Below are 61356 nucleotides of genomic sequence, written 5' to 3'. Positions count from 1 at the left end.
GCATAACTTTTTCATACCAAATCTGTTTTGGAGGTATGAGCACTTAAAATTATTCAGAAAAAACATGCACATCTAAATGTATTCGGTAAAAATGACGTGGCAGCTGCCATGCCTTGCCAAGCTTCGCCCTAAGGGCATCTCCAACCGGGCGATCCAAACCGCGCCCGCGCATCCGGATGGGTCCAACCGGACGAAAACGCGGCCCAGCTCGCGGACCCATCCCTAAAACGGATGGCCGCGGCGTCCGGGACGACCCAAACCCGCCCAAATCTGGGGCGAGTTTACGTGGCCGCGGACGCCGAATGCTGGTCGCTCGCGTCCGCCCCTTGTCCGCCCATGGCCCGCGTGTCATAGAAATAGAAACTTTTTTTCATTCAAAGGAACCATTACATTTTTTTTAGCCTACTACTTCTATCCTATTACGTACGGGGCCGGCAGCCTCGCCGACGACTCCTCGCCGGCTCGCCGTCGGGGCCGTGGATTTCACTCGACGCGGACGGCCTGTATGCGTGAGGATTCCACTCCAGCTTACGAGCTGGGTGGCGCGGCGGAGGCCTTCATCCTCCTCCTTTCCGCCCGCGCGCCTCGGGCGCTCGCGCTCCGCCTCCTGCGGCGGCACCATCCGCTTCCCGCGTAGCTCCAGCTCCTGCAGGGCGGCTCGTTCCACAGCGGTGCGCGCCTCCAGGCGGACGCGGCCGGCGGCCTGGGCCTCGTGGTTCTCGTTCCGCCGGCGCATGCGTTCTTGTCGGCCGCGCTCCACCGACGCAGCAGTCTCCCAGGCGCGCCGCTCGGGCGAGGACATCTGGATGAGGTGGCGGGCTGCTCGCATAGCGAGCAGCTCGTTCTTCTGGCCGAGGAGGTCGCCTAATCGGCGGCGGCCGGCCCGGCAGGTGGCCTCGTGCTCCTTCGTCACGCGCGTGAGGTCGGCGAGACGCTCCTCGATGGCGGCGTTGATGTTCGCCAGCGCGAGGTCCTCCTCGTCGACGGGCACCTCCTCCGCGGCGGCCGCCCCCTCCTCTGCGGCCTCGTACCAGCCGTCCGCGGTCTCGTGCCAGCCGTCCGCGGCCGCCTCCACCATCTCCGCGTCCCCTCCCTTCTTCGCCGCCGCCTCGGCAGCGATGCGGAGCGCCTCGTCGTCGGCGACCCACCGCGAGTCCGCGCGCTCCTCCTCCTCCGTCCGCGGGAACCTGGCGCGGGTGGCGAGGGAGAGCTTGGCCCACGTGGCCTGCAGGGTGCGCGGCATGGCGATGGAGAGGGCGCCGGAGAAGGTGGAGGGGGAGAGGACGGCAGAGCGGGTGTGATGCGGTATGTGAGACTGATGTCTACGGGTGCTTCTATTCTTGTAGACAGTGTTGGGCCTCCAAGAGTAGAGGTTTGTAGAACAGCAGCAAGTTTCCCTTAAGTGGATCACCCAAGGTTTATCGAACTCGGGGAGGAAGAGGTCAAAGATATCCCTCTCATGCAACCCTGCAACCACAAAGCAAGAAGTCTCTTGTGTCCCCAACACACCTAATAGGTGCACTAGTTCGGCGAAGAGATAGTGAAATACAAGTGGTATGAATGAATATGAGCAGTAGTAACGGCGCCGAGAAAAGTGCTTGCTTGGCGTGCGATTGATGGTAGTAATATTGCGAGCGGTATAAATGCGGTAAAACGAGTAAACAAGCAGCGATAGCGATATTTAGGAACAAGGCCTAGGGATCATACTTTCACTAGTGGACACTCTCAACATTGATCACATAACAGAATAAATAGATAGATGCTAGACTCTACACCCTCTTGTTGGATGATGAACACCACTAAGCGTGTAGGATTACACGAACCCTCAATGCCGGAGTTAACAAGCTCCACAATATTCAATGTTCATATTTAAATAATCTTAGAGTGCATAACGGATCAACATAACCAAACCAAGTACTAACATAGCATGCACACTTTGTCACCTTCACACTACGAAAGGAGGAATAGATCACATCAATACTATCATAGCAATAGTTAACTTCATAATCTACAAGAGATCACAATCATAGCCTACGCCAAGTACTATACGATGCACACACTTGTCACCATTACACCGTGCGGGAGGAATAAACTACTTTAATAACATCACTAGAGTAGCACACAAATAAATTGTGATACAAAACACATTGCAATCATAAAGAGATATAAATAAGCACTTCACTATGCCATTCATAACGGTGAATAAGTATTCGTGAAATATAGCCTAAGAGACCCACACGGTGCACACACTTGTCACCTTTACACACGTGGGACAAGGAGTCTCCGGAGATCACATAAGTAAAATCCACTTGACTAGCATAATGACATCTAGATTACAAGCATCATCATATGAATCTCAATCATGTAAGGCAGCTCATGAGATTATTGTATTGAAGCACATAGGAGAGAGATGAACCACATAGCTACCGGTACAGCCCTTAGCCTCGAGGGAGAACTACTCCCTCCTCATGGGAGACAGCGGCGTTGATGAAGATGGCGGTGGTGTCGATGGAGAAGCCTTCCGGGGGCACTTCCCCGTCCCGGCGGCGTGCCGGAACAGAGACTCCTGTCCCCCAGATCTTGGCTTCGTGATGGCGGCGGCTCTGGAAGGTTTTCTCTGGTTTCGTCGAGCGTAATAGGGTTTTCGCGACGGAGACCTTAAGTAGGCGGAAGGGCGACGTCGAGGAAGAGTGCAGGGCCACCGGACACTAGGGCGGCGCCCCTCCTGGGCCGCGCCGCCACCATGTGTGGGCCCCCTGTGGCCCCTCTCTGGCGGCTCTCGGGTGTTCTGGAAGCTCCCGGGGATTCTAAGATGCTGGGCATTGATTTCGTCCAATTCCGAGAATATTTTCTTACTAGGATTTCTGAAACCAAAAACAGCAGAAAATAGGAACTGGCACTTCGGTATCTCGTCAATAGGTTAGTTCCGGAAAATGCATAAATATGACATATAATGTGTATAAAACATGTAGATATCATCAATAATGTGGCATGGAACATAAGAAATTATCGATACGTCGGAGACGTATCAGCATCCCCAAGCTTAGTTCATGCTCGTCCCGAGCAGGTAAACGATAACAAAGATAATTTCTGGAGTGACATGCCATCATAAACTTGATCATACTATTGTAGGCATATGTAATGAATGCAGCGATCAAAACAAAGGTAATGACATGAGTAAACAAATGAATCATAAAGCAAAGACTTTTCATGAATAGTACTTTCAAGACAAGCATCAATAAGTCTTGCATAGGAGTTAACTCATAAAGCAATAATTCAAAGTAAAAGATATTGAAGCAACACAAAGGAAGATTAAGTTTCAGCGGTTGCTTTCAACTTATAACATGTATATCTCATGGATAGTGTCAATGTAAAGTAATATAACAAGTGCAATATGCAAGTATGTAGGAATCAATGCACAGTTCACACAAGTGTTTGCTTCTTGAGATTGAGAGAAATAGGTGAACTGACTCAACATAAAAGTAAAAGAAAGGTCCTTCAAAGAGGAAAGCATCGATTGCTATATTTGTGCTAGAGCTTTTATTTTGAAAACATGAAACAATTTTGTCAACGGTAGTAATAAAGCATATGTATTATGTAAATTATATCTTACAAGTTGCAAGCCTCATGCATAGTATACTAGTAGTGCCCGCACCTTGTCCTAATTAGTTCGGATTAACACGGATTATCATTGCATAACATATGTTTCGACCAAGTGTCACAAAGGGGTACCTCTATGCCGCCTGTACAAGGGTCTAAGGAGAAAGTTCGCATTGGATTTCTCGCTTTTGATCATTCTTCAACTTAGACACCCATACCGGGACAACATAGACAACGAGATAATGGACTCCTCTTTTAATGCTTAAGCATTCAACAACGAGTTAATATTCTCATAAGAGATTGAGGTTTTATGTCCAAACTGAAACTTCCACCATGATTCATGGCTTTAGTTAGCGGCTCAATGTTCTTCTCTAACAGTATGCATACTCAAACCATTTGATTGTGAAAACCGCCCTTACTTCAGACAAGACGAACATGCATAGCAACTCACATGATATTCAACAAAGGTAAAAAGTTGATGGCGTCCCCAGAAAACATGGTTACCGCACAACAAGCAACTTAATAAGAGATAAAGTGCATAAGTACATATTCAATACCATAATAGTTTTTAAGGCTATTTTGTCCCATGAGCTATATATTGCAAAGGCGAATGATGGGAATTTAAAGGTAGCACTCAAGCAATTTACTTTGGAATGGCGGAGAAATACCATGTAGTAGGTAGGTATGGTGGACACAAATGGCATAGTGGTTGGCTCAAGGATTTTGGATGCATGAGAAGTATTCCCTCTCGATACAAGGTTTAGGCTAGCAAGGTTATTTGAAACAAACACAAGGATGAACCGGTGCAGCAAAACTCACATAAAAGACATATTGTAAACATTATAAGACTCTACACCGTCTTCCTTGTTGTTCAAAACTCAATACTAGAAATTATCTAGACTTTAGAGAGACCAAATATGCAAACCAAATTTTAGCAAGCTCTATGTATTTCTTCATTAATGGGTGCAAAGTATATGATGCAAGAGCTTAAACATGAGCACAACAATTGCCAAGTATCACATTATCCAAGACATTTTTCCAATTACTACATGTAGCATTTCCCGTTTCCAACCATATAACAATTAACGAAGCAGTTTCAACCTTCGCCATGAACATTAAAAGCTAAGAACACATGTGTTCATACGAACCAGCGGAGCGTGTCTCTCTCCCACACAAGCATTTATTCAAACAAAAAACACAAACAAAAGCACACAGACGCTTCAAGTAAAGTACATAAGATGTGACTGAATAAAAATATAGTTTCAAGAGAAGGAACCTGATAAATTGTCGATGAAGAAGGGGATGCCTTGGGCATCCCCAAGCTTAGACGCTTGGGTCTTCTTAAAATATGCAGGGATGAACCACGGGGGCATCCCCAAGCTTAGACTCTTCACTCTTCTTGATCATAGTATATCATCCTCCTCTCTTGACCCTTGAAAACTTCCTCCACACCAAACTCGAAACAAACTCATTAGAGGGTTAGTGCATAATCAAAATTCACATGTTCAGAGGTGACACAATCATTCTTAACACTTCTGGACATTGCCCAAAGCTACTGGAAGTCAATGGAACAAAGAAATCCATCCAACACAGCGAAAGAGGCAATGCGAAATAAAAGGCAGAATCTGTCAAAACAGAACAGTCCGTAAAGATGAATTTTAAAGTGGCACCAGACTTGCTCAGATGAAAATGCCCAAATTGAATGAAAGTTGCGTACATATCTGAGGATCACGCACGTAAATTGGAAGATTTTTCTGAGTTACCTACAGAGAATTAGGCCCAGATTCGTGACAGACAGAAATCTGTTTCTGCGCGATAATCCAAATCTAGTATCAACCCTACTATCAAAGACTTTACTTGGCACAACAATGCAATAAAATAAGATAAGGAGAGGTTGCTACAGTAGTAACAACTTCCAAGACTCAAATACAAAATAAAAGTACTGTAGTAAAATAAACACATGGGTTATCTCCCAAGAAGTGCTTTCTTTATAGCCATTAAGATGGGCCCAGCAATTTTAATGATGCACTCCCAAGAAATAAGAGTTGAAGCAAAAGAGAGCATCAAGAAGCAAATTCAAAACAAATTTAAGCCTAACATGCTTCCTATGAAAAGGAATCTTGTACACAAATGAATTCATGAAGAACAAAGTGACAAGCATAAGAGGATAAAACAAGAGTAACTTCACAATTCTCAACATAAAAATGGGAAACTTAACATTATTAAGATGCATACAACCATGTTTCCCTCTCTCATAATAACTTTCAGTAGTGTCATGAACAAATTCAACAATATAAGTATCACATAAAGCATTCTTATCATGAGTCTCATGCATAAAATTATTACTCTCCACATAAGCATAATCAATTTTATTAGTTGTAGTGGGAGCAAATTCAACAAAGTAGCTATCATTATTATTCTCATCATCAAATATAGGAGGCATATTGTAATCATAATTAAACTTATCCTCCATAGTAGGCGGCACCAAAAGACCACTATCATTATAATCATCATAAGTAGGAGGCAAAGTATCATCAAAGTACATTTTCTCCTCAATGCTTGGGGGACTAAAAATATCATGCTCATCAAAGCCAGCTTCCCCAAGCTTAGAATTTTCCATATCATTAGCAACAATGGTGTTCAAAGCGTTCATACTAATATGTTCCATAGGTTTTTTAATTTCCGCATCAAACCATCCATGTCTTAAATCAGGAAATAGAATAAGAAACTCATTGTTGTCCATTATGCCAAACTAGTGTAAACAAGAAACAAAAAGATGCAATTGCAGGATCTAAAGGAAATAGCTTCGAGCACACACACAACGGCAACAGAAAAGTACTTAGTTACCTGGGACCGAAGTATGAGTGCCTTTTACCTTTCCTCCCCGGCAAGCGGCGCCGGAAAAGTGCTTGATGTCTACGGGTGCTTCTATTCTTGTAGACAGTGTTGGGCCTCCAAGAGCAGAGGTTTGTAGAACAGCGAAAAGTTTCCCTTAAGTGGATCACCCAAGGTTTATCGAACTCGGGGAGGAAGAGGTCAAAGATATCCCTCTCATGCAACCCTGCAACCACAAAGCAAGAAGTCTCTTGTGTCCCCAACACACCTAATAGGTGCACTAGTTCGGCGAAGAGATAGTGAAATACAAGTGGTATGAATGAATATGAGCAGATAGTAACGGCGCCAGTAAAAGTGCTTGCTGGCGTGCGGTTGATGGTAGTAATATTGCGAGCGAGTATAAATGCGGTAAAACGATGAAACAAGCAGCGATAGCGATATTTAGGAACAAGGCCTAGGGATCATACTTTCACTAGTGGACACTCTCAACATTGATCACATAACAGAATAAATAGATAGATGCTAGACTCTACACCCTCTTGTTGGATGATGAACACCACTAAGCGTGTAGGATTACACGAACCCTCAATGCCGGAGTTAACAAGCTCCACAATATTCAATGTTCATATTTAAATAATCTTAGAGTGCATAACAGATCAACATAACCAAACCAAGTACTAACATAGCATGCACACTGTCACCTTCACACTACGAAAGGAGGAATAGATCACATCAATACTATCATAGCAATAGTTAATTTCATAATCTACAAGAGATCACAATCATAGCCTACGCCAAGTACTATACGATGCACACACTGTCACCATTACACCGTGCAGGAGGAATAAACTACTTTAATAACATCACTAGAGTAGCACACGAGATAAATTGTGATACAAAACACATTGCAATCATAAAGAGATATAAATAAGCACTTCACTATGCCATTCATAACAGTGAATAAGTATTCTGTCAAATATAGCCTAAGAGACCCACACGGTGCACACACTGTCACCTTTACACACGTGGGACAAGGAGTCTCCGGAGATCACATAATTAAAATCCACTTGACTAGCATAATGACATCTAGATTACAAGCATCATCATATGAATCTCAATCATGTAAGGCAGCTCATGAGATTATTGTATTGAAGCACATAGGAGAGAGATGAACCACATAGCTACCGAGTATGACCCTTAGCCTCGAGGGAGAACTACTCCCTCCTCATGGGAGACAACAGCGTTGATGAAGATGGCGGTGGTGTCGATGGAGAAGCCTTCCGGGGGCACTTCCCCGTCCCGGCGGCGTGCCGGAACAGAGACTCCTGTCCCCCAGATCTTGGCTTCGTGATGGCGGCGGCTCTGGAAGGTTTTCTCTGGTTTCGTCGAACGTATAGGGTTTTCGCGACGGAGACCTTAAGTAGGCGGAAGGGCGGCGTCAGAAGGGGTCTGGGGCCACCAGACACTAGGGCGGCGCCCCCCTCCGGGCCGCGCCGCCACCATGTGTGGGCCCCCTGTGGCCCCTCTCGGCGGCTCTCGGGTGTTCGGAAGCTCCGGGGATTCTAAAATGCTCGGGCGTTGATTTCGTCCAATTCCGAGAATATTTCCTTACTAGGATTTCTGAAACCAAAAACAGACAGAAAACGGAGCCGACCCTTCGGCATCTCGTCAATAGGTTAGTTCCGGAAAACGCATAAATATGACATATAATGTGTATAAAACATGTAGATATCATCAATAATGTGGCATGGAACATAAGAAATTATCGATACGTCGGAGACGTATCAGAGACCGCCGCTGTCTTTTATAGCCGGCGGCCTGGCGGGAAACTTGGGCGCGAGCGCACGCCAATGGCCTTTTCGCGCGCGCGAGAACCTTGGCGCGTGCGGGAACTTTCCCGTGCGTTCCACCGCCCACCATTGCTGTCCCGTCAAGGCCTGCCATGGCGCAGCGCCGCGCAAGGAAGACGAACCACGTGACGTCTTTTTGGGTCACCGCGTTGGGCGCAGCGTGCGACCCAAACGGACACGCGGACGCGGGCCGCTGTCCGCGTGTTCGCTCGGCCACCCAAACGGTCTAAAACGGACGGCGCAGCGCGTCCGTTTGGGTCGCCTCCCCGCGTCCGCGTGTTCGCTCGGCCACCCAAACGGTCTAAAACGGACGGACGGCACAGCGCGTCCGTTTGGATCGCCCGGTTGGAGATGCCCTAACATATGGTGCACCCACGAACGCGGCGGGCAGCCGTGAAGAGGAAGCTGGGTCCCCGGACTCGTCGACGGGATAAAATGCTGGGTTCGGTCCGTCTCCACCAAGGGTGACGCGGAAAAAAACTAGAGTGAATTCCTCACCGCCGCGCCACCGCACCGACGAGCTTTCCGACCAGCCTACCACTCCCCGCTGTTCGCTCACTTCCCACTCACACACTCCCCCCACCCCACCACTCTCCTCCTTCTGCTCGTCTCCCTCACCCACCATCGCTACCACCACCACCACTGCTACAAGCACGACGCCGCGCCCAGAGCTGCAGGACCAAGAAATCACCGCAACCACGCGCGCGCGGTAGAACCCAGCACGCACGGGCACGGCGCGCGGACACATTACCCGAGCGCGCGCGCCGGCGATGGCCGTCGGGGGGCGCCGCGCGGCGGCGTGCGGGCGGTGGTGCCTGGTGATCCTGGCCGTGGCCTCCGCGCTCGGCGTCTCCGGGCCCGCGCTCTACTGGCGCTACAAGAAGGGCTTCTCCTCCTCCGCCGCCACCGTCACGGCCGCCGTCTCCTCCTCCTCCCCCACGTGCCCGCCCTGCACCTGCGACTGCCCGCCGCCCCTCTCCCTCCACTCCATCGCGCCCGGTGAGCCTCCGCTCCCGCCCCCTCTCCTCAGATCTGCGCCCGCCGACGCCTCAAAGTTCTGTAGATAAGAAAATGGGCACGGGCACGGGCACGGGTTGGTGTTACCCTACATGAATGCAGCTGCTCATGAATGCAGTGGGTGAATTGAACTCTGCACTAATAATAGCAATAGGCCAAATCAACTGCTTATTCATGTCTTCCACCTTCAGAACTGACAGGATTGTACATTTTCCTTCCTTTGCAGGGCTCATGAACTTCTCAATTTCAGGTTTGAGCTCCTCCTTCATACTCACTTCAACTCAGATTTCAGTATATTATGCGGTCTTATCACTGCAATTGGTCGAACATAACGGTTGTATTGCTAAGGCCTGGTTGACATAATTGGCCAAGTTCTCATCATGATATTTTCTCTACCAAACAATTCCACCTGCAACTTTAGACTGTTCCTGGACTTTTATCTCCCCCAGCACAATTTCCATGTCCAGGTGTTATTACAATGCATGCTATTCTACTAGTGTCGTTCTTGACATTTCCCTTACCTTTGAGAGTGTTGTTTTACTCTATATGAAGCGTTAGATAAATTAGTTCATCCTTTAACAGTTTATCATCAGTTCGTCCGTTTTACTATGTTGATATTGCTCTTTTAAACTGCTGGCATGCTACGTATCAGGCTGGCCTAAATCATTTTGCAGTTTCTGTAAGATTGGGCCTTAATGACTTAAGCATGGAATATTTGGGAACTGGGATATACCTATTGAATGACCTACTCTACAACTGCTACAGCATCCAAATGTGATTGAGAAAATCGTGTGTTTTTTCATTATATTTGCATAGAATTTTGATGTGCTTGTGGTATTAGCTATACATGAGCAAGTACACAAGAAGGATAATGACGATGTCGTTCTCAGTCTATGATGGTATGCATCATATGCTAACGAGCTTCAGTCCAAAATAGTACTTCGTTATGCACATACCACCCACACCACACATCTGTGATGGGGTTTAACATATTGCAATCATACATGGATTACTTCCTTATATTTCCCAGTAACATTGCAGCCAAACATGAAATACTTCCTGCTATTTCCAGTAACACATTAGCCTGCAAATTTCCAGTAACGCATTAACATCACAACTGAACGTGGATTACTTCCTGCTGTTTCCATTCCAGTAAGGGATGATGACTCCTCCCCTGCACCAATTTGCATGCCATGCAGCTTACTGTGTGCTGACGAAGTGTTATATTGCTGCTGCACATAAAGCTTTCACCTACATAACTATCATAAGTTCTATGGTGAAATTGCAAATGCTCTGCATGAACAGGATAGTGTAAACCTTTTGCCACATTTCTGTCCAAGTACTTGTGAGCTGGAACTTTTCTTGTGAACTCCTTTTCGTATGGTGGCGTCGGTTTCGTTCTACTTCTGTTACTGCTGTTATCAGGCAATCTTGTTGAATCGAAAAATAATTTGAAGTTGAATATGCAGCTTGCGGCACAAATGATCCTGAGCGTAACAAAGAGATGGAGAAGCAGTTTGTTGATCTCCTTAATGAGGAACTGAAGCTGCAGCAGGTTGTAGCTGAGGAGCACAGCCATCACATGAACGCCACTCTTGTGGAGGCAAAAAGGCAGGCTACCCAGTACCAGCGAGAGGCAGAGAAGTGTAATGCGGCTACAGAGACTTGTGAGGAAGCTAGGGAGAAGTCTGAGGGAGCAATCTCCAAGGAGAAGAAACTGACTGCAATCTGGGAACGACGAGCTCGTGAATTGGGCTGGCAGGATTCTCGAGCCGCCACCCTATGATAGGCCGTTGTAGTTTTCTTACACACGGAAAATTATTTTTGGTAGACCTCTTGCCGCCAAACCATGGAGCGTTAAGTGTACCGGTCAATGACCACGTGTATTGTCTGCATATGTATTATGAGTTTGTGAGTTGTTCGGATGAAGTACTGTTACTCTAGACAATGTACATTCCTTATATTTGTAACTATTGTACATTGATTCAATATCCAAACCTTATGTCAACATTATTGAAGACATACAATGTAGTGTCGCGTCTCGCTCGCAAGACAGTTATGTGCTTCGGAAGATTTTTACACCTTTTGGAAGTTTGAGCCACAGTGTCAATCTTGAGACTATTTGTGTTAGCAGGCTTATGGAAGAAGTCTTTTCTCTGTATCTGACTCATTTTCAGGGAGCATTATCTTTCATGGGTTTACACAAAAATGCTGCCCACTTTATTGCTTCTATGGAGGTGTTTTCGGTCAGTAATGTTCAGTGCTTGTAATCTGGAAATAATATCATTTTTTGGAGCTTATTTGCAAAAAACCAACATTCCAGTTACCTTCGGGGGAAACAAAGATTGACCCATAAAAGCATCACTTTCATGATTTACACAAAAATGCTCTCCAGTGCATGCTTGTTTTCGGTCAGTAATGTTCATGTTCAGTGCTTGTAATCTGGAAGTAACATCATTTTTTTGTTGGCACTTATTTGCAAAAAAGCCAACATTCTAGTTACCTTCAGGAACTATTCAGAATTTTTTTTGGTCCAATGCATGCTTGTTTTTGTTTGGAGGCGTTTACGGCCAGTAATGTTCAGTGCTTGTAATCTAGAGATTTTTTTTTGTTGGCGCTTATTTGCAGAAAAAACAACATTCCAGTTCCTGGAGGATTCAGAATTCAGAAAAAAGAATGGCTCATACAGGTCTCGAACCCGCTTATTTGCAGAAAAAACAACATTCCAGACCTTCAGGAAAGCTAATTCAGAAAAAAGAATGGCCCATACAGGTCTCGAACCTGTGACCTTCGCGTTATTAGCACGACGCTCTAACCAGCTGAGCTAATAGGCCTGCTGTGATATGTTTACAAGTGTAAGCTATAAGTAACCAATGCATAGTTAGTAAGGACCGCTCCTAACAGTATCGCTACGGCTACATTATCCTACACGCTTCCGTGTTCTCGTCATCGAAGTAATGATGGTCCCATCGTGCCGGCCTCAGGAACTCGTTATTTAGAACATGGTCCATGTCCGGCACCGGATCGCTGTAAGGAGCATGAACCTCCTCGGCTTCCTCCTGGTGTTCTTCCTCATTTACCTCAGGTTCCGGGACCAATATCTCCGCCTTCTTCCCGGTCTTCTTCTTGATCTTCTTCAGCAACTTGTGGGCTTTGAAATCCCCTGTTACCGTTATCTTGTTCTCCTCCCTGTCCACCTCCACCGTCTCGACGCCTACAGATGGATGGTGATCAGACGTTAGTGACATCACATGAACAGGCTTGGAATTCAGTATTTTCTTCTTGTTTTTACCATCCATCTTCTTGATGGTGCGGCGTACTAATCTCTCGCAGGCGTCGCAGTGCATGTACACTCTCACGTCTACGGTGATGCTCTGCACAAGAAAAGGAAATAGGCACACTGTGAAGGAATGAATAGAGGAGGATCATGTGTGAAAATGGCATGTGAGAATGAGATAGAGTAAATTAATGAACATGATCCTGCGGGCTAATTATAGAAGGCTTACATTCGTAGGTTCAGCATTCGCTTCCCCCATGACGCCTACCAGAGCTTGGAACAACGCGAAAAGCAAAGCACCCTGAAGAGATATGGCCATATGGGGCATGTGAGCAAGTGCGATTCTGAAGAAATAAGTTGGGCAGAGAAGAAACAACGTCGACCGCTGTTCTTCTATAGACTATAGTTATGGTTTCGATTTTCGAACCAAGATTACGAGAACCAAATAGCGTTCTTCTCTAAGCCAACAAAGGATCGAAATGAAAGGGAAGTCTCCAACAGAATTGCATGCGGAGCTTGCATGCCATGCATGCGAAAGCTCTTCTTACCCGGCTGTTTTGTTCATGTCGATTGCGTGTTATTGCTCCCTCCTGACAAGGACGCAGCAGGTACGTACGGTCTCCAAACAGGCCAACGCTGCAATCTAATCTGAATCTCAATTCTCAAAGGAAAATGCAAGAGGAATTTGACGAATTAACCTAGCTTAGCTAGATCATCTACGTAAATTAAACGACCGGCAAGAAAAGGCAAAGCTGTTCTTGGTGCCATGAAGCTATTTAATGAAGAAGAGCCAGAATAAGCTTACCTAGTATTAGTCCTGGAAGGCTCAGGCCGATCGACCTATTTTGGAGATGAAATCGGATTGACCACCACCAATGAAGGTGCTCATAAGGGAACGACCTCCTAAATATGTCTCCCTGTCTGTGCGACGGTAGTTCAAAACTGGAATCGGCACAATATCGCGAAGTGGCCGCCTTCGCTCAATTTGGGTCAGACCTTGATGCTGCGACTCAGGCATTACTCAATAGAGGTGCAAGGTTCATAGAAGTGCCCAATAAACTACAATATGAACCACTTCCAATTAAAAAACAAATTGTTGTGATTTATGATGCTGCCAACGCACTATGGGAGAATTGCCGTACGCCGACGGCCAGGCGATGTGCCGACGGCCAAATGTCGGGGCCGTCGGCACAGTAGCCGCCGGAGCGCGACGACGAGGATGACCGTCGGCGTTAAATTGGCCGTCGGTACAGGCTGGAGGTGTCGACGGTCACCGTCGGCACAGCTCTGGCCGTCGGCACAACTTTTTTTTTCCACTACAGAACTGTGCCGACGGTTAAACCGTCGGCATAGCTTTTTCCTATTTCTCAACGGCAGTCTTCAAAAAAGCATAACTAAATCATTCTAACTGAGAAAAATAAGTATAGTATATCAAATTTTGCAGAAAAACAAGATCTATCATAGAAAAATATCAAAAATGGAATATTTCAAATACCTAAATAAATTTTCTTATAAATGAGCTATAATGTTCGAGGTTTCATGGCTTTCACACACGCCAAAAATGAAAAAATGGTCGCTCGTGGGTCGGATTAGAAATCCGCGTCCAGGGTATTGCTTACCATCCTAGGGCCCACACACGTGTCAAATATGACCTCGTTTCGGAAAATTATGCCATGTCGAGGCCGTTTCCCACCTCATTTCCCCTGAAATCCATAGAACTCCGGACGTGATAGCTCTTTTCGTGAAGGGTTTTCGAAAATAATTGCCACATCCCAGTTTTGATAAACGGAATAGTTACTATGACATATAAAATGATGCCACGCGGCTCCGTGAGATTTTTTGACTTCGTTCAAATTGCCATCTGGCCAAAACATCCCCCCAGGACATGCGGTATCGCCGTACCGGGCGTGCGGGTGCACACATTCGCGAAAAAACTAAACGGACAAAAATTAGCACATATAATGATGCGTCGTAGAACTAAAAACATTTTTTCCGGAATTTCTGGAGCGACGGATAGTTGAGCCCTAGTTCAAATCCGGTCAGTTTCCAACGGATTCGGCGGGACACCGCCGAAAGCCGCATGAGTTCCCAAAAAGCTAATGCGTGCACATGTCATGTGATAGGTGGTGCGTAGGTGGTCTACTATCATCGCACGGAGGTTTCATGTCATACTAAAATGTTCCCCATGTAGCTGCTTCACAAATAAAAACCGTTTGGGCACGCTAAAAATGAAAAGATGGTCGCCCGTTGGTCGGATTAGAAATCCGCACCCGGGGTCTCGCTTTCCATCCTAGGGCCCACACACGTGCCAAATATGACCTTGTTTCGGGAAACTATGCCATGCCGAGGTCGTTTCCCACCTCATTTCCCCTGAAATCCATATAACTCCGGATGTGATAGCTCTTTTCGTGAAGGGTTTTCCAAAATAATTGCCACATCCCAGTTTTGACAAACGGAATAGTTACTATGACATATAAAATGACGCCACGCAGCTCCGTGAGATTTTTTGACTTCGTTCAAATTGCCATCTGGCCAAAACAGCACCCTAGGACATGCGGTATCGCCGTACCGGGCGTGCGGGTGCACCCATTCGCGAAAAAACTAAACGGACAAAAATTAGCACATATAATGATGCGTCGTAGAACTAAAAACATTTTTTCCGGAATTTCTGGAGCGACGGATAGTTGAGCCCTAGTTCAAATCCGGTCAGTTTCCAGCGGATTCGGCGGGACACCGCCGGAAACCGCATGGCTTCCCAAAAAGCTAATGCGTGCACATGTCATGTGATAGGTGGTGCGTAGGTGGTCTACTATGATCGCACGGAGGTTTCACGTCATATTAAAATGTGCCCCATGTAGTCGCTTCACAAATAAAAACCGTTTGGGCACGCTAAAAATGAAACGATGGTCGCCCGTGTGTCAGATTAGAAATCCGCACCCGGGGTCTTGCTTCCCATCCTAGGGCCCACACACGTGCCAAATATGACCTCGTTTCGGTAATTTATGCCATGCCGAGGCCGTTTCCCACCTCATTTCCCCTTAAATCCATAGAACTCCGGACGTGATAGTCCTTTTCGTGAAGGTTTTTCAAAATAATTGCCGTATCCCACTTTTGACAAACGGAATAGTTACCATGACATATGAAATGACGCCACGCGGCTCCGTGGGATTTTCAAATTGCCATCTGGCCAAAACAGGGACATGCGGTATCGCCATACCGGGCGTGCGGGTGCACCCATTCGCGAACAAACTAAACGGACAAAAATTAGCACATATAATGATGCATCGTAGAACTAAAAACATTTTTTCCGGAATTTCTGGAGTGACGGATAGTTGAGCCCTAGTTCAAATCCGGTCGGTTTCCGACGGAATCGGCGGGACACCGCCGGAAGCCGCATGGGTTCTCAAATAGCTAACGCGTGTACATGCCATGTGATAGGTGGTGCGTAGGTGGTCTACTATCATCGCACGGAGGTTTCACGTCATACTAAAATGCGCCCCATGTAGCTGCTTCACAAATAAAAACCGCTTGGGCACGCTAAAAATGAAAATATGGTCGCCCGTGGGTCGGATTAGAAATCCGCGTCCGGGGTCTTGCTTCCCATCCTAGGACCCACACACGTGCCAAATATGACCTCATTTCGGCAAACTATGTCATGCCGAGGCCGTTTCCCACCTCATTTTCGATAAAGTCAACCAGATTTAAACTAGAGGTACTTAATCTATTGCTCATGATTTTTGGGTAAATTAAATTGTAGGTTCAAAATATGATATGGATGTCATATTTGTATTCCTCTTATTTTTCTGATCAATTTAGACATATTATTTGCCAAATTCGTATTTACTGATATTAATTATTCCATATTAAATAAAAAGACAAAAATTAAATCATTTAATTGTTTTTCAAATTCTTTATTATTATTATATATATATATATTCATTATTATTTACTTAAGTAATTGTTTAGAATTCAAAAATATAGAGATGTGGCAGCACAGTCATGTTGGAGATATGCCCAAGAGGCAATAATAAAAGTGGTTATTATATATCTTTATGTTTATGATAAATGTTTATATACCATGCTATAATTGTATTAACCGAAACATTAGTACATGTGTGATATGTAGACAACAAGAAGTCCCTAGTATGCCTCTTAAACTAGCTTGTTGATTAATGGATGATTAGTTTCATAATCATGAACATTGGATGTTATTAATAACAAGGTTATATCATTATATGAATGATGTAATGGACACACCCAATTAAGCGTAGCATAAGATCTCGTCATTAAGTTATTTGCTATAAGCTTTCGATACATAGTTACCTAGTCCTTATGACCATGAGATCATGTAAATCACTTATACCGGAAAGGTACTTTGATTACACCAAACGCCACTTGCGTAAATGGGTGGTTATAAAGGTGGGATTAAGTATCCGGAAAGTATGAGTTGAGGCATATGGATCAACGAGTGGGATTTGTCCATCCCGATGACGGATAGATATACTCTGGGCCCTCTCGGTGGAATGTCATCTAATGTCTTGCAAGCATATGAATAAGTTCATAAGAGACCACATACCACGGTACGAGTAAAGAGTACTTGTCGGAGACGAGGTTGAACAAGGTATAGAGTGATACCGAAGATCAAACCTCGGACAAGTAAAATATCGCGTGACAAAGGGAATTGGTATTGTATGTGAATGGTTCATTCGATCACTAAAGTCATCATTGAATATGTGGGAGCCATTATGGATCTCCGGATCCCGCTATTGGTTATTGGTCGGAGTGAGTACTCAACCATGTCCGCATAGTTCGCGAACCGTAGGGTGACACACTTAAAGTTGGATGTTGAAATGGTAGAACTTGAATATGGAATGGAGTTCGAATATTTGTTCGGAGTCCCGGATGAGATCCCGGACATCACGAGGAGTTCCGGAATGGTCCGGAGAATAAGATTCATATATAGGATGTCATTTTATGTGAATTAAAATGATGCGGAAGGTTCTATGGAAGGTTCTAGAAGGTTCTAGAAAAGTCCGGAAGAAACCACCAAGGAAGGTGGAGTCCCGGAGGGACTCCACCTCCATGGCCGGCCAACCCTAGTGGGGGAGGAGTCCCAAGTGGACTCCCCCTATGGGGGCCGGCCACCCCCCAACATGGAAGGGGGGAATAGTGGGATTCCCACCTTGGGTAGGTTTCCCTATCACATGGAAGGTTTTGGGTTCGGGTCTTATTCGAAAACTTGTAGTCCAACACTTGGGGCTTCCACCTATATAATGAGGGGCCAAGGGGAGGGGGCCGGCCACCCCAAGACCACAACCCGGCCGCCCCTTGAGTGGCCGGCCACCCCCTCCCAAACCCTAGCCGCCCCCTCTCCTCCATAGCTCCCGCGTGCTTTAGCGAAGCTCCGCCGGAGTTCTCCCACCGCCACCGACACCACGCCGTCGTGCTGTCGGATTCAAGAGGAGCTACTACTTCCGCTGCCCGCTGGAACGGGAGGTGGACGTCGTCTTCATCAACAACCGAACGTGTGACCGAGTACGGAGGTGCTCGCCCGTTCGTGGCGCCGTGATCAAGATCTTCTACGCGCTTTTGCAAGCGGCAAGTGATCGTCTACCGCAGCAACAAGAGCCTCATCTTGTAGGCTTTGGAATCTCTTCAAGGGTGAGACTCGATAATCCCCTCGTTGCTACCGTCTTCTAGATTGCATCTTGGCTTGGATTTCGTGTTCGCGGTAGGAAATTTTTTGTTTTCTATGCTACGTTATCCTACAAGTGGTATCGAGCCGTGTCTATGCATAGATGGTTGCACGAGTAGAACACAATGGTTTTGTGGGCGTTGATGCTCTTGTTATCTTTAGTTGAGTACTTTGCATCTTTATGGCATAGTGGGATGAAGCGGCTCGGACTAACTTTACATGACCGCGTTCATGAGACTTGTTCCTCGTTCGACATGCAACTTGTATTGCATAAGAGGCTTTGCGGGTGTCTGTCTCTCCTACTATAGTAAAGATTCAATTTACTCTTCTATTGACAACACTAGTATCACCGTTGTGGTTCATGTTCGTAGGTAGATTGGATCTCACTCGAAAACCCTAAACCACGTAAAATATGCAAACCAAATTAGAGAACGTCTAACTTGTTTTTGCAGGGTTTGGTGATGTGATATGGCCATAATGTGATGATGACTATGTATGAGATGATCATTATTGTATTGTGGCAACCGGCGGAGAGCCTTATGGTTGTCTTTAAATTTCATGTTGAGTAGTATTTCAAAGTAGTTGTAATAGTTGCTACATGGAGGACAATCATGAAGACGGCGCCATTGACCTTGGTGCTTCGCCGACGATGATGGAGATCATGCCCGTTGATGATGGAGATCATGTCCGTGCTTTGGAGATGAAGATCAAAGGCGCAAAGACAAAAGGGCCATATCATATCACATATGAACCGCATGTGATGTTAATCCTTTTATGCATCTTATTTTGCTTAGATCGCGACGGTAGCATTATAAGATGATCCCTCTCACTAAAATCTCAAGATAATAAAGTGTTCATCCTTAGTAGCACCGTTGCCAAGACTTGTCGTTTCGAAGCATCTCGTGATGATCGGGTGTGATAGAATCAACAAGTGCATACAACGGGTGCAAGCCGATTTTGCACATGCGGATACTAAGGTGGCCTTGACGAGCCTAGCATGTACAGACATGGTCTCGGAACACGTGATACCGAAAGGTAGAGCATGAATCATATGATTGATATGATGAACACTTTGAGTGTTCGCCATTGAAGTTACATCTTGTCTCGTGATGATCGGACTTGGTGTGGTGGATTTGGTTCATGTGATCACTAAGACAATGCGAGGGATATTGTTTTGAGTGGGAGTTCACCTAGTTTTTAATTATATTGAATTAAAATTTGAACTCAATTTGTCATAAACATTAGTCTAAACTATTGCAAATATGTAGTAGATATGGCGTCCTCAATCAATTTTAACCAGTTCCTAGAGAAAGAAAAGCTTAAGAGCAACGGTAGCAACTTCACCGACCGGTTCCGTCATGTGAGGATTTTCCTCAATGGCGGAAATCGCAATATGTGCTTGATGCACCGCTAGGTGACCCTCCGGCAGAAACTGAAACCGATGAAGTAAAAGCTGTTTACGAGACTCGGAAAACTCGGTACTCTCAAGTTCGGTGTGCCATCTTATGCGATCCGGAAGCCGATCTTCAAAAACGTTTTGAGCACCACGATCCACATGAGTTAATCAATGAGTTGAAGACTATATTTGAGACTCATGCGGCCGTGGAATGCTATGAAGCATCGAAACACTTCTTCGACTACATGATGGAAGAAGGCAGCTCCGTTAGTGAGCACATGCTCGCCATGATCGGGCATGCGAAGAAACTCGGTGACTTGGGAATAGTGATTCCTAACGGATCGGGGATTAACCGTGTCCTTCAATCATCGCCACCTAGTTACAAGAACTTTGTGATGAATTACAATATGCAGAACATGAACAAAGAGTTACCTGAACTCTTCTCCATGCTGAAATCTACTGAGATTGAAATTAAGAAAGAACACCAAGTGTTGATGGTCAACAAGACCACCAGCTTCAAGAAACAGGGCAAGTCTAAAGGCAAGAACAAGAAGAGTGGCAAGAAAGCTGCCACACCTCCTGTGAAACCTAAGACTGGCCCTAAGCCTGATGCTGAGTGTTATTACTGCAAGGAGAAGGGACACTGGAAGCGTAATTGCTCCAAGTATTTGGCGGATCTGAAGAGCGGCCTTGTCAAGAAGAAGAAAGAAGGTATATCCGATATACATGTTATAGATGTTTATCTTACCGGTTCTCGTACTAGTACCGGGTATTTGATATCGGTTCGGTTGCTCATATTTGTAACTCGAAACAGGAACTAAAGAATAAACGAAGACTACTAAAAGATGAAGTGACCATGCGCGTTGGAAATGGATCCAAAGTCGATGTGATCGTCTGTCGGCACACTTCCTCTACATCTACCTTCGGGATTAGTTTTAAGCCTAAATAATTGTTATTTTGTACCCGCGTTGAGCATGAACATTATATCCGGATCTTGTTTAATGCAAGACGGTTATTCATTCAAGCTCTGAGAATAATGGTTGTTCTATTTTTATGAATAATATCTTTTATGGTCGAGCACCTGAAAAGAATGTCTTATTTCAGTTAGATCTCGATAGTAGTGATACACATATACATAACATTGATGCTAAGCGAATTAAATTTAATGATAATTCTACTTATATGTGGCACTCGTCGTCTTGGTCATATTGGAGTGAAACGCATGAAGAAACTCCATACCGATGGGTTACTTGAATCACTTGACTTTGAGTCACTTGATAGATGCGAAGCATGTCTAATGGGAAAAATGACTAAGACTCCATTCTTCGGTATTATGGAGCGAGCTACTACTTATTGGAAATCATACATACCGATGTGTGCGGACCAATGAGTGTAGCATCGCGCGGTGGTTATCGTTATGTTCTAACCTTCACAGATGATCTGAGTAGATATGGGTATATCTATTTCATGAAACATAAATCCGAAACTTTTGAGAAGTTTAAGGAATTCCAAAGTGAAGTAGAAAATCAACGTAACAAGAAGATTAAATTTCTACGATCAGATCGTGGAGGTGAATATCTGAGTTATGAGTTTGGCATGCATTTAAAGAAATGCGGAATACTTTCACAATTGACACCGCCGGGAACACCTCAACGAAATGGTGTGTCCGAACGTCGTAATCGAACTCTCTTAGATATGGTTCATTCTATGATGTCTCTTACTGATTTGCCGTTATCATTTTGGAGTTATGCATTAGAGACAACCGCATTCACTTTAAATAGAGCACCATCAAAATCCGTTGAAACGACACCGTATGAATTATTGTTTAATAAGAAACCTAAGTCGTCGTTCCTAAAAGTTTGGGGTTGCGAAGCCTATGTAAAAAAGTTACAACCGGACAAGCTAGAACCCAAAGCGGAGAAATGCGTCTTCATAGGATACCCTAAGGAAACTATAGGGTACACTTTCTATCACGGATCCGAAGGCAAGATCTTTGTTGCTAAGAACGGAACCTTTCTTGAGAAAGAATTTCTCACTAAAGAAGTGACTCGGAAGAAAAGTAGAACTCGATGAGATTGAAGAATCTCTGCTCGTTGATCGAGTAGCGCAAGCATCGGAAGATGTTCCCGTGCCGCCTACACAGTGCAACGAGAGGAAGCTAATGATAATGATCATGAAACTTCAAACGAGATAGCTATCGAACCTCGCAGATCGACAAGGGAACGTGCCACTCCAGACTGGTATGATCCTTGTCTAAATGTCATGATTGTGGATAACAATGATGAAGACCCTGCGACGTATGAAGAAGCGATGATGAGCCCAGATTCCAACAAATGGCAAGAAGCCATGAAATCCGAAATGGGATCCATGTATGATAACAAAGTATGGACTTTGGTAGACTTACCTGATAGCCGCAAGGCTGTCGAGAATAAATGGATCTTCAAAAGAAAAACAGATGATGATGGTAATATTACTGTCTATAAAGCTCGACTTGTCGCAAAGGGTTTCCGACAAATTCAAGGTGTTGACTACGATGAGACTTTCTCACCTGTAGAGAAGCTAAAATCTGTAAGGATTTTGTTAACAATAGCTGCATTTTTCGATTATGAGATTTGGCAGATGGATGTCAAAACGGCGTTCCTTAATGGAGACATTGAGGAAGAGTTGTATATGGTACAACCCAAAGGTTTTGTCGATCCTAAAAATGCCGACAAAATATGCAAACTTCAGCGTTCAATTTATGGACTGAAGCAAGCATCGAGAAGTTGGAACCGACGCTTTGATAAGGTGATCAAAGACTTCGGGTTTATACAGTGTCATGGAGAGGCTTGTATTTACAAGAAAGTGAGTGGGAGCTCTGTAGCATTCACGATATTATATGTAGATGACATATTATTGATTGGGAATGATATAGAACTACTAAGCAGATGTAAAGGGTTATTTGAATAATAGTTTTTCAATGAAAGACCTTGGTGAAGCATCATATATATTAGGCATCAAGATTTATAGAGATAGATCAAGACGTCTAATAGGGCTATCACGGAGTACATACCTGGACAAGATTCTAAAGAAGTTTAGAATGGACGAAAGTAAGAAAGGATTCTTACCTATGTTACCGAGGCAAGGTCTTGAGTAAGACTCAAGGTCCGGCTACGGCAGAAGAAAGAGAAAGGATGAGTCGGATCCCCTATGCCTCGGCGAGTAGGCTCTATCATGTATGCCATGCTATGTACAAGACTGGATATAGCACATGCTCGTTAGTTTGACTAGCGAGATATCAAAGTGATCCAGGAATGGAACAACTGGACAGCGGTCAAGAATATCTCGAAGTACTTGAAAAGAACTAAGGATATGTTTCTTTGTTATGGAGGTGACCAAGAGCTCGTTGTAACAAGTTACACCGATGCAAGTTGGAACACTGATCCTGATGACTCTAAGTCACAATCTGGGTACGTGTTTATATTGAATGGTGCTGCAGTAAGTCGGGCAAGCTCGAAGCGATGGCACGGTGGCGAAATCCTCAACAGAATCGGAGTACATAGCGGCTTCGGAGGCTTCATCGAAGCGGTATGGATGAAGAGGTTCATTGTAGAGCTCGGTGTGGTTCCTAGTGCATTGGACCCACTAGTCATCTATTGTGACAACATGGGTGCCATCGCCAATGCACAAGAACCAAGGTCACACAAGAGGCTGAAGCATATCAAGCTGCGTTATCATTCGATTCGCGAGTACATCGAAGATGGAGAAGTAAAGATTTGCAAAGTACACACCGATCCGAATGTAGCAGATCCGTTGACTAAAGCTCTCCCTAGGGCAAAGCATGACCAACACCCGAATGCCATGGGTGTTAGGTACCTTACAATGTAATCTAGATTATTGACTCTAGTGCAAGTGGGAGACTGTTGGAGATATGCCCAAGAGGCAATAATAAAAGTGGTTATTATATATCTTTATGTTTATGATAAATGTTTATATACCATGCTATAATTGTATTAACCGAAACATTAGTACATGTGTGATATGTAGACAACAAGAAGTCCCTAGTATGTCTCTTAAACTAGCTTGTTGATTAATGGATGATTAGTTTCATAATCATGAACATTGGATGCTATTAATAACAAGGTTATATCATTATATGAATGATGTAATGGACACACCCAATTAAGCGTAGCATAAGATCTCGTCATTAAGTTATTTGCTATAAGCTTTCGATACATAGTTACCTAGTCCTTATGACCATGAGATCATGTAAATCACTTATACCGGAAATGTACTTTGATTACACCAAACGCCACTGCGTAAATGGGTGGTTATAAAGGTGGGATTAAGTATCCGGAAAGTATGAGTTGAGGCATATGGATCAACAATGGGATTTGTCCATCCCGATGACGGATAGATATACTCTGGGCCCTCTCGGTGGAATGTCATCTAATGTCTTGCAAACATATGAATAAGTTCATAAGAGACCACATACCACGGTACGAGTAAAGAGTACTTGTCAGGAGACGAGGTTGAACAAGGTATAGAGTGATACCGAAGATCAAACCTCGGACAAGTAAAATATCGCGTGACAAAGGGAATTGGTATTGTATGTGAATGGTTCATTCGATCACTAAAGTCATCGTTGAATATGTGGGAGCCATTATGGATCTCCGGATCCCGCTATTGGTTATTGGTCGGAGTGAGTACTCAACCATGTCCGCATAGTTCGCGAACCGTAGGGTGACACACTTAAAGTTGGATGTTGAAATGGTAGAACTTGAATATGGAATGGAGTTCGAATATTTGTTCGGAGTCCCGGATGAGATCCCGGACATCACGAGGAGTTCCGAATGGTCCGGAGAATAAGATTCATATATAGGATGTCATTTTATGTGAATTAAAATGATGCGGAAGGTTCTATGGAAGGTTCTAGAAAAGTCCGGAAGAAACCACCAAGGAAGGTGGAGTCCCGGAGGGACTCCACCTCCATGGCCGGCCAACCCTAGTGGGGGAGGAGTCCCAAGTGGACTCCCCCTATGGGGGCCGGCCACCCCCCACATGGAAGGGGGGAATCCCACCCAAGTGGGATTCCCACCTTGGGTAGGTTTCCCTATCACATGGAAGGTTTTGGGTTCGGGTCTTATTCGGAGACTTGTAGTCCAACACTTGGGGCTTTCACCTATATAATGAGGGGCCAAGGGGAGGGGCCGGCCACCCCAAGACCACAACCCGGCCGCCCCCTTGAGTGGCCGGCCACCCCTCCCAAACCCTAGCCGCCCCTCTACTCCATAGCTCCCGCGTGCTTTAGCGAAGCTCCGACGGAGTTCTCCACCGCCACCGACACCACGCCGTCGTGCCGTCGGATTCAAGAGGAGCTACTACTTCCGCTGCCCGCCGGAACGGGAGGTGGACGTCGTCTTCATCAACAACCGAACGTGTGACCGAGTACGGAGGTGCTGCCCGTTCGTGGCGCCGTGATCAAGATCTTCTACGCGCTTTTGCAAGCGGCAAGTGATCGTCTACCGCAGCAACAAGAGCCTCATCTTGTAGGCTTTGGAATCTCTTCAAGGGTGAGACTCGATAATCCCCTCGTTGCTACCATCTTCTAGATTGCATCTTGGCTTGGATTTCGTGTTCGCGGTAGGAAATTTTTTGTTTTCTATGCTACGTTATCCTACAAGTCAAAGGGTTAATATGATTGATATGGTAATATTAACAACAAGGGCATCATTTCTTTCATGGAAGCTCATCCGAAGAGAACCAAGAAGTTAAGCGTGCTGGGGCAGGAGTAGTGTGAGGATGGGTGACCAACTGGGAAGTTTGAAGACAAGTGCAATTTGACCTAAGATTAGATGTACTAAGTGTAAGTGTGATTGTGAAAGATTAACAAGTAAAAAAGAATAAGAAGAAAATTGAAAAAAAATAAAAAATATATTTTTTCAAAAAAATATTTTTAATCTTTTTTTTAAAAAATTGAAAATTTTGAAATACTATGCCGACGGTTATACCGTCGGCACAACAATATGTGCCGACGGCCAGTCTGTGCCGACGGTGATCGGGCAGTCCCCGACCGGAACTATGCCGACGAAGCTACGCCGACGGTCACCGTCGGCACAGCCTGTGCCGACGGCCTTCCTTGCTGTGCCGACGGCTGGCGGCCGTTGGCATACTGGAGCTCTCCCGTAGTGACGGCTTTTGTGCCCGAATGCCGTTGAGTCAGCAAGCGGGCCGTATATCCTCATCCCTGTATTATTATGTGCCATTTGGAATTAAGGAATGGTTGCCAAAATTTCCATAAAAATATACCCTTTGTACACATCTTGACAGGGGCATACCTTCTTGGAGGATGTTGAGGCGGCGGTTCCGTCGCTTCCCTTCTTGCAGGCGTCGTCTTAGGAGTGCATGACCTTCACTCGGTGATGGTGGTTTGTTTGCCGAACCGCGTTGCCATGCCGTCTGCGATGGAGGATGTCGAGGCGGCGGCCTCGGATAGGTGGTAGTGAGCCGGGGCGGTGGCCCCGGAAGGCGGTGCGGCAACATCTCTATGGCGCGGGGATGCGGCTTGCCGCGGCTTGGGTGGTGGCCATGGCCGCGTGGGCGGTAGGGCTGTCGGCTCGGTCGGACACGTCCTTGAGGGGACGGTCGGATGTTATGTCGGGGCGGCGCCCCGGATGAGTTGGTGTGATGCCCGTGGTCTGCGGTCGTTTGCCCTGTGTAGCTTGGGTTGCGGGTGGACGGTCCGTGCGGTGTTGCAGCTCAAGAGCGAGCAGTGGTACGTCGGGGCGATGACCCCGGAAGGTGTTGGTCTTGGTGGACGCGCACGACGTGATGGAGCAGCGGCTCCGAATGTTCATCATCTTGGAGGTTGCTTGATCTTGGGTTGCATCGGCGATAAGGTGACTCTTGACGGTGGGCAGACTTGCGTGGCGACAACAATGGTGATGAGCAAGGTTTGGTTGCGGCAAGACCATGTTAGTCGGCTCCGTTCTGTCAGCTTCACCGTCTCCAAATAGTCGACTAGCCAATCCTCTGGATCTTGGAGGCCGTCGAACTTCTTGAAATTATCGGGTAACTTGAATCCTGAGGGGACTCGAGTTTTTCGGACTCTCCTCGTGAAGCATGGTAAGCCGCACATATCCTCGTCGTTAAGTTCCGGAGATTGCCGATGATCCCTTCGCTTTGCCGCGCTCCGTCGACCCTTGCTTGTGCTCGTCGTATCTCTTGCTCCACTTGGTCCTTCAGAGCCTGCCGTCGTTGCCGCCGCAGTCGTGGACTATTTTGCCTTGCCGTTCCTTCGGGAGGCGTTGAAACGAACGCCTGTCCCCATAGCTCCAACTCCTGCTATCGCCATATTGTATAGTGTTTCCCTTGGATCACCTGGAGGTGGTTTAGATGCGAGGATAAAAGCTTGTGTCGCCATATACCCAGCTTCTGGTGTCTTAGGGATAATGTTTCCTCTTATGTCTATCGACATAAAGGACATGTCGAGGTTTTTGAACCAAGTGCTCTCTTTCTCGCTTCGGGTATGTGTTGTAACCTTGATCTTCCTCTCGTTCCGAGCCTCCCCGTGGCTATCACCCGAAGTTCTAGATTGTCGACTCAGATCTGCCCTTCTCCGCCGGATGCGTAAGCCGCTTCCTTTCTCCTGTTCAACTCAGCCGTCTGTTTTTCCAATTCCTCGGCAGCTCGTGCGAGCCTATATTGATATGCTTGCAATTCTTCCGGTGTGGCTGTGGTAGCCATTGGTTCCGTGCCGTTCATAGCTCTCGCGGCTCTGTCCCACGCCGCTTGTGAAAGTTGAACTCTATCTCGCGGCTCGGCCCGACGTATTTGTTGCCCGTGCCTTGTCGCAGATTGGAGGGATCGACGTATGGATTTCCCGGACTTTCGAAAGCCTCGGATGTCTCCTCTTGATCTTCAATGGCGTAAATCCGATGATACTTTGTACTCGGATCTACGTTGGGTTTGGTGACATCATCGTTGAGATTGATGAAGACCTTGCCCACCGTGATAGATTTGTCGATGAAGTCGTAATCGTCGACATCGCTTGAGCCATCGCTTATATATGAGTCCGCAGATGACTCAAACGACATGTCGTTGAAGATCTTGGCGAGTTTCTCTCTTGTTCTCGGTGCCGATGTAGCGTGTCGCCGAAGTTTCTTCTTCTCCTGACTCGGTTGACGACGCATAGCTTGAAAAATCGGAATCGACCTTCGACGATCCCGACGAAATCGGAACCTCGACACGATACGATCCTTCCTTCTCGACGCGAAAGTGAAACCTTCCGAACGTCATCTCCATGGGCTCCGCCAGATATGCATATGCATCCAAACGGGAGGGTGGGTGAGGAACAAAATCGACAAGACCAGCAGCGATCTGTTTACCTCGATCCATTGTATTGCTTGCGGTTGACGATGTCGAAGATCTTGAGCGTGCCATCGAGATCAGATCCTTACGCCTCTAGTTCCCACAGACGGCGCCAATTGACAAGGTATCAACTTGTCAATGCCTATGGATTGTAGGCTAGGGTTTAGTTGGAAGTAGAGGGTAAGTAGATTTCGAAGGTTTCAGCCGAAAAGTACTCGACGATTATGAAAACTAGGGTTTGTTGACAATGATTCGATCCTTTCTTCGTCCCTCGACTCCCCCTTTATATAGGAGGTGGAGCCGAGGGATTCGTATAGTACAAATTACAGAGTCCGGGACGGTTTCTAACTCCTCCCGCCAGATTACAGATAACACTTCCTATTACAACTCTTGACTTTCCTTGATATATCTTGGGCTCCCGAATCTTCTTATTCTTCGGGTAGTGGGCCTTCAGTAAACCCCGGGTACTATCTTCGGCAGGCCCATTTGGGATGCCTATGTCACCGAATGCCATCAGGTTGGTCTCCTCTCACTGTGAAGTTGAAGCGGCCTTGGCGGTGTACGATTATCTTTGAGGGGCGGTCCGACGGTGAAGGTCCTATTTCGCAGGTCTTGTGCATCTCCTCGCCGGGTCTCGTTGTCAGAATCGGAGCTGCTGACCTCTTCTTGGGAGCCATCTGTTTTGGCATAGGCTAACTCGAGCTTTGTGTTTGTGTAGCTTCTGTGGGTAGCCAGGGTGGCTCGGTGTGTCCCTTGTGGTGGCGTGTGCGTGGTGTGGTCTTGCCCCAATCCTTGTAGGTTTTTGCCGATTTTTTTCTAGATGTGGCAAAGTTTTTGCCTCCGTTTTTTTTTTTTAAAAAAAGACATTACCATTGTGCATGCTAGTTCTTTTGACGGAGAGGGCCGAATTAACCCAAAAAGTCCCAACTAGAAGCATTTAGATGGCCCAGTAGCCTATCCAGCCGAGAGTGGCCCAGGAGCCAGCAACCCAAGTCGGCCCAGAGATGCAACTTAGATCGAAGGATCAAATCTCGCATGTCATCTTCACCACCACTCCGGCACGACCTGCTCCGTCCGCCCGTCTGTCTGTCAGATCTCGAGCTCCCTCTCTCCCCACAATGGAGCCCGGGCTGAGCATCGAGTCCGGGTCCGCCATCCGCGTGGTGGTGCTGCCGGTGGGCGGCGCGATCCCGCCGCAGTGCCTGCGGGACTACGCGGCGCTGGTGGCGCGGCACGCGCGCGTCGACCTCGCCTCGCTCCGCCCCTACTACTCGGAGCACCAGAAGAGCCCCTTCGCGCACCAGCCCTGGGACACGGGCTGCCTCCGCCTCAAGTTCGTGCTCGGCGGCTGCGTGCCCTCCCCATGGGAGGACTTCCAGTCCTCGCGCAAGGTGCTCGCCGTCGTCGGCATCTGCCACCTCCCCTCCTCGCCGGACCTCGCCAAGGTCGCCGCAGACTTCCTCGACGCCGCACGCACCTACCCGTCCGCGCTCGTCACCCGCTGCTTCGCCTTCTGCCCAACAGACGCCCAGGTACTGCCGCGATCGCACCTCTCTCCGGATGGCTCGTGTGCTCTTGGTTAGTAGAATAGAACTAAGCTGACCAGTGTTAGTTGGATGAGATCTGAGTGATCGAACCACACTGATCATCAACTAATGTACACCAATTCTAGCTCGAGGGATAATAATCATTTCGGCTGTGCAGGTTTACCTGCTTTAATTCCACTAGCATTTCAAGACCCAAAGCCATCCAGTGTGAAAGAAATAACACCTTGCTAAAAAAAAACCCATTTTAGACACCTGGAACTTCAGAAGCCACCCATGAAACATGATGGCAGCGATTTCGTTACTTACTTCACAAGCAGATTATGTAGTGTTGAACTGTTGATATGCTGCTGGTTAAATTTGAGCTGCATTAAGAATTTATTGGTTGTACCAGTGTTGTGATGATGCCCTTCTACTCTTGCCCTTTTTATCACTCCTTACTCCACTGTAATTAATATTTTGCATTGCTATCATTTGCAGTTGCTCGAGGAAAAGAAGGATGGCATCATTATGTTCCCGCCTTCCGATCAGAAATCGCTGGAACTTCATATGCTTACGATGATCCAAGATCTCTCTGCTTCGTTGCTGATGGAGTTTGAGAAATGGGTCTTACGCGCGGAGTCCACAGGAACTATTCTCAAGACACCTTTGGACTCGCAATCCAGTCTTGGCTCAGAGGAGGTTCATACTTTAGGTGTTCCGAGTATTTTGACCAGTGTATGTTGATGGTGTAAATGACCCCATACTCTATTGCTTATATAAGCCAATATACTTCTCTATTTTCTAGGTGATTAAGGCTAAGAAAAGAAGACTGGGCCGTGCACAAAAGATAATAGGAGATTATTGCTTATTGGCTGGGTCACCTGCTGATGCTAATGCACATTACACCACAGCAATAGATCTCGCAAGATTGACAGGGGATGTTTTCTGGCATGCTGGAGCTCTCGAAGGCAGTGTCTGCGCATTAGTGGTGAGTGTTCATGTCAGCACATTAGGTTTTGGGATAAACAGCATTCCAGTTATTTTAATTATGCGTCAGATTGATAGTTGGCATTTTGGTTATTGCATTTTACTCGTGATTGTGTATTCTTGTAAGTGATGGTCTAAAGATGATGGGTCCGGTTTGGGCGTCTTGGACCACTACTTGCAAGTTGCAGCACTTATGATTATTATCAGGTGATGATTTTGTTCATGTGAGCAGGTTGATAAGATGGGCCAAAGTGATCCCGTTTTGGAAGATGAAGTGAAGTATCGTTATTACACCATTATTCAGTTGTACAGACGGGCAACTCTACAAGATAATGCTCAAAGGTATCTAATTTGACGTGCTATCTTTTTTAATTTCTATGTACGAATATCCTGCTTTTAGTTGTTACATTCTAGATTCTACATAAAGTAAACCCCTTTTGTTTGCACGAATATGTGAAGATTTTAGTACTCCAATTGTCACTTATTTATGAGCTGCTGATACAAGGAACCATGCGTATTTTAAAACAGTTGTCCATTTCTTTCTCCAGTGAATTGCTGTATTAGTTAGGTTGGCCACTATTATTGTCTGGTTTCGACAAATTCATGATGACATATAAAGTGTTTACCCTTTCTTGTCCTCGAGTATGGTTTTCTCTGTTCTATCCTTCCCTCCTCTTTTACTTGTTTATTAGAGTCGTCTTTACTAGTATTCCATCAAAACTGGCCCAATGGTTGCATGCTATATTGAGCTCTTAACTTGGTGGATTTACTTAATGCACTAACACTCCACCTGTATGTCTTATCTAGAGTTTCACCTGTGAGCTTTGAACTCGAAGCTGCATTGAAGTTGGCTAGATATCTGTGCAGGTGAGTTTTCCCAACCCATGGGTTGCATAGCCAGTTTACTTTTGTCCTGATTTATTTGCAGTTATTTTTATGGAATGAGCATCCTGATATCTCTGTTGATGCTTGTCAGTCTTTTTTTAGTAAAACATAATTAGTAGACTGGATTAAGTATAAGTACTGCAAACGATCATTTTGAATGAGGTATACAATGCTTAGGATGAAGCTATTGATTAAAATATTATGTCTTTTCTTTATCAGACGTGAAGTTGCCAAGGAGGTGTCAGATTTATTAATGGGCGCTGCAGATGGCGCTAAGGCTCTGATTGATGCCAGTGACCGATTGATACTGTATATTGAAATTGCACGACTTTTTGGTTCTCTTGGCTATAAACGCAAGGCAGCATTTTTTTCAAGACAAGTTGCACAGTTGTACCTTCAGCAAGACAATGCATATGCTGCTATGAGTGCTATGCAGGTTCTAACCATGACTACAAATGCATATCATGTTCAAAGCAGGAAGACTAGCAGACATGATCATGCCACAGTGAAGGTGAGATTGTTACTTCGTGCAGCATACTGAGAATTAATTATTCTTTATTATGTTTACTTGTGTATTTATAGGTTATTTTGAACTTCTCTATCATAACTTCCTTTTTTATTTCTGTGCTGCTGCTTAACTCTTAGTTTAAACCTTGCCAATTTCCAAAATTTCCTGTCATTTTTATAGAAATATGGCCAAACACTTGGTTAAGTCATCTGAGAGTATATTAGACTTTCATGTTTTCCTTTTGTTCACTTTTGCCCTCTTTTTTTGTTTGGTTGAGGTAGGATAAGTAGGTTCTTGAGAATATAATTCATAATTAGCCTGTTAGCAAAAATATTGCCTTGATTAGGAAATGTATATGCGAGTTGTAAAATTGATGCTAACAAGTACTAATAATGTAATAAGCCAACCCACCTTTCCTTGACTGTTCAGGTATCCTTGTCGTAGCCATGTTAAAGGGCTTATCATATTTCGTATCCTAACATCTTGATAAATTAATTTCTTATTTTACATATATTGATAATAACATGTACCAAACTGTTGAATTTATAGTTTTATTGATAATGCCTTGTTTGTTCAAGGAACCTGGTGCCAGCAACAGCAATACTGATTCTGGAAAAGCGCACCCTCAGTGTGTTGTATCATTGTTTGAGTCACAATGGAGTACCCTTCAAATGGTTGTTCTGAGAGAGATATTGATGTCTTCGATCCGTGCCGCGGATCCCCTCACATCATGGAGTGCCGCAGCTCGTCTTCTTCGATCATTTTACCCGCTCATCACCCCAGCTGGTCAGAGTGGGCTAGCAAGCTCACTTTCAAACTCTGCTGATAGGCTTCCATGGGGCACACGCTGTGCGGACCCGTGTCTTCCTTTTATCAGGCATGTTACATTTTCTTCTATTACTCCCTCCATGTTGGTTTATAAGCCCATTACGTGCTTCGAGAATTTTTTTGACCATTAATTTGGTCAACAAAATATGAAATATATGCCATAAAATATATACTGTTGGAAACTTCTTTTGAATATGAATCCAATGGTATAATTTTCGTGGCATATATCTCATATTCTGTTGACCAAATTAATGCTCAATGTTTTTTCTCGAAGCACGTAATGTGCTTATAAACCGATATGGAGGGAGTACCATGTTTTCGGAAAACAAGAGGCTCAGTTTGTGGTTGCTGAACTGTGCTGTGATAAACTTATTTTATAATCTTCTGCGGAAATCTTCCTTTTATCAGGCATGCTACGTTTTCTTCTGTTACCATGTCTGCGGAAAACAAGAAAGAGGCTCAGTTTGCGGTTGCAAACTGTGCCCTGATATACTTATTTATAATCTGCTGTGGAAATATAGCCAGATAAGTAGCAAAACGTTGGTTAGGCAAATGGGATAGTAGGCATAATCTGTTCAGAAAAAAAAACATGATTATCATAATACACCACAATGCCAAAAGGAGCCTGAGTGATGTTAGAACTACTCCCTCATTTGTAAATACATGCAGTTTCTAGACACAGGCATGATCGCCAGTATGCAGCTTTCGCCTTTACGTTTGTATTAATATACTAGAAAAATAATAAAAACCATATACTATGGAAGTATATTTCGCAACAGGTTTAACAGGGCCATTTCCAGCTAGCCAACCTAAATAGTTTGCTCTATATTAGTTGTAAAAGATAGAAACTTTTGACCACACACTTTCCAAAATTTCATCTGTTTCAGAAAGAAGCTTCTGATAAAATAAGCATATTTTTTTGTTTTCTGAGGATTTATTTTCACATTCCCCATTTTTTCAGGTTGCATTCCTTACCATTTCACCCTTCACAAAGAGAAATAGTAAAGCGCAATCCACACAAAAAGGAGTGGTGGATTGGTGCAGGTCCTTCTGGGCCTTTCATTTATACACCTTTCACCAAGGGGGGAACATCTGGGAGTAGCAAACAAGAGATAAATTGGATTGTTGGAGAACCCGTCCAAGTTATGATAGAGTTAGCAAACCCCTGCAGCTTTGACTTAGTTGTTGAGAGCATTTACCTCTCCGTTCATTCTGGAAATTTTGATGCCTTTCCAGTTACTGTTAATCTTCCAGCAAACACCTCTAAGTTGGTTCTGCTATCTGGAATTCCAACACAAGTTGGACAAGTGTCAATTCCTGGGTGCATTGTCCACAGTTTTGGTGTTATTACAGAACACCTGTTCAAAGAGGTTGACAGTTTACTCCTTGGAGCTGCACAAGGCCTTGTTCTTTCCGATCCTTTCAGATGCTGTGGCTCTAGCAAGTTTAAGAGCGTTAACTTCCCTAACATTACTGTTGTTCCTCCCCTGCCTTTATTAGTTGCCAATGTTGTGGGTGGAGATGGTTCTATTCTTCTATATGAAGGCGAAATACGTGATGTTTTAATAACGCTGACAAATGCTGGAACTGTGCCAGTTGAAGAAGCAAATATTGCATTATCAGGAAAGAACCAGGATTCTGTTATTTCAATTGCCCATAGCACATGGAAGTCTGCACTTCCTATGAAACCAGGTGGAGAAGTGACATTTAAAGTGACACTAAGAGCCTGGCATCTTAGCTTGACAGATTTGGAATCAGATGGCAGCAGATCTCCAGCAAATCCAAGGAGAATAGCAAGAGAAGGAATCAATCCCTTCTTGAATATTCACTATGCTGGTATGTTGTTAAATTCTGACTCTTCTATTTCTCCTTCATCCTTTTAGTATATTACCTTCTCTCATGGTCTATGATCCTCCACTCTGGTGCATTCATACTACTACCTCTGTCCATAAATAGAACATATAGAACATATAGAACATGTTCAACAATCACTAGGGTATGATATAAACAAGTAGATCCATGTCATTGCTAATTTCCCCTTGTCACTTATTATGGGTGAACAACCTTCATGCAACTTGGTGATGAGGGTAAAATACCTGGTGGCTCTAATATGTGATATTTCTTGACCATCTCTCCTTCGTGGGACTCCTAATGTGCTCATCTCAGTTTGACGCCTATTAGACTGTTCCGATGGACAGAGCTATTTTTCTTTCTTTTTGATCATTATGCAGTTTTATTTGATGTGTTATTGTAGTGCTTGTATCTTTAGAATGGTCATCATGTTTACTATTGACCTATTACTTGGACATACTCTTGTGTACATAAATAAATGGCTCGTGTAGAACATTTTTTATTGTGACCTATTGCAGATGTCCTCGTAAGTTTTGTTGCATGGTTCGAGGACTAAATTTCTACTTCCTCTCACTTCAGGTCCGTCAACAAATCAAGGTAGTGGCGAGGTTTCTCTCCCACCTGGAAGGCGCCTTGTTGTTCCATTGAATATCTGTGTTGTACAGGGCATGCGCCTTGTAAGAGCACGCCTGTTATCCATGGAAATACCAGCCAGGTTTAGTGAATCACACTTGAAATCTGCCAGTGATAAAGACAATATAAGCAACGGAAGTGATATGTTGCACAATGACATTAGTTTATTGAAGATTGATCCTTATAAAGGAAGTTGGGGGCTCCGCCTTCTGGAGCTAGAACTTTTCAACCCTACGGATGTTGTTTTTGATGTTGATGTTTCTGTCCAGTTGGATGGGACAAATGAAAAGCAAATGTTACTTCCAGAAGATAACACTGCCGATGCGGCTTGTCACAAAACCAGAATTGACCGGGACTATTCTGCCAGGGTTCTCATACCACTTGAGCACTTCAAATTACCTGTTCTTGATGCTTCCTTTTTCATAAAGGAAAACGGAAGCGATGAGCCAATGGGGTCCAAAGCTGCCACCATAGCTGAAAAGAATGCCAAGGCAGAGTTGAACGCTTCTATCAGCAACTTGATTTCAAAAATAAAAGTGAGGTGGCACTCTGGGAGAAATAGCTCAGGTGAGCTGAATATCAAAGATGCTATTCAGGCAGCATTACAAGCGTCTATATTGGACATATTGTTGCCTGATCCCTTGACATTTAGCTTTAGACTTGCTAAAGACGGGACTATGACTGGTGATGATTCCGGGCATTCTGCTGACGAGAATGTTGGCCCATCTACTGGTGAGAGTGTTCTGAGGTGTAAAGATCCTATATCAGCTCATGAAATGACCCACATGGAAGTTCAAATTCGGAACAACACGAAGGAAATTATCCGGATGAACCTCAGCATCTCATGCAAAGATGTCGCGGGAGAAAACTGCTTCGACGAAAACAGTGCAACCGTCCTCTGGGCTGGTAATTCAGCTATTTTAATAATACTGTCATTTTCTTTCATTTCATCATGATCTGTTTTGACTTTTTGTTTCTATATTAAGGAACGCAGTTCATAGTGCCAAGTTCTTACATTATTAAGCAATCCGTTCTACTTTGACATGCTCTACTTTTTGTGTAGGTGTTCTTAGCGACATACAGCTGGAGGTTCCACCATTGCAGGAGGTGGTGCACCCTTTCTCTGTCTACTTCCTAGTACCTGGAGACTACTCCCTACAATCTTCTTCTGTTATAATTGATGCCACGGATGTTCTTCGTGCTCGGGCAAAGGCTGAGTCACCGGATGAACCTATTCTGTGCCGCGGATCCCCATTCCACATCCATGTAGTTGGTACAGAGTAGCGAACACTGTTGTTTGGTGTAGTTTAGAGGCGGCGATTTGTACCCTGACATGTGCAGAAAATCATGTACAAGAGCATTATTCTCCATACAATTGTGATTTGTTCAAGCCACTTGGAGGCCTTCCTTTGTAATACAATTGTGTGTGTGTACAGTGTAAAAGCATAGTGGAGAAATTTGTTTCGAACACTTGTGAAATTTTTGGCCTGATGGTTTTTCTGCCTGGCATTAAAATGACCATGAACAGTATGTTTCCATTAGTTTTCCATTTACCGTTGCCTTATGTGGATTCAAGGATTTTTCCTGCAAGTGCCTTTTGGATAATATAAGGTTGGAGTTTCCGTATTCCTGCGTTTAGTGCTTTGAACCATCTAATGACATCACTTTCAGGTGCATAGGGAAAAAGTTCCAGGATCAGGCCTTAAGCCCCGTAAAACTCCAACCTAGTTACACACTGACTGGAAGTTTGAAACGGTCTCGCGAGAAGCCAATGTCATGGCTACACCCTTCAGGTGCTGCGAAAGCAGACGAGGCAATAATTGTGTACTATAGTCGCACCGTCTGGGTCAGATGAGATTGTGAAAGACTTCATATTCTCTAGTCTTGGTAGTTTCTTGGCCTCTTTCCCTCTCTCTGACAAAATGGCATTTCCTTACTTAGGGTTTCAATCAGGTCCTGACGACTTAGTGAACGCAAGGACTGCACAGGTAAAGGTTTTCTCTTCTTGTCTCCAACCACGTCAAGAGGAAAGGAAGTCCCTGCACCTTCACACAGAAGACTGGCCCGTTTTATGAAGGAAGCTAGGCCAAAAACCATGCATAATGCGGTTGATTAGAATACAAGGACTTCAGGGTGCACAGACACACGTGGGCAGATGGGCTCAGAAACTTTAAGGTTTCAGACTTGGGAAGTATGTGAACTGTGAAAATGATTCATGGTGAAGTGCTAGACAGAGAGAAGGCTAAAAATCTGAGAAATACACTTTCAGAACACATTCTGGTGGGCAGGTTCTTAAGCTCAGGTGTGTCGCGTGTGTAAGTGGTGCGTGGCCAGTATTTATCATGCAACTCGCCCTTCAACTCTGCTATGCGGTTTTGTTTCTTCAGAAGACTGAACGGAGTGGAACCAAACTCAGGAGCCATGCCCAACTGGAACAAGAACACTTACACATGAGATGGGAGTAAATATTTCTTAGATTTTGGCTCACAAGTGCACAAGGCTCACCTGCGCTGCGGGAGCAACTGCCTCAATGCAGAAATTCATCAAGCTTAATGTCGATTAGCTCGCCTTTGAGTTCTTGAGTTCGCTCGCCTTTGAGCTTGTACAAACTTGATTTGCCTGAGGAGAGCCGCGTGCATCCTGCCTTCCACGTGTTGTGGCCAAAGCCCTTGTTGCTACGTACTCTGGACTCTGGAGCCTGGTCTTGGCGGCCGGAGCAACCTGGCAAGACATGACAATTGCTAAACCAGAGTGTACAAAATTGACACCATAGTGTACAAAATGGATCTGCCTAAAAACAATCTCGTGCATACAATCTTCCACCGTTCCACGTGTTGCGGCTTAAGCCCTTGTTGTCACTCTGATCTGGGCGGAGGTACATGGCAAGTCAGACATGATAAATGCTAAACCAGAGCGGAGATGAACGACAAGGCGCATGGTGATGAAGTGGAACGAATGATGTGCTTGTTCAAATCAAGGTACGCCTGTGCAATAATGCCATCGACAACAACGTTGTACCGCGCCGAAGGTACCTGGAGGCCGTTAATCGTCTCAAGGAGGGGTTAATCCGTTAATGTGGCACCTACAACTTTGCAAAAAAAAGAATGTGACACCTACAAGAACTTCTTTTGTTCTGAATTCAGAAGCTGCGGTGGACTTCAGTAAGACAGTAAGGAGATGAAGCAGGGCCCCACTATGAGCAACGGATAGGGACGAGCTGGTGTGGCCCACATTTCAGCGTGAGGGTGCGTGTGTCTAGGCCGTTTGTGGCAACTCTTGGCGTCGACGTGTTGACTTGAACTGCATTCTGAAACATCGTCTCCGTTTGTGGCAACTTCTCATCCCCAATTCCCACTTATGTTGCGCTATTAGGTGCGATCCTTCGGATAACTGATACGAAAAGAATAACGTAACTGCTGTGACTCGGCTCATTTCCATCTCTTAGAGAACATTGTTCGAGATTCATCTCCTCTCCCTCTCCACGCCTCTCCCTCCCGGGTCGCTCCCCCCCCCCCCCCGTGGCTCCGGAGGAGATCCATCTACCCCGACCCCGTCCCTCTCCACGCCTGCCCTGGCCAGGCCGTTGGCGGCGGTGGCGGCGCCCGACCCGCCAAACGGTGGAGGGCAGAGGAGGCGGCGAGTCCGGCGGCGCATCTGAGCGGGGAGGTGCGGCGGCGGGTGAGCTTGGCGCATCGGAGGAGGCAGCAAGACGACGGGATGCAGGACGCTGGTGGTGGCGGCGCGGCGATCTGGCGACGTCGCAGGTCCGATCTGGGCCCGATCTGGGCCTAGAGGGCCTGGCTGTTCTGCTTCGGACCATGCAGCGCTGCCGGGTTCCTGGTCGGGGATCGCAACCTGCTGTCGAGTCTTCTTCTCTGTAGTCGCCATGGGCTTGGCGTCGATGGCTTAGCGAGGCATACCTCCTTCGTCGTTGTCGGGCGGCGGATGGCGGCGTGGGGGCTGTTCGTCCGCGTCGAAGAATAAAGGTGGCGGTTCTATGATTATTCCAGGGCCAAGTTTGAAGATCTGTCGGATGCTTTTTCCAACCAGTCTGGGTGGATTGTCGTGTTCCAGAACGCCCTGCCGGCGAAATTCATTGTGCGAATAATGCCTGAAGATTGCTGGATAGAGTGATTTCGGTCGTGGTCACCCATGTTTTTTATCTGGTCATGCTCTGCTGGCTGTTAATATCATGGAGCTCTTTTTTTTCCATGGTGCTAGAAGAGAAGGTCAACAAGCCGAGATCGGTGAAATAGCTATGATGGTCGGATCTTGGTGCTGAGATGGAATGGTTTGGCGGTTGTGACTTGTAACCATTGTTAAAAAAATCGGCCGACTAGCCGATTACTCGCCCGACTAATCGCTAATCGTGAGGTGCCCGTGCAGAATAATGCCATTTTTTTTAGGGTAAAACAGTGGGGTAAAACCCCACTGCAATTTTTATTATTAAAAAAAATATTTATAAAGTTACAAAGCTACTAAAAAAAGCTACAAACTGTACAAGGTGTACAAGGAAAAAGAGAGAAAAGATAAAGGAAAAGAAAAGAAAAAGAAAAAGAAAGAACCTATACTAGAGAAGAAAGGAAATTGTCTAGCCAAGCTTTGTAAGCAGCAACATTTTTTTTCTTCATTCTGAAGGATAAAAGAATGAGTTCCTGTCTGAATACTGCCTTCCAAGCACCTAAGGAAGGAATCTGATCTTCAAAAATCTTTCTGTTTCTAATAATCCAGATGGCCCACGCTGCAAGGATGATGATCTCTACTGCAAAAGGAATAGATAAGTGATCCTTTATTTCATAAAGTGCCTCCAGAACTGATTGTTGATTTAAGACTTGGGGGCAAACCAGAGCCCAACATGATTGTGCAAATGGGCAGCTCCAGAACAGATGTGCTAAAGTCTCTTCCTGATTATATTGCAAGGTGGCACAGTTAAATGTTGGCAGATGCAAATTCTTTCGCCTAAGAAGATTCCTTGTATTCAGCCTGTCATGCAACAAGAGCCAGAAAAAGAACTTGTGTTTGGGTTGACAAGAGGAATCCCAAAGCCAAGTAAAGAATTTTGGTGCATGTTGTTCCCCAATCATGAATTTATAAGCACTTATAGTAGAAAACTTGTCTGAACCCCATATGTAGGTCCAAGAATCTGATTGTTGTGCCTCCGTTTGCACATTATCACATAAAGATTCCAACTGTTCAAACTCATCAAATGCCTGCTGTGAGAGGGGGAGATGGAAGAGATCCTGTAGGAATTCCATGTGCAGTACCTTACTCATAGAAATATCAGTCCTCTTGGCAAAGGAAAGGAGGTGTGGGAATCTTTGGTGCAAACAAGAATCTCCCCAGAGATCAGTCCAAAACAGCACAGTTCTACCATTACCCAAATTGCACCTTGCCATAGCTTTATAAGTATCAATAAGCTTAAGATGTGCTTTCCACCAGAATGATCCTTCCAATTTAATACCAGGTGGTTTATCTTCATTGTAGTAAGTATCTCTTATAAGATGTACCCAGGGAATATCAGAATTATTGTAGAACTTATCCAGATTTTTGAGTAGAAGGGCTTTATTTTGAGCCTCAAGGTTAAGTACTCCCAAACCACCCTGGTCTTTAGGTCTGCAAATTTTCTTCCAAGAAATAAGAGCACTTCCTTTTGCCTGGACATCAGAGGTCTTTTTCCTCCAAAGACAATGCCTCATGTATTTGATCACTTGGTCCTTAATTGTGATTGGGACATCAAGGCAGCACATGAAGAAAATAGGCAAAGAAGCAAGAACAGATTTGACCATTTGTAATTTCCCTCCATAGTTTAGGAAATCTGCAATACCACCAAGCCTTGTTTGAACTCTTTGCACAATGGGGAGGAAATATTCCAAAGATGGCTTTGAGATGCTAAGAGGTAGTCCCAAGTAAGTGAAAGGGAGGGTTCCCACTTTACAGTTCAGAGTAGCAGCAAAATGAGCCAATCTCTCTGGAGTCATGTTAATTGGCATCATGCTAGATTTTTGATAATTAACTTTGAGCCCAGTAGATATAGCAAAAGAATGTAGGATGGATTTCAAGCAAAGCAATTGGGTGGCATCTGCCTTCATGACAAGAAGTGTATCATCAGCATACTGGATCACAGGGAAGTCTGGACATGGTGGGCATGGAATTGGTTTTAAGAGTAAGTTCTGGCTCATAGCTTTGTTTAGAACAGATTGAAGAAAATCAGCTGCAAGGACAAATAACAGGGGAGATAGAGGATCCCCCTGTCTGACCCCTCTTCTCCAATAAAATATCTTCCCAGGAACACCATTTAGCATAACAGCAGAAGTCCCAGAGCTCAGTATCAAAGCAATCCAGCTAATCCATTTATCCCCAAAACCTTTAGCCTTAAGGATTTTGAGAATAGTTGTGTGTTCAATTTTGTCAAAAGCTTTTTCAAAGTCCAGTTTAAGAATAAGAATATCTTCCTTTGATTGATGACATTGAAAAAGATATTCAAAAGCCCATCCTAGGCAAACTTGGATGGACCTTTTCTTCAGGAAGCCATATTGATTTTTATGCACCAAAGAAAGAATGATACTTTGTAGCCTATTAGCCAGAAGCTTGGTGATTATTTTGAGTACACAGTTGAGCAGACATATAGGCCTAAAGTCCCCAGGTGAACTTGGGCTATCAACTTTTGGAACCAAAGTAATGAAGGAAGAGTTTATGGATTCCAGATTAATGTTCCCAGAGTGAAAATCTCTTATCAGTTGCTTGACATCATCAGAAATAATAGACCAACAGTTTTTAACAAATTCATTGTTGAAACCATCAGGCCCAGGAGACTTATCATTTGGTAAAAGCTTGACCACCTCATCAATTTCCTTGTCAGAAAAAGGAGCCTCTAACATCAGATTCATGTCTTCAGAGATGTTTGATTCAAGGATGGCATCTAGATTAAATTGCATCTCTGGGTGGTCTGACTGGCCCATTCTATCCTTGAATGCTTTCCATAGAATTGCTGCTTTTCCTTCATGGTCAAAGACTTCAACCTGGTCAGAATTATGTAGCATTGGAATGTAGTTGTTTCTGTAATTTATAGTGGCTTTTGTGTGAAAGAATCTGGTATTTGCATCACCTAACTTGACCCATTTAATTTTCCCTCTCTGCTTCCAGTAAGAATTTTGATTCTGTAAAAGAGTTATGAGATGAGTTTTGAGAGTGTCTCTAAGATCCCATTCTGCTAGAGACAAGGTTCTGAATTCTTCCAACTGATCAAGCCAGGAAATGACTTCATTAACTTTCTCAATAAGAATAATGCCATTCGGAATGATTAGTTGCTAGCTCCGATTAAACAGTCTGACAGACGACTAACCGGGAGGAAACCGATTAACCGGTCAGCCAAGACATCAAAAATATTAATTTTCCGCCTGACCCACCGCGTCCGCACAGTTTCCTTGGCCTCGGTAACTAGCGTCGCTCGACTCTTCGTTCCATTGTCTTCACTGCGAGGATTAAATCGCTGCTGCACCATAGCTTACCTCCGACAGCGCATGTAGCAGACTAGCAGTAGCACGTCTCCTCATCTTGCTATTTAATAGGGATTTCTATTTTCGTGCCCTCGGGTCGTTAGTTGTACTCAGTTTTCCCCAGTCCCTTAGTTTTTCCTCAGTTTTCCCCAAGCCTATGTCTGAAACCCGCAGAAGGAGCTCAGACGGAAGGAATCCGTTTATTTGGACGTTACGTGGCGACATGTTGCGCCGCGTCGTCCGTGGGGCCGCGTCGTGTGGGGCCGCGTCGCGTGGGGCTGGTAGAAAGGGACCGCGTGGGACAGAACGAGAAGCGTTTGGTTGCACGTGAGCAGGAGCTGGGTTTTGTCTCTCTCGGCCCAAATTGGCATTTTTAAGAGCACCTTTTCCCCTCTTTCTCTCTCTGTCTTTTTCACCAAATTAGTATCAAATCTAGAGAAGCTTCTATTTCGTCTTGCTTCAATATGGCAGCAAATCTAGTAGCAAATCTCGGGGTTATTTATGCCTTTTGGCCCTCGTTTTTTGCCCAATATGGCAGCAAATCTAGAAGCTAGTATATGATAAATTCACAACGAGCATAATCGAGAAAACTAAGTATAATACATAAACTGCATACAACAGCCAAAAGCAGCCAATAACGTTGTTAATGTTCACGACAAACTAAGCTGAAAAATATACAAGACGCACGCAATGTATGGACAACAAGAAGATTAGGATACCCCAGGATGAATGAATTTGTTCTTCATTCCTCCTCATATATTTCTTCCTTTCTCCATTCTTGCATTACCCCAAGGAAATATTCATTGAACTCCTTCCGTCTGCAGTGTGAGGCCAATACATCCTCCAAACGGTATGGCATGTGTTCATTTCTCATACCGTAGTGTCCACACGTAGTGGCCACTCATCCCAGGCCTTTGTATCATGAGAGTACTCTCTGATATAACCCAAATCCATGTAGTAGATGCTGCCAGGTCGAAGTGTCGGGTACACTCTGGTGTCGACGGAGATACACCGGATATAATTCATGAAGAAGGCATTACTGCCAATGTTACTGACCGGATGGAGAGAGCGGCTCCGAGTGTCCACACGGTACACCAATGGTTTGCCCGCCAAAGCCTCGCTGACCAACAACACAAGCAGCGAGATCACCATCCGACTTCACAAGGTAGAACTTCGATGTCCAAGTTCGGAAATGAAATTAGTGTCTCCATCTTGACGGTGCTCGCGCGCTCGCTGCATCGTAGATTGGTGCACACTATTCTTCCGTTCTCAAAATTGTCCGCAGCCTACGCATACGAGTTCACCATTGAACGGGGTAATGCAACGCAGACAATGGTTCTTGATCGAAAATCTTACTTCTCCCCAATCTTCATTTATATCCTTAGTTGGAGTGCTCTCATCGACCCAACCAATTTCCGGCGGGTAATGTACGGCAACGAAGACCATAGTCGTGGATTTGATAACAGCGACTGATTTCAGAAAAACAGATGGCATCTGCGCCTCAAACATAGTGTTCGATTTCTTTGTGAGTGGGTTCAGAAGCCGTATCTTGTGCGGCGGGTTCTTCCGGGCAAGCACGATGACGCCACGGCAAAAGCCGACGAAGTAGTATCTAAAATATATTGATGAAGATAACATTCAGCACTAAGATGTTTAAGATTGAAAATAAAAAGGTAGATATGGAGGAATTTGAACCTTGTATGAACTTCCGATAGATCTATGGTGACGTAGCGTGATGTGCCGAGTTGGAGGAAGGTGAACTCAGCGACGCGTGGAAGGGCGTGGTCTAGCATGATCCATTCGTCCAGGTGCACGTCGGGCTCAGGCAAACCTGAGCGCCAATTTCTACAGACTTGCCTCATAGCAGAGTAGGTGTCGGCGTACTCCTCGTTCTCCAATAAGCATTCGTCGATCTTGTGAAGTGGTCCATCAGCCGAGAGAGAGGCCCAGTTCACGGAGGCGCAACGCTTGGATGCGCCTCCCTCGGCGGCGACGCGCTCGGCGGCGACGGGCTCGGCGGCGACGGGCTCGGAGGCGACGGGCGCGGAGGCGACGGGCTCGGAGGCGACGGCCGCCGGCGCATTCTTCTTCTCCATCGCCGGCAGGGTAGCGTGCGTAGGGCGGTTGGGGTTTTTTCGATTTGGAGAAGTTGATAGGACGTGAGAGGGGTGGTTTCGTGCGTGAGCGAGAATGAGACGACTGTGTGCAGAGGGAGGGAGGGGCTTACGCGTCCTAAATGCGACCCGCGTCCTACACGTCCACTATTTGCACATCTGCACCGCGACACGCGTCAACAATGGCACGTCTTCCACTTCTGCACCGCAACACGCGTCCTCGGGTCTAACCCTGGAAATTTAGATATACTCAGGTATACCCTCGAGTCATATACTAGCATTTTCTGTGTGCTCAGTTTTCGCCTTGAGTGCTAATACTGGCTAGTGCAATATACTCAGTTTTACCCTCAAGTGGCTGGACAACAGAGAGTCAACAAATGGGATTAACTAGTTAAATGAGTTATTAATGTGCAAAAAATTCCGAAAAAGAGTGGCACTTACTCATTGAGTCTTTACCACAAATTGCCACTTCTCAAATCATAGATAAATCAAGTTTCACCACAAATTGCCACTTCTCAAATCACCTAGTAGCTATGAAGGTGAATGGTTTTCCATAATAAGCCCTACCCAAAACAGCTTTCCCCAAAACATACTTTGTCTGAATGAGGCCATAATTTTCACACTCATGTAGATTTGTATTGCAAATAGTTTGAGGTAGGCCAAGATGGGTTTCATTGTACAAAACACGCATTTTCCATTTTTAAATCTCATATTTGAATCCCTTAGTCTGTTTACTACTCACTTGCCCTTGGTTTCTTGATACTACTCAGTTTTGCCCTCTCCCTTCACAAACTCTCACAGACGCCCAACATTGCCCTGATTGGTCTAGCCCATGTCACGCGGATTGTGCCCGCCGACCGTTGATCGTATGATCTAACGGGCAGGATAACCCCTATCTCTCTCTGGTCGGGTCCACCACCCTCTCTCTCTTTGTCGTCGGTTAGCTTCACGCAAAGTTTGGTTTTCTGCATTATTTTTCATGAGCTAAATTATAAACTCTTTTTAGGCATTACTTTTCACGCAAAAAATGATAAACCATCACCGATTTGTTGTAGCCATTACTTTTCACGTAAAAAAATGATACACCATCACCCATTTCTTGTACCCATTACTTTTCACGCAAAAAATGATAAATCATCACCGGTTTTGTTGTAGCATTACTTTTCACGCAAAAAATGATACACCATCACCCATTTCTTGTAGCCATTACTTTTCACTCAAAAAACGATAAACCATCACCGATTTTGTTGTAGCCATTACTTTTCACGCAAAAAATGATACAACATCACCCATTTCTTGTAGCCATTACTTTTCACGCAAAAAACGATAAACCATCACCGATTTTGTTGTAGCCATTACTTTTCACGCAAAAAATGATACACCATCACCCATTTCTTGTAGCCATTACTTTTCACGCAAAAAACGATAAATCATCACCGATTTTGTTGTAGCCATTACTTTTCACGCAAAAAATGATACACCATCACCCATTTCTTGTAGCCATTACTTTTCACGCAAAAAATGATAAACCATCAACGATTTGTTGTAGCCATTACGGTAAATGATAAACTATCACGAATTACCATTTCTTTTAGGCATTACTTTTCACGGTAAAATGATAAACTATATCACGAAGTTCCATTTCCGTCAAGATAGTCCGCATTACTTTTTTGTTGAGATATATACCCCCACAACGGTCGTCTCCTCCTTAATTTATTGTGTAAACCCCCACAACGGTCATCTCCTCCTTAATTTATTGTGTAAACCCCCACCAACATTCACCTCCTCCTTATTTTATTATGTAAACCCCTACAACGGTCATCTCTCACTTATAAACACCCACACGGCCATCCCTTGTGTCAATAGGTTCTGTCTCTCTCTTCTTCATTCACATACACTTGATCCATTGCCATGGCTTCCACGTCTCGGACGCGGACCGGAAGGGGAAGGGGAAGGGGAAGGGGAAGTGGATCATCATCATTGCCACCACCACCGTCAACACTGCCATTGATCATAGAGGAGTTCTTCATCATCGTCTATGAAGACCCTTTGGTCAAGAAGGTACGTACGCGTTCCCACATATATGATGCATGTGATTAATTATGGGCATGTTCTAAAAAACCTTTAATTTCAAACGATCGGCGCTCGATCTCTTTGCAGGCTCTTCCAAAAAAGTTTGCGGACTAACTTGATGGCCAGGAGCCAGCTAAGGTATATCTGCGAGCAGCTGACTGTGGTCCTCGTCTCTGGACCGTGGAGGTCCTATTTGACGGTCAAGGCCGGATGTACCTCGACAAGGGCTGGGAGAATTTCGCCATCGCGCACGGTGTGGATTTCGGCTGCTTCGTACACTTCAAATATGAAGGCGATGATGTGCTCACAGTGAAGGTGTTCGACGGAACAATGTGCAGGAAGTACTACTACTCGGACGGCGAAGATACTAACGATGAAAGCGACGACAACATGAAGCCATGCATCCATCCCCTTTAGATAAGGGGATTATGACCAAGAATATATATGTAGCTTCATATGCATCGATTTAGAGATCTAGCTATTTTCTATATATTATGCATGTAAAAAATAATATCACATTTCCACTATTATTCGAGCACCACATCCTCCAAACGATGCCGATGCCGATATCGGCATGGTCAGAACGGCTATGCTCGCCGCCACTGCTAGGTCAACGTCGGGATGCACAATGTTTAGCATAAGAGTCACTTTAGATTAAGCTGCGAAAATAGTCACCTGCCACAGCGGTCATTGGCTGCGGAAGCCCCACAGAGCGGCAATATAATTTTCTATAAATAAATAGACGACCCACTGGTCATTGGCTGCGGCAGCCCCATAGAGCAGCCCCATTTGTCATTGGCAGCACCGCGTATACAATCAGGAAATAAAACGGCCCACGCGTCAGCGGTAGATGGATGGCTACCCGTCAGCACGAGACGGTCAGAGAGGAACTGCCCTCTATGCAGCCCCACCCGTCAGATTAACGGTAACGGTAAGACCTCTGACCTGACGGCAACCCGCGTCTTCGAGGGGTTTCAAACTAGAGGGAGGGGAAAACTGAGAACAAACTAACGAGCTGGGGAAAACTGAGTACAACTAACGAAGCAGGGCACTAAAACAGAAATCCCTATTTAGTAATAGACTGCCCCGTGATGTACTGCACAATTGCTACTTTGCTAGTACGTATGTAACATATAGTGCCATCCTATTATTTTTTATTGTTGTGTGGCTGCCAGGTTCGACCAAACATTTTACATGTGTGATTGCCTAGGTTGCAATGATTTACATGTCTAGTTCATTTCAATTATTAAAGATAATCTCGTGTAAAATATTGTTTTTGTATTTTTTGCAAGTTTTACTCGTTAAATAGAGAATATTTTAGTGCTCGAAATTTGCAATTTTCAATTTTTTACCGATTAATAGCCGACCGATTAAATCAGTTAATAGGCTGATTTCCGATTAATCCATTAACTCAAGCCGACCGAGCAGTTAACGATTACCGATTTCTTGAACATTGCTTGTAACAACGACTGGTATGTGGGGGCAACTTCACATGAGAAGTTCAAATTCTTATCTTTCAAGTCTGGTCTTAATTGGTTGTACCTGGCAATATTCTTGTTGAAGACATTGTTTTGAGAGAGATAACTTTCTTCAGGGTGAAAATCTAAGATCTATGATCGGGCAACGACAACGTTTGTACACGGTTTTCTTCTTGGAGACGTCGTTTATGGAGAAGCTGAGCTTCTGGTGTTATCTTGGTGGTATCAGTGTTGCTGCTTCAAGTTATGGATCTCTGTAGCGGAACCTTTCTTTTCTATATTTTTTTCTCTATTTTGGGTGTGTGCAACATTTATGTCATTAGAGCATGATGTTGTTGGAGAGACTGAATGTAATTAGTATCTTCACGATATTAATATATGCTTTTTATAAAAAAATAAGTGCGATCCAAGCTAATGAGGTAGCAGGCGTAGGCGAGATTGGTCCGTGTAGAAATCTACAGGCGCATTGGGTAGCTTTTTTTTTGAAACGGAGGCAAAAGCTTTGCCTCATCTATTAATTAAGAAGAAGGTGCTCAGTTTTTAGGAGAAAACCGAGCGAAAACCTACAACAATAGGGTCAAGCCCACACCAAGAGCACACCCAAAAGAGAACAACACTAAAAGAAAGCAACCTCTAAACCAACTAGAACCGACAACCTCAGAGCACAACATCGCAAAAAAAAGACCCACTAAAAGGACATGACAACCCAAAATGAGTCCATCACTTAAACAACTTCTCAAACTTCTCTTGTTATGGCTCTCCTCCTTATCCTTCTGATATACACCTTTCTAAGGGACTTCTCCACCTTCTTGATCATGTCCTCTGAGGCTTTACCTGCTAAGACGCATGCAATTTCCTTGCCATATCCAGGGCTAGCCGCCTCCAAATTAGCGAGCAAACCACAAAGCTCCTTTGCAAAAAGAGCATATGAGCTAGGAACCAACACTGCTCCATGGTCCAAAGTGGCGAGGGACTGGCGAGGCTCCGACTGCGGTGGAGAGGGTGTCGTGGATACCTCCATGGACTCAAAAGAGCACAACACCGATGGAACCACCACATGAGAATCCCACGCAACTCATGTAGCTCTTCCGTGATTTGCAACACCGGGGCCAAGAATTCTCCTATGTCCTCGCACTTAGAGTTAGCCAACACAACAGGCTGCGGCGACTGGCAAGGTTCCGACTGCGGTGGAGAGGATGCAGGCACGGGTGTCAACACTCCTGACTTAGCAACCACCTGTTCGCCAAACTCATGCACGAGAGAGACAGGTGTGTCAGCAACATCACTCAACTCAAGGTCAAGCGACTGGGCCGCGATCATGTCCATGCCCTCGTGCTTAGAGGCAAACAACTCATTAGGGAGCGATGATGAGCCACGAGGAGAGAAACAACCATGGAGGTGCTCTTCCTCAACCACCGAGGACTTCTGCTCAGAGGAGTCAAGCGTGACCGAAGCCTGCACTTTGACAAGCCCCAAACCAACAGAAGGACATGCCTCAGTCGGCTCCACAGAAACACAAGCACACGTCAACAACAGCTTGAGAGCTGCCACCTCTTCACGAAGTGGGCGAGACGCCTCCTCGACATGGACATCAACCAGCTGAAGGAGCTCCATGCGCATCAAGGCAACCTGGGACTGAAAGAGAGAGTCCAGAGTGGTGTTGATCTTGAACTGCTTGCAACTCGTAGGAGAGGGTCTTGGCGCCACCGTTGAGTGGTCCACGACCTCAACCCTGTAGGATAACGTTGCATAGAAAACAAAAATTTTCCTACGGCGAACACGCAATCCAAGCCAAGATGCAATCTAGAAGACGGTAGCAACGAGGGGGTATCGAGTCTCACCCTTGAAGAGATTCCAAAGCCTACAAGATGAGGCTCTTGTTGCTGCGGTAGACGATCACTTGCCGCTTGCAAAAGCGCGTAGAAGATCTTGATCACGATCGGTTCCGGCGCCACGAACGGGCAGCACCTCCGTACTCGGTCACACGTTCGGTTGTTGATGAAGACGACGTCCACCTCCCCGTTCCAGCGGGCAGCGGAAGTAGTAGCTCCTCTTGAATCCGACAGCACGACGGCGTGGTGTCGGTGGCGGTGTAGAAGTCCGGCGGAGCTTCGCTAAGCAATGCGGGCAATATGGAGTGGAGGAGCTTGGCTAGGGTTTGGGAGGGGTGGCCGGCCACTCTATGGGGGCGGCCAGCTTCGGTCTTGGGGTGGCCGGCCCCCTCCCTTGGCCCCTCATTATATAGGTGGATCCCAAGTGTTGGTGTCCAAGTCTTCGAATAAGACCCGAAACCAAAACCTTCCATAGGAGGGGAAACCTAGCCCAACTAGGACTCCCACCCAAAGGTGGGATTCCCACCTCCCATGTGGGGGTGGCCGGCCCCCTATGGTGGAGTCCACTTGGGACTCCACCCCATCTAGGGCTGGCCGGCCATGGAGGTGGAGTCCCTTGTGGACTCCACCTTCCTTGGTGGTTTCTTCCGGACTTTTCTAGAACCTTCTAGAACCTTCCGCGACATTTTATTTCACATAAAATGACATCCTATATATGAATCTTATTCTCCGGACCATTCCGGAACTCCTCGTGATGTCCGGGATCTCATCCGGGACTCCGAACAAATATTCGAACTCCATTCCATAATTCAAGTGCTACCATTTCAACATCCAACTTTAAGTGTGTCACCCTACGGTTCGAGAACTATGCGGACATGGTTGAGTACTCACTCCGACCAATAACCAATAGCGGGATCCGGAGATCCATAATGGCTCCCACATATTCAACGATGACTTTAGTGATCGAATGAACCATACACATATATTACCAATTCCCTTTGTCTCGCGATATTTTACTTGTCCGAGGTTTGATCTTCGGTATCACTCTATACCTTGTTCAACCTCGTCTCCCGACAAGTACTCTTTACTGCATACCGTGGTATGTGGTCTCTTATGAACTCATTCATATGCTTGCAAGACATTAGACGACATTCCACCGAGAGGGCCCGAGTATATCTATCCGTCATCGGGATGGACAAATCCCACTCGTTGATCCATATGCCTCAACTCATACTTTCCGGATACTTAATCCCACCTTTATAGCCACCCATTTACGCAGGTGGTGTTTGGTGTAATCAAAGTACCTTTCCGGTATAAGTGATTTACATGATCTCATGGTCATAAGGACTAGGTAACTATGTATCGAAAGCTTATAGCAAATAACTTAATGACGAGATCTTATGCTACGCTTAATTGGGTGTGTCCATTACATCATTCATATAATGATATAACCTTGTTATTAATAACATCCAATGTTCATGATTATGAAACTAATCATCCATTAATCAACAAGCTAGTTTAAGAGGCATACTAGGGACTTCTTTTTTGTCTACATATCACACATGTACTAATGTTTCGGTTAATACAATTATAGCATGATATATAAACATTTATCATAAACATAAAGATAATAATAACCACTTTATTATTGCCTCTAGGGCATATCTCCTTCAGTCTCCCACTTGCACTAGAGTCAATAATCTAGTTTACATTTGTAAAGATATAACACCTTGGCCTTATGGTGCTTTATCATGTATTGCTCACGGGAGAGGTTTTTAGTCAATGGATCTGACACGCTCAGAAACGTATGTATTTTGTAATTCATTTGCGTCTCAACGCATCACTCATTTCCAAATGAGTCGGCATTTAAATATGTTTGGTCTTTTGGTGGAACCTTAATTCCGCGGTCTGAAATATGTCACTAATATTGTCACACACAATATAGCTTCAAAGTTCTGACTCTGTCGGAACTACACCAAGTTCTCAAAGAACCTCTTGACTTAACATCCTTTGTCATTGTCAAAATAATGACATACTCTGCCTTCTTTTGTAGATTCCGTCACAATATTTAGAACTCTTCTAAATCTAGCATAGACAACTTCTAGCTCATTGTGATACCTTTTAAACAATACTTAGTCTAATTTGAGATTGAAATTATATTTTATATGTGACAAAACCAATATCGGTGTAACACCTTACAGCGATTTGTTTGTCATTTCTTCATACAAAAATATATATATATATCCTTAGTTCTTCTAAAGTACTCAAGGATATTCTTACTGTCGTCCCATGATCATCATATGAATCATTCTGGTATATGCTCATAACATTTTAGAGCACAAGATATCTGATTTTGTACATATTATTCGTGATCTAAAATCACTCATGTGTTTTTACTCATCGAGTGTCAGATACACTCAAGTCTTGTTAAACCTTCTCATGACAAGAACATTTTCTTAATATTTCTATATTGAACTATTTCAATATTCATTCTATGTACTTTGACTTAAACTTATTATGTGTTTCAATCTATCTTCATAGATCTTGACACTAAATATGTTTTAGTCCATATCCTTTCATTGAAGTTAATTTTCAATGAAACATTTTAATCAAGTATATAATTACATTATTTATAACCAACTATATGTCATCTACATAAAGTATTATAAATATGTCTCAGCGCTCCCACTTAATTTCTTGCAAATGCAAGCCTCTTCATCGTCTCTGATGAAATCAAAAACTCTTTGACTATTTCATCTGGTGAAGATTCCAACTCCGTGATACTTACTTCATCCAATTTGAAGTCGTATACCTATCTAATATTCCACGGACCAGCAAAAACTCCTGGTTGTATCTTGTATACACCTTTAATACACACTTCTGATAAGTAATGTATTTTGCCATCCTACTAACATATCTTATAAAGGAAATATGTAGTGTTTACTAGAATAATCCATATGGACTTTAAGCATTGCTACGGAAGATCTAATCTTGTCGTAGTCAACTCTTTGAACTTTGTCGTAAACAACTTTTCGACAAGTCGAGCTTATTCAAGGATAATCCATCCAAGTCCATCAATTTTATAGATCTATTTACTTTCAAAAAGTATTCATCTATCTTGGATTTCATGGCGTATAGCCATTTTAACGGAGTCAGGGCCCATCATAACTTCCTTGTTTGTAGTTGGTTTATCATTGTTCAAAATCAATCCTTTGTCCACAAATCATTTATTTGATCACAAAGTAAACCATACCTACAAGGTTCAATATGTACTTCGATCTCCATGACTAAAACACTTTGTAGTCATGGGAGCCATGATCGTTGTGGCCGCTTCCGAAACCAATTCCGATGTTGCGCTACTCTGATCATTATGCTCAGGTTCATAAACCTTATCAAATTATATTGTCCTCCCACTCAAATACTTCACTAGAAACAAATTTCTCTGAAATAAGAAACATTGACAAATACTTTTGTCTTTGTCTCGTGGGAAGAATTCCCGATCAAATCTCTGGGATAACCAACAAAGACATTCATCCGATTTTGGTTGTAAACTTATTTACTTATGCTATGCATACCAAAATTTAAGAAAAGACTATCGGGTTTCTTACCTATGCCATAACTCGTATGGTGTCATTTCAACGGATCATGATGATGCTCTATTTAGTGTAAAAGCGGTAGTCACTAAAGCATAATCCACAAAAATATAATGGCGTCATAATATTTTTATCTCATCATTAATCCAACAAGGTTTGGATACATATCTTGGATATTATATCATCATTATGATACTCCAAGAAATGTGAGTTGTTGAACAATTTCATAACTCTCTTAGATGTTCGCTAAAACTCGTAATTCAAATATTTCCACCATGATCCAATCATAGATATTTGATTTTTCTATTACGATGATTTCCACTTCATGCTGAAATTTATTTGAATCCATTCAAATGTTTCAAACTTCTTCCTTATTGAATATATCCACATATATATACTCAATTCATTGTTGAAAGTTTTCATGAAGTAGAAGAATCTCCCGCACACAACTATGCCCAGTGAACCACATACATCCTCATGTATTTTTCCACTAAGTTAGTTTCCCGTTCAACTTTTGGCCTATGAACGGTATTTTAATCATTCTCTTTAGAAAAGATTTGCAAGCGCCAAATGATTCAAAAATCAAATGACTCCAAAAATCTATTTGCATGGAGTTCCTTCATGCGTTCCTTTCTAACATGACCTAAATGGCGGTTCCACAAATAAGTGGAATTCAAATCATTTGCCTTATGGCATTTTAGCGTCAGTTTTATGTATGTGTGTTTCACCATTAAGATTTATAATAACTTATCCATCGTACATGGAGTAATGTCATAATTTGAACAACTCATTGTTTTCATTTGACCAGAGCAAAATAACAATTATTAAGTTCTTTATTATAAATTCTAAGGGCTAGATAGAATGCTAACGACGAACATAATAACACTTTATTTTGTTCTAGTCGTGCATTCCTATCATATTCCTTGTCAGTCACTTAGGCCATTGTATTCTTGTATTGCGTTGTTTCGTATGACACTTCATACCAACCAATATAGTACTAATACCCAAGAATTTCATTGTGTGACCTAACTAGGAATACAACCATAACATGTATATCATTTATATACACCTGAGCTAGACTTTCTAGTCTTTTCTTTTCTTTTTGCCAAAATATCTTTTGTAGTTTCTCTTTTAGCTTTCCTCATTATTCAGAAAAACACTTCAACATTAATAACTTCTAGGTTTGTTGGTCAAATACCAATAACCTTGAGGTTCTTACTTTGAAGTTGATCATCATATGACAAGTGTTCCAGATTTCACTATTAGTAACTTTGTAATATGATGAACAATTTTACTCATAATTTTATCCATCATATCATGACGACTTTCCGAGACCATGTCTGTACATGCTAGGCTCGTAAAGTTTTAACCTTGGTATTTGCATGTGCAAATCTAGCTTGCACCCGTTGTATGCACTCGTAGAATCTATCACACCCGATCATCACGTGATGCTTCGAAACGACGAGTCTTAGTAACGGTGCATATTAAGGATGGTCACTTCATGGATATGCGAATATTGTTAGTGCCCCAATAGTTGGAGGATTGTGACGCCTTGCGTCTTCAACCTTCGTACATTCCCATAAAACTTATGAGTTTATGTAGTCTCACCAAAATATATTCTATCATCTTGCAATAAGGTCTTAGATATCACATATATCTCATACCTTGATTATTTCTGAAAACTAAATTTTCAGCTCCTTACTTTTCAAACAAATTTGAAATTTAGGTTTGACGGAGACAAGATAACTTTAGTTACTAATTGAAACCATAGCTCTTTGAATCAACAATGTGAGGTTTACTAAAAGTTTGCAATAGGACTTAATCAATTCTTGATTCTTTAACAATACGGTACCAATCCGTAAAGTTTCTTGTCAGATTTTAACAAGTATTTCTATCTCAATTACAAGACTAGCGCATGGTAGAAAACGGATGCCAATACTACAAAAATAATTCAAAATACTACTCGGACTATGTTTATGATAATTAGTTCATGTTTTAATCTAATTACTAATGAACTCCCACTTAATACAACATCCCTCATAGTTGTTAAGTGGTACACGATCCAAATTCACTACACCAAAAACCGATCATCACGTGAGATGATGTAGCTTCAATGGTGAACATCAACATGTTGATCATATCATCCATATGACTCGTGTTCAACCTTTCGGTTTCCGTTGTCCCGAGGCCATGTCTGTACATGCTAGGCTCGTCAAGCAAACCCAAGTATTCCGCGTGTGCAACATGGCTTACACCCGTTGTATGTGAATCGTTGAATCTATCACATCCGATCATCACGAGATGCAAAAGACGAACTGTTACAACGGTGCATACGAGGGGAGAACACTTTATTATCTTGATATTAATGTGAGGGATCATCTTATAATGCTACCGTCGCGTTCTAAGCAAAATAAGATGCATAAAAGGATTAACATCACATGCAGTTCATATGTGATATGATATGGCCCTTTTGTCTTTGCGCCTTCGATCTTCATCTGTAAAGCACGGACATGATCTCCATCATCAACGGGCATTATCTCCATCATCGTCGGCGTAGCGTCAAGGTTCATGGCGCCGGCTTCATGGTTGTTCACCTCATGTAGCAACTATTACAACTACTTTGAAATACTACTCAACATGAAAATTAAAGACAACCATAAGGCTCCGCCGGTTGCCACAATACAATAATGATCATCTCATACATATTCATCATCACATTATGGCCATATCACATCACCAAACCCTGCAAAAACAAGTTAGACGTCTCTAATTTGGTTTGCATATTTTACGTGGTTTAGGGTTTTCGAGAGAGATCTAATCTACCTACGAACATGAACCACAACGGTGATACTAATGTTGTCAATAGAAGAGTAAATTGAATCTTCACTATAGTAGGAGAGACAGACACCCGCAAAGCCTCTTATGCAATACAAGTTGCATGTCGAACGAGGAACAAGTCTCATGAACGCGGTCATGTAAATTTAGTCCGGGCCGCTTCATCCCACTATGCCACAAAGATGCAAAGTACTCAAACTAAAGATAACAAGAGCATCAACGCCCACAAAACCATTGTGTTCTACTCGTGCAACCATCTATGCATAGACACGGCTCTGATACCACTGTAGGATAACGTTGCATAGAAAACAAAAATTTTCCTACCGCGAACACGCAATCCAAGCCAAGATGCAATCTAGAAGACGGTAGCAACGAGGGGTATCGAGTCTCACCCTTGAAGAGATTCCAAAGCCTACAAGATGAGGCTCTTGTTGCTGCGGTAGACGATCACTTGCCGCTTGCAAAAGCGCGTAGAAGATCTTGATCACGATCGGTTCCGGCGCCACGAACGGGCAGCACCTCCGTACTCGGTCACACGTTCGGTTGTTGATGAAGACGACGTCCACCTCCCCGTTCCAGCGGGCAGCGGAAGTAGTAGCTCCTCTTGAATCCGACGAGCACGACGGCGTGGTGTCGGTGGCGGTGTAGAAGTCCGGCGGAGCTTCGCTAAGCAATGCGGGCAATATGGAGTGGAGGAGCTTGGCTAGGGTTTGGGAGGGGGTGGCCGGCCACTCTATGGGGGCGGCCAGCTTCTGGTCTTGGGGTGGCCGGCCCCTCCCTTGGCCCCTCATTATATAGGTGGATCCCAAGTGTTGGTGTCCAAGTCTTCGAATAAGACCCGAAACCAAAACCTTCCATAGGAGGGGAAACCTAGCCCAACTAGGACTCCCACCCAAAGGTGGGATTCCCACCTCCCATGTGGGGGTGGTCGGCCCCCTATGGTGGAGTCCACTTGGGACTCCACCCCATCTAGGGCTGGCCGGCCATGGAGGTGGAGTCCCTTGTGGACTCCACCTTCCTTGGTGGTTTCTTCCGGACTTTTCTAGAACCTTCTAGAACCTTCCGCGACATTTTATTTCACATAAAATGACATCCTATATATGAATCTTATTCTCCGGACCATTCCGGAACTCCTCGTGATGTCCGGGATCTCATCCGGGACTCCGAACAAATATTCGAACTCCATTCCATAATTCAAGTGCTACCATTTCAACATCCAACTTTAAGTGTGTCACCCTACGGTTCGAGAACTATGCGGACATGGTTGAGTACTCACTCCGACCAATAACCAATAGCGGGATCCGGAGATCCATAATGGCTCCCACATATTCAACGATGACTTTAGTGATCGAATGAACCATACACATATATTACCAATTCCCTTTGTCTCGCGATATTTTACTTGTCCGAGGTTTGATCTTCGGTATCACTCTATACCTTGTTCAACCTCGTCTCCGACAAGTACTCTTTACTCGTACCATGGTATGTGGTCTCTTATGAACTCATTCATATGCTTGCAAGACATTAGACGACATTCCACCGAGAGGGCCCGGAGTATATCTATCCGTCATCGGGATGGACAAATCCCACTCGTTGATCCATATGCCTCAACTCATACTTTCCGGATACTTAATCCCACCTTTATAGCCACCCATTTATGCAGTGGTGTTTGGTGTAATCAAAGTACCTTTCCGGTATAAGTGATTTACATGATCTCATGGTCATAAGGACTAGGTAACTATGTATCGAAAGCTTATAGCAAATAACTTAATGACGAGATCTTATGCTACGCTTAATTGGGTGTGTCCATTACATCATTCATATAATGATATAACCTTGTTATTAATAACATCCAATGTTCATGATTATGAAACTAATCATCCATTAATCAACAAGCTAGTTTAAGAGGCATACTAGGGACTTCTTGTTTGTCTACATATCACACATGTACTAATGTTTCGGTTAATACAATTATAGCATGATATATAAACATTTATCATAAACATAAAGATAATAATAACCACTTTATTATTGCCTCTAGGGCATATCTCCTTCAAACCCAACTCCGAGGCGATGAAGGACGACGAGGCTGAGCAGGCGGAGAGTGGCTCCGCTGGCAAGGAGAAGAAGCGACCGAAGATCGAACACAGGTGACCACCTCTTCACCAATAGTCGCGGATGAAGACCGACGGTGAGCATGCGCATGATGAGGCGGCGACGCGACATGGCCTGCCAACGAGCTCAGAGGGCGCCAAGCGTTACGGCAGTCACGTGCCCGATGCCCATTCCCAAGGCAATGAGAGCACCTGAAGGGATCACAGCAAACGGCAGCGCGGTGACCAGGAGCTAAGCATCTGCAGCATCTCCCCTTGAGCCAAGCGGGGACAGGGCGCCGAGAAGGTGGCGGGACTGGCAGAGTCGGGCGGCGATGGCCATGGCGCGGCAACACCTCCTGCCATCCACCACTCTCATCCGCCACACACTCCACCACCTTGCCACCAACCTTGAAAGCAGCGGCCGCAGCGTCGAAGGTCTTGGTGGCCGGCGGTGTCCGGGGGACCAGAACCTCTACATCGTCCTCATCGTCATTGTCCACGGCGGATACCCAGGATGCAGGCCATGGCACGGCAGCAAGGGGCAGCGCCCGTATCCCCGCCTCAGCGCCATCATCAACAGACCCCGGTGTCCGGGGGACAAGCTCTTCCTCCTCCTCCTCCTCTCTGTCGGCTGCATCGGAGGCCCCAACCCAGGATGCGACGAGGGGCGCAGGCACAGGCGGCACGGGGAGGGCCGCGGGCGCAGACTCCGCAGCCTCCGCATGCCCACCTCCAACCAGCAGCGTGGCGGGCAGGATCGGAGCCGGCGTTGCCTGGAGCAGGATCCCATTGGAGTTGGCCTTCTGCGTAGCAGCCGGGAGCAACCGCGGAGACCGCGCAACAACATCACCATCAGTACCTTCATCAGCATCGCCCACCTGAGTTGCAGTAGCGCTGCTCGATGTTGGTAGGGGCTTCAGCTGCCTGAAGATGGTCTCAACAGCAGGGACAAATGGCGAGCAGGGTAGCTGTGCAGCCGCCGCCATAGGCCTATGAGGGCGGCAAGAACCAGCCAAACGACCACCAACGGTCGGGGCGGCCTTGCGGGAGGCCAGGGCTGCTGCGGCCAACGCGGAAGAAGAGGCGGCCGGCTGGGCCGGGGCGGCCGACGGGGCCGGCACGGGGAGCACCGTCGAAGTGGCCATTGAGAGCTTGGGTGTGCAGGAGGCCTGGAGCGGAAGCCGGGTCACGGTGGTGGGAGAGGACGCCGGTGGAGGGAGATCAGGTCGGCAGGGGCGGCAGCTCCCCCCTCAACGGCATGGACGCGCTCGCAGGAGGACGTCCCCCATTGGGTAGCTTGATCGTATGAGGTTTAGCTAGATCCGGTGAGGTAGAAAATGCATGGTCCGCAAAGTTCTCGAAGCACGTTTGGGCCTGGTCCTGCTGAAACGGTCGTTTCTCTGGAGTCATCTTCGTCTCGTCCTCCAACAAGGTAAAAAGATATCTTTGTTTGCACCAGCGCAGCCGACCATGAAAATTGCGGGAGCACATCCACACTTCCGAAAAGGGAAAAGGAGGGACAGAAAGGATTCTGTCAGCTACCACCGAATACCCGCACCTATTTCTACCCCACTCTCGCCATTCGAGTTCAAACTTTCCACCCCCTCCACCCGCCCCCTTTCGAGCTCCATCCCGGTCCCCGAGCGGGTAATTGGAGCATACATCTCTATACCTATACATGTATAGTTAGTGGATACAAATTTCTACCCGTACTCATACCCATGTGTATGAAACATTACTCACATAGATACGCGAAGGTTTCCGTACTCATTGTGTACCCAACAATAGTATACAAGTTATTCACGATTTTACATTCTCAGGTAGCACATTTGATAATAAATATATTAATTATCTAAAGTTCTAAACTTAATAAAAAGTTCTTGAGTAGTTAAGTATATAATAATTATCAAATTCAGAAATCACAATCTTCTACTAGTAACTCATAAGTCAACAAGAATTCGGACGCCCACCTCCCTTGAGGCCTTGACTGCTATTGAACATCGCGCTACAGGGCTTCTCGGCTGCATACGTTGACATGTGAGTATAACTAGTATAACTAGGTAGCATATGGATATATCCATGTAACATACTATACTCTTTTTTTTCGAAAAGGGGGAAATATCGCCCCAGCTTCTGCATCCAAAGGATGCACACGGCTTTTTTATTAGATTATTCACGAAATCTTACAAGAAAAAATACTCCCTCCGGCACGAAATAGGTGTCGGTGGGCTAGTGTAATTTGCAATTGAATCCTTAGTATTTCGAAAACATCACAATCGAATCCCCAATCGTATCTCCCAGGATCGCGTGTGCGGGCTCGCTGTAGCTGGTTCCCGCCGGCGGATCGCGCGCCACTGACGACGCCGGAGTTCCGCGCCCCGTGCAGCCTGGCAGCGGGGGACTCCTGCCGGCGGATCGCGCCGCCCTGACACCGCCGAAATTCTCCGCCCCGCGCAGCCTGATGCCGCCGAAATTCCGCTCCGCCGCCGGAGATCCACGCGCCGCGCAGCTTGGCGCCGGAGGAGTCCCGCGCGCCTCGCAGCCTGACACCGGCGGAGTCCCGCACCCCTCGCAGCCTGGCGCCAGCGGAGTCCCTCGCCCC

The 61356-nt window shown here is 45.0% G+C and overlaps 2 protein-coding genes and 1 non-coding gene across 3 annotated transcripts; 2 read left to right on the top strand and 1 right to left on the bottom strand.

The window, feature by feature from the left end:
* The first annotated feature begins 9055 nt into the window (after positions 1-9055).
* Positions 9056-11310, top strand: LOC124677601. The gene is made up of 3 exons (XM_047213574.1): positions 9056-9284; positions 9529-9552; positions 10772-11310. The coding sequence occupies exons 1-3, from the start codon at positions 9056-9058 to the stop codon at positions 11086-11088; spliced, it is 570 nt and encodes a 189-aa protein (XP_047069530.1). The 3' UTR covers positions 11089-11310.
* Positions 11311-12062: 752 nt separating this feature from the next.
* On the bottom strand, positions 12063-12136 carry TRNAI-AAU. The gene has a single exon. It is a non-coding gene; the product is annotated as a tRNA-Ile (tRNA).
* A 17001-nt stretch (positions 12137-29137) lies between these two features.
* Positions 29138-36767, top strand: LOC124671254 (trafficking protein particle complex II-specific subunit 120 homolog). Its single transcript, XM_047207647.1, has 10 exons — positions 29138-29551; positions 30044-30244; positions 30351-30533; positions 30765-30874; positions 31340-31399; positions 31637-31928; positions 32504-32802; positions 33715-34589; positions 35184-36143; positions 36301-36767. Exons 1-10 carry the CDS (start codon positions 29138-29140, stop codon positions 36519-36521), a joined length of 3615 nt encoding a protein of 1204 aa, XP_047063603.1. The 3' UTR covers positions 36522-36767.
* The last annotated feature ends 24589 nt before the right edge of the window (positions 36768-61356 follow it).

The sequence above is a fragment of the Lolium rigidum genome, chromosome 7, assembly GCF_022539505.1.
Source record: "Lolium rigidum isolate FL_2022 chromosome 7, APGP_CSIRO_Lrig_0.1, whole genome shotgun sequence".
Classification (NCBI taxonomy): domain Eukaryota; kingdom Viridiplantae; phylum Streptophyta; class Magnoliopsida; order Poales; family Poaceae; genus Lolium; species Lolium rigidum.
Note: the sequence above shows the minus strand (reverse complement) of the source record. Positions and strands in the feature narration are given on the sequence as shown.

Excerpts from the sequence above, each read along its gene's own strand:
- LOC124677601 (XM_047213574.1), top strand. The coding sequence starts at position 9,056 with ATGGCCGTCGGGGGGCGCCGCGCGGCGGCGTGCGGGCGGTGGTGCCTG. Across the intron at positions 9,285-9,528 it reads CCTCCACTCCATCGCGCCCG|GGCTCATGAACTTCTCAATT; the intron begins GTGAGCCTCCGC and ends CTTCCTTTGCAG. Across the intron at positions 9,553-10,771 it reads CATGAACTTCTCAATTTCAG|CTTGCGGCACAAATGATCCT; the intron begins GTTTGAGCTCCT and ends TTGAATATGCAG.
- LOC124671254 (XM_047207647.1), top strand. The coding sequence starts at position 29,138 with ATGGAGCCCGGGCTGAGCATCGAGTCCGGGTCCGCCATCCGCGTGGTG. Across the intron at positions 30,875-31,339 it reads CTACAAGATAATGCTCAAAG|AGTTTCACCTGTGAGCTTTG; the intron begins GTATCTAATTTG and ends TGTCTTATCTAG. Across the intron at positions 36,144-36,300 it reads TGCAACCGTCCTCTGGGCTG|GTGTTCTTAGCGACATACAG; the intron begins GTAATTCAGCTA and ends CTTTTTGTGTAG.